At 59.5% G+C, this 68,782-nt stretch overlaps 1 protein-coding gene across 1 annotated transcript; it reads left to right on the top strand.

Annotated features, from left to right (window-relative positions):
* Nucleotides 1–9,194: 9,194 nt before the first annotated feature.
* Nucleotides 9,195–61,099, top strand: EFNB1 (ephrin B1). Its single transcript, XM_084269158.1, has 5 exons — nt 9,195–9,408; nt 38,214–38,491; nt 54,472–54,564; nt 55,268–55,396; nt 56,314–61,099. Exons 1-5 carry the CDS (start codon nt 9,293–9,295, stop codon nt 56,700–56,702), a joined length of 1,005 nt encoding a protein of 334 aa, XP_084125284.1. The 5' UTR covers nt 9,195–9,292; the 3' UTR covers nt 56,703–61,099.
* Nucleotides 61,100–68,782: the final 7,683 nt, after the last annotated feature.

Here is a 68,782-nt window from a genome sequence, read left to right as displayed (position 1 = left end):
GGCACAGGACGGCTGCCAGCGAGCCAGAGCTGGCAGGGCAGGGTGGGGAAGCAGGAAAGGGAGCCCCGCTCCTCCTCCTCCTCCCCTCGGGGAGAGCTGTGGCTCTCGGCGGGAGGGTTGTGAGTACACACAGACTCTCTGGAGCCTCCCATGTAAATGCTGGCAGGACCCAGCCAGCTCTTAGCTCATTCACGTGAGATCACCGCCTTGGTCGGGGCACTTGCCTGTGTAGGTGGGTGCTGGGACTTCTGCAGGGACCCTGCCCTGAGGGGCTGCCTGGGAGCTGGGAGCTGGGAGCTGGGGGAAGAGTTCACCCTGTGCAGCCCATCTCCCTGCAGGTCCCTCCTGAGGTGGCATCATGAGGATGTGGCCATGCACGGCAATTCCCCAGCCTCTTCCAGCCAGCCAGCAGAACCCCCTGTCCTGCCGAGCCACGGGCTTTGGCCAGGGGATGGAGGGACTGGGCCTGGGGATGGTGGGGCTGGAGCTGGGAATGGCAGGACTGGGCCTGAGGATGGTGGGACTCGTCCTGGGGATGGTGGGACTGGTCCTAAGGATGGTGGGACTGGGCCTGGGAATAGCAAGACTGGGCCTGGAGATGGTGGGACTGGTCCTGAGGATGATGGGACTGGTGCTGGGGATGGTGGGACTGGTCCTGGGGGTGGTGGGACTGGTCCTAAGGATGATGGGACTGGGCCTGGGGATGGTGGGACTGACCGTGGGGATGTCAGGGCTCACACTGGGGACAATAACTGTGTAGTTGCTGCCCCAGCCAAGGCTGTGCCAAGCCAGAGAGCAGCCCTGGGAGCAGCGGAGCTACGATGCCCTGGGCTCCTCCACCGGCAGCCACGTGCCATGGCAGAAGCTGGCATGGTGTGAGGTGTGGCCCCCAGGCTCCCCGTGGTTTCCCCTTGGGTAGGGTACAGCCTGAGGTCACCCTCTGTTCTTCTGCCACCCTCAGTCGTCCCTCCTGCGGCGTCACAGCCCCGTGGGGTATTTGCACACTGCTGTGCCTTCCCCAGGCCGCTGCCGCTCAAAGCAAACAGATCCCTGTGTCTGAACTCCTGCCTCACACCCCGTTCCCCGGCTTCTGCTCCTTTGTGGGGCTTTTCCTGCTCCAGTTGGTTCAGTGACCTGAAAATGCCCTTGCATGTCCCTGGGAGAGTGGGATGAAGAGAGATGGGGCAGAGCTGCACGTTAAACCTGCCTGCTGCCGCGCTGCCGGCTGCTCCCCTGCCTCCCAGATTGATCCCATGAGATCCCCTTCCCCTTCCCCTTCCCCTTCCCCTCCCCTCCCCTCCCCTCCCCTCCCCTCCCCTCCCCTCCCCTCCCCTCCCCTCCCCTCCCCTCCCCTCCCCTCCCCTCCCCTCCCCTCCCCTCCCCTCCCCTCCCCTCCCCTCCCCTCCCCTCCCCTCCCCTCCCCTTCCCTTCCCTTCCCTTCCCTTCCCTTCCCTTCCCTTCCCTTCCCTTCCCTTCCCTTCCCTTCCCTTCCCTTCCCTTCCCTTCCCTTCCCTTCCCTTCCCTTCCCTTCCCTTCCTTCCCCTCCCCTCCCTTCCCCTTCCCCTTCCCCTTCCCCTTCCCCTTCCCCTTCCCCTTCCCCTTCCCCTTCCCCTTCCCCTTCCCCTTCCCCTTCCTTTTCCTCCTAACCCCATGACATTCCCTATGTGCTTCCAGCCATTCCAGCCCCTTCCATGGTTCCCTGGCCCTGGAAGCTGGGACAGCCCCTGACCCTGGGGTGCTGTGGGAGGGGGTTTCATTGACAAGCTGCTTATCTCCCCTGCCAGGTCATTAACATGCTGTTTACGTGTTCTGCCGGGTCATTAAGGAAGATGTTAATGAATGACCTCCCCAGTGCCTCATCAGACACTCCACCTCCTGCCTCCTCCTCCCGTGAGCGCTGCAGGAGCGGGTAGGCTGCTGCCTTGAGTGTGTGTGTATATAGGTACAGACACATACATGTGCACACACATATGTACAGACACATACATGTACACACACATACATGTACACACACATGTACACACACATACAGGCACACATATATGCACATACACACATGCACACACATATGTACACACACGTACACACATGAATACATACATATGCACACACATGTACACACATATGTACACACATATATACATACATATGTACACACATGTACACACATATGTACACATGCATACATGCACACACACATATAGACACATATGCACACACATATGCACACACATATGTATATACATATACATATACATACATGCACACATGTACACACATATATACACACATATGTACACACATGTACACATGTATATGTACATATGTAGACACACATGTCTACATATATGCACACACCTGTACACACATGTATGTACATGCACATACACACGTACATGCACATGTACACACATACACACATATGTACACACATACACACATATGTACACACATCTGTACAGACATATACACACACATATGTACACACATCTGTACAAAGAGCTAAACCCAGCCCCTCACGCTGCTCCCCCGTGCCAGCACTCCAGGCAAGAGGGGGGCAACCTGCTCCTGGCAGGGGTGTTTGGTGTGACCCTCACCTGTCCGTAACTCGGGTGCTGGGGACCCTTTCACACCCCAGTTGCTCTCTCTGTGCTTTAGGGTGATGCCAGCTGCCTGCCAGGGATGTGATTTTCGGCATCGTCCCCCTCCTCACCTTGGCAGCCCACCAGCTCCGCTCCTCCACCCCCCCCTTCCCCCAGGCACAGCCAAGGAACTGAATTTGCTCCCGAGGATGGAGCGAGATGGGGAAGGGATGAGGGAGGAGGGTGAGGGGTGCGGGAGGAGGGGGAGGGCTGCGGGAGGTGGGTGAGGAATGCAGGAGGGGTGCAAGGGATGCGGTTCGAGGGGCGCGAGGGGTGCAGCTGCTGTCTCTCCGCCTCCACTCGCCCCTCGCAGAAGGCCCAGCAAAGCGCCCAGTTCAACCTCTCTCACCCATTTCCGAGGCCTCATTAATTTCAGCCAATATTCTGCCCTCCCCAGCGCTCCTGATGAAAGGCAGCAGCCCCACTGAAGAGGCTGAAGCCTTTAGCCTGAGCTCCAGTTCCATTAGTGCCCAATTGCCACAGTGAGCGGCTGGGCACGGACAATGCCCAGCACCTTCCTGCTCCGGGTCCCCTGGCTGGCCAGTGCCTGGGGCTGTGGACCCAGCTCCTGCCCTCTTCTTCCTCGCAGCCCCTGCCCGGACCCGTCCCAGTGGCTTTTTTACATCCCCTTTTCCTTGCAGGGGGTTTTTCCTTTCCCTTCCTCTCTTTTTTCAACCCTTGCATTCACGAGTGGCCGCTTCTGACCTGATAAAAGCCTCACTCCTTGCCTTTGGGTTTGGTTGGGGTTTTTCCAGGCAATTGTAGCTTACACCACCTTAATTATCACGTCTCTGAAAACTGGTTAAAGAGTTTAATACTTCCTTCCCCAGCCCATTATGCAGCAGACTTCTCAGCCCCATAAAATGTGATTTCTGGAACCCAATCACCTCGTGCTGCTGCGTTTCCCTGCTCCATCCTTGCCCTGATGGCTCAAGTGCCTCCAGCTCCCCCCCTTCCTTGTTGCTCCCACCCAGCTCCTCCCCAGCACCCCAGGGAAGGTGGGGAAACACCAGAGGCGATGGCAGGGCTGCGGGCAGCCCATAGCAGGTTTCCATGTCAGAATATGGGCTTTTCATTTAAATCCCATTACGCAGCGAGCGAAGACGTTGCCTCACTGTAATCAGGCAGCACATCTGCAGAAGGTGCAAGTTCCCAGGAGCCAGAGCACGGGGATGCTGGTACAAATCACAGCCAAGGGCGAATCCTTGACATCACCTTCATTTGGGAACTGGATCCCCTGATTTAGCAGCGCGACGCTGGCGTCCTGGCACCCGTTTTGCCTACCTGGTTGCTATTTAATAGCACGAGGCTTGTCAGGCATCTCCCTGCATCCGACATTCCAAAAGGCCCCGTGGGGTTTTTTTCTTTCCCTTTTTTTCTTCTTCCTTTTATTTTTAGGGTGGGTTGGGTGGGTTAACCATGAATTCCACCTCCGATCCACATGCGGCTATGCCTCCCTGCAAAGCTGTTTGGGATCCACGCGCTGCCTGAGTTCAGCCCCCAGTGAGATCCCATTCTGTTTCATCCCAGAAAATAGTTGGGCGGAGGGAGGGGGGGAAAAACCCTCCCAGGTCCCATGTTGCCTTTGAGAGGAGTGAAATTTATTCCCCACCGATTTTTATTTAGGTGAGTTTTAAATAACTCAAGCTCTTCCCTGGGGGAACCATCCCCCAGCCCACCAGATCTCGGCACTAAGCAGCTTCTCCTGGTGCTCAGCCCAGATTTTCTCCTGTTACTCCTCAGCTGGGTGGTTCCTCAGGCGTTTTGAACCCAAAGGGGCTGTGGGAAAGATTTGGGGGGGCAGATCATCCCTTCATGGGGGTGAAATTGCACGTGGAGGAGGGCAGAGATGGGGGTGATGCTGGTCTTACCAAAGCGGGATGGGAGGCAACAGCTTCATTCCCACCTCATCCCTTGAGAATGATGAAGAAACAGGTGGGAAATTTGGGGGATTTCCCCCCAGAAATTGCATGATGAGTTTAAATTAGGCTCTGAGGGAGAGGGAAGAGGGGGGAGCAGGGAGCCAGGAAGCTGGTGTGGGAGGTGGATGGTGTGATGTGTGGGCAGGGCGGTGTTGAGCTGGGGGGCTGCTGGCACTGAAAAGGAGCCTGGCACAGGGTGACCCTGCCGGGAGCCGAGCCCCTGGAAACTCGTGACGCCCACAGTCATTTAATACGCCGGGCAGCTGTCCCTGCTCCGGACATCAAAGGCAGAGCCGCCCTGGCTGCTGGAGCGGGGAGCGTGGGCACAGCCCCGTCGCCTCTCTTGCACCCAGAGCCCTGTCTGCATCCCACGCGCCTGCACCCCTGCCTGCACCCTGACCTGCACCCCAGCCTGCTCCCCCCAGCCTGCACCCCGGCCTGCTCCTCCCTGCCTGCACCCCCCGGCCTGCACCCCAGCCTGCTGCCCCCAGCTCGGCACGGCCACGCTGCCGGACAGGGCCTCGCGCAGCGCCGGTACGTGTGGTCGGCCCCGTGCCCGGGCGTGCAGGAGTGCCCACGGATCTCACACGCGTGCGGCACGTGGGGCTCTGCCTGGCAAGGGCTGTGCTGGGCGTACGGGCTCCCTGCACGCTCTGGTGTGCTGCCCTGTGCACACAGGCTCCACGCACGCCCTGCCTGAGATCTCTCTACGCACGCTCACTCCACACACACTTGCCACGTAAGTGCTGTGCACGCTCCCCCTCTGTGCATGCTCCACGCACGCCCTCTGTGCACACTTGCTCTCCAAGCACACTCCGTGCACACTCACTCCATGCACACTTGCTCTCCGTGCACGCTCTGTGCACACCCTCCATGCACACTCCTTGCATACTCTGCACACACACTGTGCACACTCCCTCTCCATGCACACTCTGCACACTCCAAACACACTCTCTGTGCACACTTGTTCTCTAAGGACATGCCATGCACACAGTCCGTGCACACTCCGTGAATTCTCCATGCACACTTGCTCTCCATGCACGCTCTGTGCACACCCTCTATGCACACACTCTGTGCACACTCACTCTCCAAGCGCTCTCCATGAACACACTCCATGCACACCCCATGCACACACTCCATGCACACTCTCTGTGCACACTCCATACACACTCTCCATGCACACCCCATGCACACACTCCATGCACACACCCCATGCACACACTCCATGCACAGTCTCTGTGCACACTCCCCATGCTCACTCCTCTGCCCCACGGCTGGGCACGGTGCCCAGGATGTCCCTGCTGACCCCGGGGAAGGAGCGGAGCAGGAAAGGGGAAGGCACTAATGAATTCCCAGCTTCCTGGTGACTTCTCTCTCACATCCAGCTCCGTGTGAGGCACACAGGTCGCTCACAGGGCCCAGGAAGGATCTTCGGCCAAGGTCGGGGCCCGCAGCTGCTCAGAGCTCTTCTCCCCTGCCCTCCATGACAGCAATTGCTTCCTGCTGCTGCCTGCGTGGCCCCGTCCAGAGCTTGGCTCAGTTCCCCAGTATCACCAGTGCAGCTGAGGCTGGGAACCATTTTCCAACCAGTTTATAATTTATTTTCCCCAGGAACTGCCCTGGTCCGGCCCCACCTTATGGGGTCCAGGTGGGAGAAGCAATGGGAAGGGTTTATCCTGATCTCCATGGCCCTACTGCCACGAGCAACACCCTGCTGCACCGCGGAGCCTTTCCCACTGGACAGATGTGCCCAGCACTGGGGGCATCCAGCACGTGGCCGTGTGGCACTGGGTGACCTTTGGATGCTCATCAGTGACCACGGTGCTTGGCTGGCTCACACACCGCATCCATAAGGATGCTCCGGCACCAAACTGGTCCCTGCTGGGCCTGACCCCGCCGCAATCCTGCTCTGCCCATCAGGGCGCTGGGGGTACGGGGGACATGTGGGACCAGCATCCTCCTCCTGAAGGATTCCTGCATCCCCACCTGAGCCTGTGCCGGGAGAGCTGACATTGCCATGGCAACCAGTCGTGATGTCATCGGCACAGGCGATGGGGCAGGGATAGCAAGAATCGGGTGGGCAGCACTCCCCGCTTCTCAGCCGCGGGGCCCAGCCGGACCGCGGGTCGCCCTCCCAATCCTCTCCCCCCCAAATGAAAACAATCATTATATATATTATATATGCATTTTTTTAACCCCCTTCCTCAAGTATTTTCACCTTTTTTGAACGAGGGTGTCATCTGAAACCCCCCCATGACCAGGGCAGCCCGCACGCCATTGCGGTGACACGCCGCGCCCCGCACCCACATTTTGTTTGGAAACACCGAAAAATCCCCAATCTCCACCCAAACCCCACAGCGGGCTTTCACTACCAAACATGATTGAGGGAGAAAGGCAGGAACACCCCCTCCCCCCCCCCAAAATGGTGCCAAGTGTGTCATGGGGTGTTGGGAACCGGGGCACAGGGGGGGCTCAGAAAAAACGAAGCGACTCCGGAGTGGTTTGGGGCTTTTTAAAATTTTCTTAACAGGCCGTGAACAGGCTTGTAGGGTTTTGGAGGGGTTTTGGATTTGTTCTGTACATTTTCTCCCTAGAAACAGAACCAGCCCTGGGGGTTTGAGTGGGGGATCTTCAGTCTTCTGTACCCAAGAGGAACCGGGGCGGCCCTGCGCAGCGGTGAGGCCTTGCTAAATTCCTGCGCCGGGAAGCGGGCGGACTCCCGCTCCAGTCTAATTATTAATTTGTTAATAGGAAGGTTTTAAAGTCTTAAAAATGGGAAGAAAAAGAATCTTTAAAATTGGAAGATTTGAAAAACTCCGGAGGTTTTAAAGCTGTGATTTTATTATGGCTAACGGGAAGCGAAGCGTGGCCCCGGCCCGTGGGCTCCAGAAACGTCCTTGGAGCAGATTGTACCCGCCCCAGAGGGGTTCATAGAATCACAGAATCACAGGGGCTGGAAGGGACCCCCAGAGCCCATCAGGTCCAACCCCCTGCCAAAGCAGGGTCCCTAGGACAGGGCACACAGGTTGGTGTCCAGACGGGGCTGGAATCTCTCCAGAGAAGGAGACTCCACACCCCCTGGGCAGCCTGTCCCAGGGCTCCCTCACCCTCACTGGGAAGAAGTTCTTCCCCAGATTGATGTGGAACTCCCTGTGCTCCAACTTGCAGCCATTGCCCCTTGTCCTGTCCCCACAGACACTGAGAAGAGGCTGCCCATGTCCCCGTGTCCCACCTTTCAGCTATTGATAACCATTGATCAGATCCCCTCTCAGGCTGAACAGGCTCTGCGATAGGAAGTGGCTTTGCCCCAGCGTTTGGGGGGATTTGGAGATTTTAAGGAAAGAAATTAAAGAAAAACAACAAAACCCCTGAACTGAGCCTGGGCTCGCAGGTTTGGGTTATTTTGTTAAACATTTTATGAATAAAAGTTGTGATGCCAGGGTTCAGTGTACTTTGAGTGGGGGGGGTTTAATATTATTTTTGTAAAAATGTGTAAATTTTAAAACTGAATTAGTATTGTTAAAAGTTGTGATTTTAAAAAGATCAATTTTAAAAAAATTGCAAGTAAAAAATTTAATTCTTTTGCTAACAATGTGTAAATGTTAAAATTTCATTATCTTTGTAAAATGTATCATTTCAAAGATTTGATGTTTTAAAAAATTTTGCAATTAAAAAATTTATTTCTGTAAAAATTTGTCATTTAAAAGATTTATTCTTGTAAAAACGTGTCAGAATTTTAAATTCATTCTTGTAAAAGCTGTACATTTTTAATTTATTGTTAGAAAATCAATATTTATATCCATAAAATGAACAAACCCCAAAGATTTATATTTCTTTTCTAAAAATTTGTCAATTTAAAAATGCCTCTTCATAAAAACGTGTCAATCTTGGTATTTATGTAGATAAAATGTGTCTGTTTTAACATGTTAATTGTCGGTGGGGCTCTGGCCTTTGCCAAATCTTCCCCTGACGGGACCGAACGGGACCCCGGGGCTGGTGGGGGGTGGGTTTTGCCCCAAACTCCCCCCAAAATGCACACAGAACCCCCCCAACCCCTCACTTTTTGTTACCCAAACCCCTCCCGCCCGGGCGGAGCCGGCTGACGGGGCAGCCTGAGCGGGGGCAGCTCCCCGGCGGGGCCGTGCGGGGGTCGCCCGAGGCCGGGTCCCCCCCGCCCGCGCCCCCCCCCCCCACACCCCGCCCCGCACTCAGCGTGCCCGCCCGCGGCCGCTGGGGGGCGCTGTTGGATCGCGGCTGGGCGCCGGGCCGGGCTGGGGGTCCCGGTTCTCCCCACCGGGCCCGTCCTCAATCCCCACACACCCCCCCCGCGGCTCTGCGGGCGGCGGCCGGGCGAGGCGGGATGGGGGACGCTGGGGTGGGGGTGAGGGGGGAAGAAAGGGGGTTGCGGGGGGAGCGGGTTAAAAAAGGCTCCGCGGGGCCTTTAAGAAAGCGAAGGGGGCGTGTCCCCGCGCCGTGAGGCCCCCCCCGCGCCGCCCAGCGATTGGCCGCTGCGCTTAGGGCTGCCCGCTCCGCTGCCTGCGCGGAGGAGTAGAGCATCGTCTCGACGGGCGGAGCCGCTGTGCGGGAGGGGACGGCGGCGGCGGCGGCAGAGGAGGAGGAGGAGGTGGCGGCGGTGGCGGCCGCGGGGCGGGAGCCGGGAGCCGGAGCCGGGCGGCGGGGGAGCGGTATGGGCGCCTGACGCCCGTCCCGTCCCGCCGCCGAGGGACGATGGCGCGGCCCCGCGGCGGGCGGTGGTTGCTGGGCGTCCTCCTCGCCCTGTGCCGCCTGGCCGCGCCGCTCGCCAAGAGCCTGGAGCCGGTCTCCTGGAGCGCCGCGAACCCCAAGTACGTGCGGGCGGCGGGGCGCGGGGGTGGGGACGGGACGGGAGGGGAGAAGAGGGGGGAACCGACCGGCCTCGCAGCCCCGGCCCGGCAGCGACCCCGGAGCTGCGGACGGGGATCGGCGGCGCTGGGAGCGGGGGGCGATCGCTGCCCCGGCACCCCCGGGAGCTGGTGGTGGGGGGGGATCCCTGCCCTGCGGCCCGACGGCCGGAGCGAGCCCCAGCTGGAGGACGGAGCCCCGGCCGAGCCGCCGCCGGGCGGGACGCGCCGCCCCGGGCTGAGCTCTCGCTCCAACCGCCGGGAGAGACCCCGCTTCCCCCCGGGCCGAGCCGCGAGGGGCTCTGCCTGCCCGTGCCTCGCTCTCCTGGCTTTTGTTTTAAAGAAAAAGCTTGAATTCCACCCCCCCTCCCCGCCCCTTCTTTATCCCTCCGGGACCCGCCGCCGCCCCGCCGCTCCTGGGGGTGCCGGGGACCCGCCGCGGGGCTCCGCTCCCCGTACCCTCCGCTTGTTACCTTCGCCTTTCCCCTTCCCTTTTTCCTGGCTTCTCCATCCCGGGAGCAGCCGGCGGGGGGAAGGCGGGGAACCCCCCCCAAATCCGACCCCCCCCCCCCCAACCCCCACCTCCCCGGGCCGGGCCGAGCCGAACAAAGCCGGCTCCTCTCCGCAGCCCTTCTCCGCCTCTGCGTGCAGCGGGACGCACCGAGCCGTGTGTGTGTGTCCGTCTGTCCGTGTGTCCGCCTTCTCTGGGCCGCGGGAACAATGCGGAGCGGCCGGGATGGAGGGCGAGGAGGAGGAGGAGAGTGGAAGGTGCTCGGTGCCGGGCTGGGGATGGAAGGGCTCAGGGTGGCTTTTGGGAGCCGTCTCTCTGCCTTCTACTTTGTGGATCGCGGGGTGTTTGTGTGCCTTACCCCCTCCTCGGTGCACCCGCAGCAGAACCCCGGGGCTGACCTGTTGTTGGGGGGGGGAAGGTTAATTATTCTCAAAAAAAATAATAATAATAATTTTTAAATTTAAAAGAAATAAGGTTGAGGGTTGGAAACAACCAATGTGATTCGGAGGTGCCTCCTGCCTGGGCACTTCTATCCCAGCCAGACACTTATCACTGTGATTTTTGGGGTTTTGTGCTTTATATTTTTTGGGGTGGGGGAGAACAAAAAAGCAACTTTGGTGGCACAGGCATGTGCACACACACACGTTCCAGAGCGCTGGAGGAGAGAGCTGGGGCCCCCCGAGACTCCTGTGAGTTAATTCCTGGAAAAAATGGGTGGGTTTTTTCCTCCTTTTTGGGGATGTGTTGCTTGGTTGGGAGCAGAAAGAGCCGTTCCCTCTCTGGGAAGGGCTCTGGTGTGTTTGTGGGTCTCAGTGCTGGTGGAGGGGAGGCAAATCGGTCCTGGAAAACACCTTTTTAGTGGAGAAAGGGTGGCTGGGGTGAGAAGGGTTTTTGGCTTGGTGGAGGGGCCCCCAGTGCCACCCCAGTCTGCTTTATTAGCCTTGGCTTCCAGGAAGATTTCCCAGGCCTGGGAAGTTGGGCGGAGGTGGCGGCGATGCGGGGGGCACACTGAGAGCTGGGGGTGGGTTTTACTGAGGTGGGGGGGCTGCCTGTGCCAGTGTTGAGCCCTGGGGGTGGTGGGCTCAGAGGCATCGCTCCCCGGTGGGGGTGGTTGGAGGTGTTTCTTGGTTCCCCTCTAATTCGGAGCTCGGTGGTTGCCCGCTCTCGGTGCGGCTTTCCCATCGGGGATGCCTGGGGTTGGGGGGCAGCACGGGTGCTTCCACTGCCTAGTGGTCCCACAGGGATGGGAGAAGGTGAGGAGGACCCCAGATCTCCTCGTTCCCACCCAGAAATGGCTCTGTTGGGGACGGAGCTGGGGCTGGGTTTGCCACAGTGGGAGCTGTCGGTGCCCGGCCGTGCTCCCACTCTGAGCCCGGACCCTCATCTTTGGGGTCCATCACCGGGGGCCCTTACTGTTTCGTATCCCCTTGTGCCCCCACAGGTCTCATGGCATTGGGCAGGGCAGTTGAGCAAACTGAGTCCAGCTCCAGCCTTTATTAGGCTGGGCTTAATCCTGGGTAGGCTCATTAAACGCCCCCCACCCCATGCGCGCTCGCCACTGGACTTTGGGGGCTTTCCCACCCCTTCCTCCGTGCTCTGTGGGTGATGCTGTGGCTGTGCCAGCCCAGCACCCCACTCTGCTGAGCTCAAACTCGTGTTTTTAGAGTAGAGAGAGATGGAGCCTTCAGAAATAACATCAGGAGGTGGAATTTTCCAGCGGAGAGAAGGAGAAAGCGTGGTGTGTTGGGGCGCCCGGCCTTGGGGGTGTCACCATAAATAACCACAGTATTTTGCTGCCCTTTCCTCCCCTGGGCTGGGGTGATGAAGTGTGGGCTTGTAACTGGGCTGGGACATCACCCAGGGAGTTCTTGGTCCCGTGGTGGTGATGGGAGGGACGCTGATAACACGACCCATGGAAGGAAGGAGCGAGTTCCCAACTGAGTTAAGACCGGCTTAAGCGGCAGCGCTGGGGAATCGCTTCCCCTTCGGCTCCCAGGTGCCTGTCCAAAGGCCAGCAGCATTGTTGTCGCTGTCTTCCTCTTGAGGATGATGGAAGAGGAGGAAGAACAGGAGGAAAACATGCTTTTGGTGGGGTGGAAGGTGGTGACTGTCGCAAACCTGCTCCTGGGACAAGCCCAGACTCAACTTCCTGGGTCTCTGGGAGCCGGCGTGGATTGTGAATTGACTTCTGTATTCCTCCGTGCCCCAAAGGCGCTTTGTGGGAGGGGGTGGAGGCCACTTCTGGGGTTCAACAGGCCTGCTTGGTGCTGGGCTGGGGCTGGGAGGCAGCGTGCTCCCCTTGGACAGCCAGGAATTGGGGGAGAACTTCTGGCTGCATCCACCCTGAGCTCCCTCGGCTGCGATTTCGGAGAGAGCCTGACCCCGGTGGGTTCCCGTGCTGGCTGTTAAAAGGAAGCCTTCCTAATAAAATACAGTTTGGAAAATTCATTTTGGGCTGGAATTCGCCTCTCCAGAAAGTATTTTAATGAGGAGGTTGGGGGGAAATGGGACACATCATCCGCACGGCTCTGAAGAGCCGGGCCTTTCGGCTCTGCTTTGCTCCTTCCCCCCCTCACAGAAAGCTTCCCTCGGCTCTGTGTGCTCCCCAGCTCTGCCTAGCAGCCCCCTGAAAACAAAGCCAGTTTTAGTTTATTTTTAAAAGAGGAAAAAAAAAAGAAACCCAAACCCACAAATCCGGCAGAGGAAGGGAGAAAAAGTCACCGGCCAAAAACCTCATCCTCGGTGAGCTTTTCCTTCTGGGATTTTGGTGTCCTGCAGAACTCCCCGAGCCCTGAGCTTGGTGCCTGGCCCATCTTATGCTTTTAATGTGTTTTACAAGGGGTGAAAGGTTTGGGGAAGGCGGTTTGAGAGGGGGCGGCTGCCCAGCAGCTCGGCAGCGGCGTGGTGGGCTCGCACTTGTCGGAGCAGATGGAATTTGATTACCGTGGCCCTGGGTACAGGAGGCACTTTGCAGACTTGGGAAACAGCAAAATCACTCTGCTTATTTTTAATTAAAAGCTGTGTTTGCCTTGCTGAGCCTTTGGAGATTGGGAAGTTGAGGCTTCCCATGGAGGGGGGTCCCCTCAGCGATCCCATCCTATCCCTGTGCGCATCCTTGCTGCAGTGGGACCCTCGGCTGGGTGCTGTGGGGCTGTGATCCTGGCACGGAGGGCTCTTGGTCCCCCTCCATGTTGGTGGTGAGGTTACCTCTCTTGCTGTGCCTGGGGGAGAGGAGCACCCAGGGCTCCTTGTGTGTCGTTTTGGGAGTGACCTCGTTAACTTAAATTAAAAATTTATAAAAAAAAAAAAAAAAGAAAAGGCAAGGTGAAGGCGGGGCTGTGGCTGAGCAGTAGCTGGGGAAATACCGCTGGATTCCATAAAATGGGTTTAACTGCTTCCTTTAAATGAAAAAAAAAAAGAGCTGTGATGGGGTGGCTGATTGATTGTAAAAGGAGCCGTGGCTTTTTCCAGAGCAAAACAGCTGCCGCAGCTCCCGGGACGTGGCAGCGGGGATGGACGGGACTTTGGGGCTGCTTCTGACCCTGGAGGGTTGGGGTAAGGGGTGCAGGGGGACTGCTCCCCACTGCTGCACCTGAGCAGCTCCGGTCTGAATAACGCGCTGCTGGGATGCTGGTCCCGAGCGTGTGGCGGGGTGGGATGTACCCACACTCTCACATGGGTGGGCAGGGGTCCTCCTCGGAGCAGCTTGGTGGGGTGGGCAGGGGGCTCGCCCTGTGCCCCTTTGCGTGGGTTGTGGGTGACACACGTGTGGCCCCTCGGACGATGCGTGGCAGGAGGTGTTGGGGTGGTCCCCCAGGAGCCGGGCGCTCAGTGGCGGGGAAGCATCCATCCCTTCTATCCAGGCAGGGCTCCTGGGTGCTTTGGTGCTGTCTCTGATCCTGGAGGGTTGGGCTGGGGGGGTCGGGGGCTGCTCCCCACTGCTGCACCTGAGTGGCTTCATTGTTTTCGGTCTGAACAACGCGCTGCCGGGATGCTGGTCCTGAACGGGCTGCGTGCAGCGGGGTGGAATGAGCCCACGCTCGCAAACGGGTGGGCAGGGGTCCCCCTCAGAGCAGCTTGATGGGGTGGACAGGGGGCTCACCCTCTGCTTCTTTGCATGGGTCATGGGTGTCACACGTGTGGCCCCTCAGATGGTGTGTGGCAGGAGGTGTTGGGGTGGTCCCCCAGGAGCTGGGCGCTCAGTGTTTGGGAAGCATCCATCCCTTTCATCCAGGCAGGGCTCCTGGGTGCTTTGGTGCTGCTTCTGACCGTGGAGGGTTGGGGTGGGGGGATCGTGAGGCTGCTTCCCACGGGCTGTGTGCGGTGGGGTGGAATGAGCCCACATTCTTGCACGGGTGGGCAGGGGTCCCCCTCAGAGCAACTTGATGGGATGGGCAGGGCGCTTGCCCTGCACCCGTTCGGATGAGTCGTGGGTGACACACATGTGGCCCCTCAGATGATGCACGGCAGGAGGTGTTGGGGTGATCCCCTGGGAGCCGGATGCTCAGCGTTGGGGAAGCATCCATCCCTTCCATCCAGGCAGGGCTCCTGGGTGCCCGTCCCTGCCCCGCTGGCAGGGCAGCCGGCGGAGCGGCGGCTGGGAATCCAGCCTGCCCGAGCAGCGCCGGCGTCCGGTGGGAAAACATCTTGTACCGATCAGTAGCACATGCTACTTGGAGTCTGGCAGCTGAGCCAGGGTGGGGAGAAACAAAGCTGAAATCCATTCTGTGTCTAATTAATGATTGCTTGTATCGGGAGAGCGGGAGGAGGAGGAGGAGGAGGAGGGCTCGGCGCTATCGTGGCGTCACATCTGGGCAGGAATGTGGCAGCGGTGCTGCGGGGCTTTTGTTGTGCTGGGAGAGCTGGGTCCCTTCTGCCGCTCGCTTTGGATGTATTCTCCTTCCCTTTCCTCCTGCCCTTGCTCTGGGGCTGGTGTCCTGGCAGAGGAAGCCCCTCCGGCGAGCAGGAGGGGCCGTGGGGATGTTTCGGCTGCTCCCGGGGAGGTTCGCAGCTCGGCGCACACCCGGTCGCCTTCACGAGGCTTTTCTTGTGCCTTGCCTGTGGTTGGAGCATCCAGCTTTGCTCATGGCTGTGCCGGAGCCTCAGGATCCAGGCATGGGCCTGGCTGAGCCGGACAAGCCAGGACTGAGCATCCTTGGTTAGGCTGGGATCACACAATCGTAGGAGTTGGAAGGGACCTCAAGGGATCATCGAGTCCAACCCCCCTGATTGTGCATGGGGTGGGGGCTTGGGAGCGGGGATGGAGCGAGGTGCTGTGGGGGCTGTGGCCATGCCTGGAGTGGGTCTCAGGGCACCTCCAGCACCCTCCTCCCTGGGTGTGCAGCCTTGATGGAGGGTTACTGGTGGTGTTCCAGCCAGCTGTGGCTTCCTGGTGAGCCCTCCCGGCCGGGACTCAACCCGGCTCAGGTGCTGGCGTGGCAGTGCTGCCCCGGCTGAACCCAGCAGCTGCGCTCCGAAACTGCCAGCTATTTGTAACCCCTTCCTGCCACACTGGGGTAACCCTGTGCTGCCCAATGGCCCTTCCAGGTGGGCTGCTACCCCTTCCATGGGACCCAGCTTTGCCACAGGGGCTGCATGGAGAGTGGAGCGCGGGGAGGGGGGGGGCTTGTGGATGTCCAGCCGTGACCTTCCCTGAGTGTTTCCCAGGGGCTTTGTCCTGTGGTGATGCTGTGTCTGTGTGTGTGTCCATGTGTGCCGTGTCGGTGGGGTTGGGCTGTGGTGTGTGGCTCCATGGTAACCCAGTTTGGCGTGGGTAGGGGTGCTGGGGGTGGGATGCTCGGTGGCTGCTATGTCAGCTCTCTGTCCCTGCTCCTCCGTGCCGGAGTTTGGGAAGCAGTGCTGTGTCTCCATCCTGGGGTGAGTGCCCTCCCTTGGAAGGGGCAGCAGGGACAGTATTGAGGGAGTCCTGTCTCTGATTTTGGTGGCACCTGCCCCCAACACTGCTCCGTGTGTGGTGATGGGACACGGGGGTCCCGTTTCCCTTGTGCCAGGGTGGGCAGCAGCTTTGGCCTGGCCCTGTGCACCCAGCTTCAGGTCTGTCTGTCCCTCCTGGCTGTCGGCATCCAACGGCACCCGGGTAGGTGCTTTGGGAGCAGGTGAAGCGTGTCAGCAGCAGCTATAAATACTCATTTGCCGTTAATATTGATCACTGAGCATTTGCATGTGTCGCCTCCTGATACGGCAGGGAAGTGTCTGTGGGTGCACGTGTGACGGGGCTGCTGCTCGAGGCTGCGTCCCCTTGCTCCCGGTTTGAGCCTCTCAGGGGGTTTCTGTGGGGTGGGAGCCGGCTCTGGTGTGTGGGGATGGCTGCCCAGGGCCTGGCAGGGATGGTCAGGGCTGCGATGGAGGCGCTGGGCTCCGCCGTCCTTTGTCTGAGCTCGCTGTAGTGTCGCAGCCGAACGCGAGGGGGAAGTCCGGGCACCCCCATTCCCCTCCCCAGCTCCCCCCACGTTTTTGGGGGGCAGGCTGAGGACATGAGCTAGAAAAGGGGAATGGGTATAAAGGCATTTCACACACACACACCCCCTCCCTCCAGCGCAAAGGGCGGTGGGTTTTGCCTGGGTGTGGGGGGGGTGATGGTGGGCTCCCCCCTCCCTGCTCCGGCTGGGATGCCGGCGTGCCCTGCCTGCGGCCGGGCGGGCAGCATATGGAAAGGATCTGGGTGTAATATCCCGGGCTGCAGCGCGGCTTTGCTGAAGAGGCCACTTCAGCAGGGGACGCGGTGTGGTTAGTCCTCCCGGCTGACACATCCCAGGCCTTCCTCCCGACTTGAAAGAGCTCGAGTTCGCCTTTGAATCTGAGGATTTATAGCCCTTTTAGGCCTCTCCAATAAAAGCACGGCTCCCTCCTCAGACAGAGCCCACCGTGTCCCTCCTCCAGGCTCATTATCCCGGGGATTTGTGTTGCTCTGTTGTTCGCTACCGCCGCTCGCTTCAGATGTGCGGCCGAGAACTTCAGAGCATGAAAAGCAGAGCTGGAGGAGCTGGGGGTCCTGGGGGTGCTGCCAGGATGCAGCTCCTGCCCTGATCCTGAGCGAAGATGGCTCCAGATGCCGTGGCTTGGAGAGAGGACCCCTCATTTGGGGTCCCCTCCAACCCATACCATTCTATGATTTGATGGTGCTGGGGGTCACAACAGCATCTTCCACCCCATGGTTGGGGAGCACTGGCTCCCCACTGCCATCCCTTGAGGACCTTGAGCAAGCTGGGATGAGCTCCCATGCACGATGTCTGTCTGTCCGTGCCCTCCTTGTCATGGCACATGCTTGAGCATCCTCAGCTCGTGTCTGCTGTGTGCCTCTAACTGTTTAAAGAGAGGCTTAAGAGAGAGGCCAGAGAAACGACATAATAATTATTGTATTACAAATTGTTTCCTTTAATGGGTCCTGTCGGATCGCTCAGTCTGCTAAACACATTGTGCCCCCCACCCCCCCCACCCCGGCCCCTTTCCACTGCTCCAGCCCCACCGGAAAATTCCTCCCACCGAGGAGCCCGGGCAGTGGGGCGAAGGATGGGGGGCTGCCTGGGGACCCCCTGCAGCTTCACAAGGTGAGGGGAGGATGGGGTGGCAGCATTCTCAAGGAAGGGTCCTCTCCCCGTGGGTGGGAGGTGCTCCCTGCCCCTTCTCGTGCTCTGGAGTGTTGCAGCATCCTGTGACACCCCCAAATGATGCTCAGGGTTCAAGGACACCTTCTCACTGGTCACAAAACCTCTTGCCCTGCCCGCACTGGTGCCTCAGGCTGGGCTGAGTGAGCTTCCTGCCCTTCCCCAGCCTTTCAGTGCTTGTGTGGAGGCCGACAGGCTGCTTTTTTGGCAGCTCCCACCCCCAAGGGCTGCAGGGTGGAAGGAGAGGAGCCACGGAGCAGCAGCAGCATGAATTTTTTCGTTGCTCCCCCTCTGCCCCCCCAAAGAATCACCGTGTTGGACTCAAGCAGCAGGTTACGTTTCTTCCAGGCCAAGCAGCAAATATGGTTTAAATTTGGCAGCTGAGAGCGGGTGGGAGAAATTTTCCAGGTATTGCGTTACACTTTCCCCTAAAAGGGCTCTGCTTTGGGGCTGGGGATTAAGGGGAGGGGGAGAGGGAGAGGAGAGGAGGGGGCTGCATCCCTCAGGGGGAGCGCACACCCCCTCCCTTGTGTGTGCTGGCAGCCCTGATGCTTGCATGTCTCCATGCTCGCCCCGATGCTCGCCCTGGCTGAGTCAGGCCCTGCCCGGGGCAGGGGTGCGCTGCGGGGGATGGCTGGGATTAGTTTTTTGGGCTTCCTCCCTCTGGGTGCGCTGGGAAATGTCCCGCTGGCAGTGGGTGGGTGCCGCCCCGGCCGGGCTCGGCCGTGCCCTGCTCTCCTCTGATGTCTTTGATCAACGCTTCGTGCAGGAGCGAGCCCAGGATCTGCTCCCAGCACCAGCCAGGGATGTCAGGAGGAGAGATTAAAAATAATCAAGTGTTATTTTTCTGGGGGAGGGAAGGTCTGACCCATGTGTCGGCCTGCAGCCCCTCTCCTGTGAGGATGGGCTGGGGGGGGCTCTGTGCAGCCCCCGCTGTAGCCAACTCTGTCTGCAGCCACTGAGCTCTGCTGTGTCCCCCCCATCCCCATGTTGGCAGGATGGGGTGCTGCCCCTTGCACCAAGCAAGAGATGGGGACTCAGCAGCTGCCTGTGCTCTGGCACCCCCCTACCCAGCTGTGTGTGTCCCCCACCCCAGCATGTCTCTTGTGCAGCCAGTAGGGTGGTCCATGCGCATCCCCTCCGGAGCTGGCACTGCACATCCCATTGTTCCCAGCTTCCTTCACAGCAGGAGGAGGAGATGCTTCCCCAGGAGGTGGGAAAGGCCATCCCAGTGCCGTGGGGGTGCAGAGCCCCCTTCCCACCCCTCAAGAGGCGTGGGGGAGGGTCTGGCTAGGTTGGGGTTTGAGGCAGCCCTGGGAGGTGTGTGGGGCTGGAGGTGCCTGGAGCTGTGTTGGGCTTTACCTTGGTGTTACTCCTCCGTCATGTAAATCCCGTGAGGATCATCCCTGCCTGTGCATCCGGGCAGTGTGTGCTCTGGGGCGGTGTGGCACCCCTCATGCCCCCCATACCTCTGTTAGCCGTGCCTGGCAGTAGCTAATTGCTGAAGTAATTGGGGCAGCAGCAGCTCGGGAAGGCGGTGCTGCAGGTGGGGGGTGGCTGAGGAGGAGGAGAGGAGGGTCTTCTCCTAATTCCTTCCTTTCTTCTTCACTTCCCTTTGGTGGGGACAGGATGGAGGACAGCCCCCACGTGGGGTGCCAGGGTGGTGCTGGTTTGGGGTTCCCTCTGTGGGAGCGATGGGTGCTGGGGGGTTCTGCAGGGCCCCCTGTGCCTGGAGCTGGGGGGAGAGAGGCACAGCCCCGCCTGGGTTTCAGGGGCTCTGAGTGCTTCAATCTTGGGATTTCCCCCTCATTTTCCTTTGCAGAATGCAACTTTGTTCCCAAAAGGCTGGGGAGCAGGTGGCACCCCGGGGGGGGGGGGGGGGGGGGGGGACACCAGTTCCAGTGATGATCCTGCATGGCCAGGCCAAGGGGGGGGTCCCACGTGAGTCCCTTCCCAGGAGCGGTTCCCAATTCCAGGGAGGTTTAACGCTTGATGATGCTTTTGATCTCTGCCCTGACTTGGTGAGCGATGGGCGCTGCTCCCCTAATTACCCCCTTCATGTGGGGCTGCGCTGGGTGTTGGTGCTTCACCCGCTCTCGCCAGGAACAAGGAGTAAAACAAATACCCTGGGAGGGTGTGTGCGGGGCGGGGGGAGCGCTGCCTGTTTTCCCACACACCCAGGAATCCCACAGCGCTCTTCCTATAGCCCTGGGTGCTCCCACCCACGGCAGGCAGTTTCATGCTGGTTTCATAACAGCCAGGACAGGCACGAAAGTTTTCTGAGAGCACCTGCCTGCGCTGCATGCCACTGTGTCCCCTTTGGATGCTGATCTGGGGCTTGGAGGGTGTGTGTGGGGGTTTGCTTGTTGTGCTGCCCAGTTGGGAGAGCACCAGTGCCCACTCAGCATCCCTTCTCTATCCACCAGCATCCCTCCTCTCCTCCCACACCCAGTATCCCTTTTTCCCACCCAGCATCCCTTCTCTTCCCCCACCCTGTGGCATCCCTTCTCTGCCTTCACCCAGCATCCCGCCTTCTCCCCCAGCATCCCTTCCTGGCTTGACTTTCACCCCTTTTGGGTGGGGGCTGTGTGGTGCCTGGTTGTGTCATGGGATGGCAGGGGGAGCGCAGGGACTCCCTTTGCTGTCCCCTTGCTGGGACAGGTGGGGGCTGTGGGGTTCAGGCCCTTGCTGTCCCTCTGGGAGGTCGGAGGCACATGGACCATCCCGTGGGGTTCCTGGGGGTCCCTCCATCCCTGCAATGTGGTTGGAGCCTTGTGGGTCATCAGGCTGTGGCCTCTGTTGGGGAAACCTCTGCTGCCACCTACTCACTTGAGGAGGGGATGGAGAATCCCTTTCCCTCACTCATGGAAGAGATTTGTTGATAATCCCAGGGGTTCCCTGCACAAGGACTGGAGCAGGTGACAGGTACCAGAGCTGGGGTAGGGAGTAACTGCTTCCAGATGCCACCTCCCCTTCTGCACCCTGCCAGCTCCAGTGAGTGAAACCCGGGATCTGGGGGTTGTGGGAGCAGGGTGGCTTATGAGCTGCAGCCAGGGCTCTCCCAGGCCCTGAGAAGTGAGGTGCAGGATGAGGGATGCAATCCAGACTCGGTGCTGTGCGTGGCAGGTGGCTCTCCCAAACCCGCCTTCACCGTGGCTGGTGCAGCCTCGGGATGCTCGTGGTGTAAACACCCTGTTTTCCTGGCATCCAAGCTCGCTTGCCAAGAGCATCATCACTCACACCAGAATTAATGATTATTAATTGGTTCCTAAGGCTGAACAACATGAACATCTATAGGATGCAGCACGTTGCTCGTGAGGGACTTCCCCGAGCGCTCGGCGTTGGGTTCGTGCGCCCCGCGAGTCAGCGGGTGGGTTGTTTGGGTAAACTCCCCTGAAGGGAGAGATTCTTGAAGGGCTTCGCTGCTGACCTTCTCCTTAATTAGTGCTCTGCAGCGCCGGGAGCACCGGCTGAAAGGGAGTAATGAAGCGTTGTCATCCGGCGCGCTCGGCCCCGCGAGGAAGGAGGGCTCCTTTTGGGCTGGGGGTGCGTGCCTCTCTCTTCACGTTGGTCCAGCTGCTACCCTGCTCCTGGTAAATCAGAGCCTCAGTTCCTCAGACTCAGTTAAAGGGGACAGTTCTGACCTTGATTTACACCCCAGCAGGTTTCAGGGCAGGATTTTTGCCATAGGGGTAAATCAAGCCGACGATGAGGAAGAAGAGGGAGCAGAATGGCTTTGCCATCGAGCTGCTGATGGATGGGGATTATATTTCCCTGCAGCTTTCCCCAGCTCTCAGCTCCAGATGGAACTTGGTGGGAAGGGGGAAGGAGATGTTGCTACTGCCACAGTGCTTTCAGTAGCGCTGCTGGAGGTGAGCGTTGAGTCACTTTGCCTGGTACCAGCTCAGCAATTCCACCTCGTCCCCGGAGAGCGTCTGGAGTCACACAGGGAGAAACAACGCTCGGGGTTAAAAATAGATGCTGACAATAGTGAAGGGAGGACTGGAAAAGCTCCCGTGTCAGGGGAGGTGGATGGAGCCCGGCGAAAGGCAGCGGGATGGTGCTGAGCTGCTTGAGCTGGGCTTTAATGGGTTAGACTGGATTTAAGCTTCCTCTGCGCTTGTCGGGGCAGATTTCACTCTCGGATGTGGCTGTTGGTCCACCTGGGGAAAGCAAAGTGCTGCTTGTTGAATACAGGGCCTGCGGAGTGTGATAGTGGGGGTGTTGCTCTGTGGGGGCCAGGGTGGAAGCAGAAAGGTCCTAATTGGGGAGGGGGGCAAGTGGAAGGAGAGCCAGGCACCTGGGGCAACGCTGCAGCTCCCCACAGGTTTTAGGACTCATCTGGGGAGGGATGTGCTTCAACTCGATCCACTCTTTCCTCAGCTGGGATGCCCAAAGTGCTTTATCAGGCTGTCCCAGTGCCACCAGTAGCTGCCTGACTGGGAGAGGGGTATGCAGGGGTGCTGCTCAGCCAAGGGGAGGGTGCTGAGCGGTGCAGGACTGCTAATTCCTCTACCCTTGCCCGAGGCTTTTGTTAAAGCTCATTAAACCCATCTCTGGTTCCCGGTGCCTGAGCAAAGAGCCCGGGCAGCAGCCGCAGCCCCGGTGCTGGTCCCGGTCCCTGTGGTGGGGACACGGCCAGCGCCGTCCCCCCAAGGCAGCCGCCAAGCAGCGGGTGGGAGGAGAGGGGGTCACGGCTCCCGCTGGAGTGGGACCAGGAGCGATTCCGGCTTCTCCCTTGGTTTAAAGCTTTTCCCTTTCTCCCCTGGTTCTTGGCAGCCCCTCAGGGCCGCGCGAGATGCTGGAGTACAATGGGGCTGCGAGGTGGGGCGGGGGGGTGTGTGGAAGGAGATGAAAGGGGAAAGGAAAATCGGAGCATGTCTGGGAGAGCATTTAGATGTAAATGGGACTTGGAGAGACCCTGGCAGAGAGGGGAGAGGGCACCGGCCGTGCGGAGCTCTGGGCTGATCAGCTCTTTCATTTCCTGGGGATGAGGGTGCAGTGGTTTCCATCTCCTGTTGGGGTGAGCCCCTTGTTCCTCCTGGTCCCCCCCATCCTCATCACTGCCTGTGACCCTGAGTGCGTCTTTGCCAAGTCAATGACACTGGCAGGATGAGGGGGAATGGATTAAAGCTGAAGGAGGGAAGGGTTAGATGAGATATTAGGGGGAAGTTTTTTACAGAGAGAGTGGTGAGGGGCTGGAACAGGCTGCCCAGAGAGGGGATGGGTGCCCCATCCCTGGGGGTGTTCAGGGCCAGGTTGGATGGGGCCCTGGGCAACCTTGTGTAGCTCCAGGCCTGGAGGTTGGTGGCCCTGCCTGTGGTCCTTGGGGTCCCTTCCAACTCAGACCAGTCTGGGATTCTGTGATTGTATGAAGTTGAAGGTCTGGAGGTTCCCACTGAAAACATTAAATGGCTGAAGCTGGGATGGCCTCGTGCAAGCCGAGCGGGCAGATCGCGGGCGGCCGGGAGAGCATCCCACTTTCCCCTCCCTGGGGAGGGCTGGCGTTTGATCCGCTCTCATCCTTTTGATCCCAGCCCCCGTCCTTGGCTCTCTCTGGGCAGCTCTCCCGTGTTTGTGGCGATGTGGCCTTGCCGTGAGTCATCCTCCGTCCTCGCTGCTGCTTTTTATATTTCCCCTCTCCTAGGAGAGTGCTTATTGAAAGGAAGCTGCACGTTCAGCCAGGAAACGAGAGCACAATCAACGTGCAGCGTTTGTACTTGAAAAGGCCTCTCCGCCGTGGCCGCTGCTCTGACAAGCTGGGGACCAGGAGGCTGCCAGCAGCAGGGGAGGGGGCAAGGATGCTCCCCAGGGAGCCCATCGGGGGGTTTGGGGGGTCAGCAGCCTCCTGTCTCCTTCCTATGTGCTCGCGTGCTTCTGCTTGGCAGCCCCTGACCCTGCCGAGGAGAGAGGAGGAGAAATGAGGACAGTGCTGCTCCCTGGAGAGGAGGCTGACAGGTCGGGGAGCTGGGGAAAGAGAGAGGGGGGGAGAGGAGCCCAGGGAAGGTCAGTCGGAGCTGGCGCCCGCGTCCCTGTGCCGTCGCAGATGATGGGTAGCCCAGGAGGAGACCTGTCACTTCTCATCCGTGTCGGCTGGGCTCGCCTCCCCCCCTGTGCCTCTCTTCCTCGTGCTGCTGCTGTCTGGCACCCCGAGCTGTGGGGATAAAACCACGGCAAAGCCAACTGTTAGCTGGGAGAAACAGCAGGGTGGCTGCAGGGAAGCTCGTTTCTCCTCCTGACCGACTCCTGAGGCAGTCCTTTAATCTCTAATCTGGGTTTATGGTCATCTTTATTGGAACGCTGGGCTCTGGGAAGAGCTGACATGTATGACCATCATAAACCAGGAGTTATGGGGGCCTGGAATTGCCTTGATGGTCCAAGTGTCTGCAGGAAGCATTTTTAAAATCTGTAATTAGGATTTATTGGCCATTGTGGCTGAAACTGTCAGTAAGAAATAAAATAATCAGCCCAGGAGTTCTCTCCCCTCCCCCCCCCCCCCCCCCCCCCCCTTTTGGCATTTGACTCCTTCAACATACTCTTAAACGGGGGTGAGTTTAACGCCTTTCTGACTGGGAGGCTGAGGGTGGCAGTAGCAGGATCCAACCCCAGTTGGTGCTGGGCTCCTCATCTCCCATCCTCAGCCAGGAGCAGGGGCCCTGGTCCTGTCCCATCCCCATCCACCCGGTCCTGGCTGAGTATCTCGTGTGTTTGTGGTGGCTGGATGGACGTGGAGCACCACGTGTGCCTGGAGGAGGCATCTCAGCTGGCTTCTTGCCTGGGGTAGCTGGGGCCTAGGAATGTTACGTGCTCTTTGGGTCTATTTGGTGCTTTTTTGGGTTTGTGTGGTGGTTGATGAAGACCTATGTAACAGGAAACACAGGGAAACCACAGGAAAGGCATGGCATCCTCCTTGGGTCGGGAGGGGATGGGGAGCACAGCGTGCCTGTGTGTCCGCCCTGTCTCTGTCCGTGGGCTGAGGCTGTCCTGCTCCTCCTCCTGCTTCTGGGAAACGGAGACAGCTGGGGCCTTCATTCCTCCCTCAGTTCCCGTCATCAAGACCAGCTCTCAGGGCCAAGAGGGCTCTCGGGTCAGGGCCAAGACCAGCTCTCCGGGCCAGCAACCCGTCTCCCTGCGGGACAGCCGCCCCGTGCCGAGCCCAAGGAGCCCCTGGGTGGTGTGAGCAATGCTGAGCTGCCATCCCACTGCCTCAGTCACCTTGGCAGCCCCAAGTGTGCCCACAGCCAGCCTCCAGCTCTGCTCGGGGCCAAAGCCACCCTCAGCACCCCGGCCACAGCATCACTCTTGCTTCCCTGCTTGTGGCTGCAGGATGTGTCCCCTGTGCCTTGGCTTCCAGCAGTGAAACTGAGCCATCCCTGAGCATCCTCCCATCCCTGAGCATCCTCCTGGCCCGAGCATCCTCCCAGCCCTTCCTCAGTGTCCCCAGCTCCCTCACTGCCAGCCCGTGCTCACGAGCAGCACCCAGCAGCAGCACCCAGCAGCGCTGGGTCCCGAGATGCCAGGATCAGCCTGCTTGGGCTGATAAATATGATCAATATCTCTGCTTCCGTTTTGTTTAACAAATACCTTCGTTAACGGCACAGCTCTTCGTTAAGCTTTGTCCTATTATCACCCATCTTAATCACACAGGGTGACTTCTCAAAGTACTTTTTTCTTTTTTAAAAAAAAACCCACTATTTTTTATCCAGGTTTTAAAATTGAGATTCATTTTTTATCCAGAGGCAGGATATAAATGACTCTACTAAAATTAGATTAATCCTAATAAGAATGTCAGTTATCATTTCTGAATACATTAGGATTTCTTTTTTTTTTTTTTTAAATTTTACATGCCTCTTTAGCTATAATTGCTGGTGTAATTTCTTAGGCAGACATGGTGTGTCCTCACGGGTGACAGAAATACTTAATGCAGCGTCGGCACCGTGGTAGGATCCAAATTAGCACTAGAAACATTGGGAACTTTCTGCTTAATGAGTTAAAAAACCACCCAGGGAAAGGGAAAAGCAACTTAAATGCAAAGCAAGGCTGAGGTGTGGAGTGAAGCGGGGGGCTGGCCCTTTGGAAGGGTGTTTTGGGGGCTGAGGGGGGTGAAGGGAGAGCTGGAGGGTGATTCGGGGGGTTGGGTGAGCGCAGGCAGGCTGTGGGGTTTGGGGAGGGGGAGTCCTGCCTGGGTGCTGCTTGTTGTTTAAAGGCATGGGGAGTGACCCCCCCCCCCTCCCCCGAGCAGTGGGTGCCCCAAAGCCTTGGCTGCCTGCAGGCATTGGAGCTTGGTTTGCCTTCGCAGCTCTGGGTGCTTCCAGTGCATGTGCTCTGCACACCGGTGGGTGCTGGGGGGACACGATGGGGGACAGTGGGGTGTCAGCACCATGCCCAGCGTGGGACGGACCCCGCTGCTGGCTGTGTCCCCAGGCTGTGGCGCAATAAACACCTTGCTGCAATGAAAGGGTCACAGCATCAGCCCTCCCTGGCTTGGCATGGCGGCACAGCGTGGGGATGTGTCCCTGGCATGGCGGCACAGCGTGGGGATGTGTCCCTGGCATGGCGGCACAGCGCTGGGCTGTGTCCCTGGCATGGTGGCACAGGGTGAGGGGGATATGTCCCTGGTATGGTGGCACAGTGCTGGGACATGTCCCCGGCATGGTGGCACAGTGCTGGGACATGTCCCCGGCATGGTGGCACCGCGCTGGGACATGTCCCCGGCATGGTGGCACAGCACTGGGATGTGTCCCCGGCATGGTGGCACAGTGTGGGGACGTGTCCCCGGCATGGTGGCCCAGCTCAGGGACGTGGCATGTGGTGGGCTGAGGACTGTAGCCAGGGATGCCTGAGCCAGCGGGATTTTGGGGCAAAGCTCTGGGGAATCGTGTCTGGCAGCAAAACACGGTCTGGGGAGGGGGGGCAGGAAGGAAGTGGTGGTGGGGAGACTTTGGTCTGTGCTGCAGCACCCTGTCAGCATTCTGCCCTGCACGTGGGGGGCACGGGGACGTTTCTGTCTTGGGGAGGGGGATTGCAAAGGGTCCCTGTCTGCGGGCAGCTGGGTGAAGGTTGCAGGGCTGGGGAGCGGGGTGCAGGCTGGGTGTTCTGCCTCCCTCTTCCTCCTCCTCCCCAGGCCTGAGGGCTGGTGTATTTTCAGGTTTAAATCCCCAGCTTCCCTTGTTAAAGCCCCCCCACCCCAGGGGGAGGGGAAGGGGTCCTGGGATCCCTGGCTCTGGCAGCACCCCTGAGGCAGCCGCAGGCTCTGGGGCTCCTGTTCCTCTCCCAGGGAGCTGGCACTCTGCTAAAGGTCAGTGGGACGTGTGGCCACCCTAAAAATAAAACCCAGGGCGAGCCAGAGCTCGTCTGGTGGCAGGAGAGGTTTCAGCCTGACCCTCGTGCTCGCCTCCCTCCTGCTGCTGTGCTGGCCAGCCCTGAACTGGGTGAACTGGGAGTAGTGGAGGGCACATGGAGCAGGGGGAGCACAGGGGTCCCAGCCCTTTCTGGTGGGAAGCCTTTGGGAGGGTCTTTCTCTTTGCTGCAGGCTGTAGATGGGTAGAAAATTGAGGGGGGGGGGGGGTGTGGTTGCGTCTGAATGTGGACCTCTCAGCAAAGAGGTAACTGGGGTGAGGTTTTGGGGGTAAGGGGCTGTTTTCTGCTCTCCAGGAGCGTGGCCTGAGGCAGGGGCTGGATCGATGCTTTCCCACGGAGCTCGCTCCCCGGCCTTCGGGGACTGCTCACGGGTTGTACGCAGGAGCAAAAAGAAAAGGGGGGGAAAAGACGTCTGTTTGAGGTTCCCTGACTCATCTTCAAGTTCTCCCCTGAGACCTGAGCCAGAGCCATCCTCCCCCGTGGCCGAAGGTCCGGCGCAGCCCGGCACAGCAGCGCTGACTCAGCGGGCAGGAACACTGCGTGACCCGGCGGCTGGCCGGCTGCCGGGCCGGCTGTACGATGCTCGCTGTTGTAACAGGGTGGTTAGCAGGCTCTGAGTAAGTCAGGAGGGCGAGCTGCAGCCAGCCGAGTTCCCGGTGATGGCACCCAGGGAAGATGGTGCTGCTTCCACAGCCTGAGCCGGAATGACAGGACTCGTTGGGCCAGCAGCATCTGGGAGCTGGGACATCAAAGGGCCCGGCAGTGAGTCACGGCGGCGCGGCCAGGGGTGACGCTGCTCCCCCCCGGGGGACATGGGGCTGGTGTAACCCGGGAGACCTGTCTGTGCAGGGCAGGGCATCCCGCAGCCCGGCCCTGGGTAACCATCCACAGGGGTTTCTCCTCTCCCTGCCCAGTTCCCAATGTTGGGATTAAGCCTTCAAACCACAGCATGGCTTCCCTGGGGCCAGCCCCGAGCCCCAGCCCTCCCAGGGACCTGCTCACAAGGGGGGGGGGGGGTGTCACTGCTCCCCCTCCCTCTCCCGGGACAGCTGTGGGCTTTGTTTTTGTGGAAATGCTCAGAAGGAGGGGTGAGGGTGGGTGGTCCCACTCTCTTGCTTCAGGGATAGAGGAGGTGCAGTGGGGGGGAGCTGTGGTGTTGTGGGGGACCCTTCTTGTCCCCAGCAGTGAACCCCAGCACTTGGTGTTGGCAGGGTCAGGGATGTGGGAGCACCCGAGCTGGTTTGGGGGCTCCTGGCCCCAGATTGGTGTTGTCGGGGCGCTGGGTCTGTGGAGGTGTTGAGGGAGGAAGGAAGGGGCTTCCTCTGGCCCCAGGCCTTGCTGCAGGCTGTAACTTCATCCCTGGGCTTTCAGTTCCTCCTTTTTCCAGCCGAGTTGGATGAGTGAGAGGGGAGAAGGGGGGGGGGGGGGGGGGCTGCAGGAAGCACTGGCCATGGCTTTGGGTCTGATGGACTGAGCCCCCCCTCTTCCATCTGCCTTCCCCTGCGCCCCCCCGAATCTGCGTTTGGGGGAGGGGGCTGCAGTTTGCCTCCCCTCTATCCCGCTGCGGAGGGATCTGCATGAGAATGAGCAGGGGCTTGGAGGGGGGTTCTGTTCCGCGTTCCCTGGGCATGGTCCTGCTGCCTCCTGTCCAAGTGGGCGCCCGGCCGCCGCCGTGGCCCCTGCCAAAGTAATTCTTTGCTTTGGAACTGGGAGGCGAAACCTCCTCCCGTCTCATTTTGGAGGGGTCAGGGAAGGAGCGGGAACCCCGCTGCTCCAACCTTGTTCCCTTTTAACCTGCCTCTCCCTCTCTCCCCTTCCCGGCCCCCCCCGTCCTCCGGATGAGCGGGGCTGCAGCCAGGACAGGGCCGTCCCAAGCAAAGCAGAGCCGAAAGCACACGGGGCCGAGTGGGGAACCCGATTCATACCCACAACATCCTGGGCTTGGAGCTGCTCTTTGGGGCCACCAGGCTTTTACTGGGGTGCTGGGCAGCACTGATCACGGCTTCCTGCTTCCCTGTCCCGGGTTTTGGTGGGACTTGGTGGGGTTTTTTGAGGGGGTGTGGTGGTCGGGGCTGCAGCATCCCTTTGCATCACCCAGCTGCCAACCTCTGGAGGGGCAGCCGTGGTGGTGGAGCCACGGTGCGGGGCGGGCAGAAGGTGAGCGCTGGGTGCCTGCGCCTCGGCCCCCGCCGCTGCTGCCTGCGCCTCATTGTCTCACTTCTCTCTCCATTCCTACGCCAATTAAAGAGCCGTGTTGCCATTCATGGCCCTTATGGTTTTGTTCAGTTGTCTGTCAGCTCTTGTCAAGCCCTGTCCCCTTCCCCTCCCCCGTTTTCAAAAACAAAACCCCTGACAAACCCCCCTTTGAATCCCCTCTTACCTCACTCCCAGCGAGGGGCCCCATTGACGGGAGATGCCGGTGGCGGCGGCGGGGAGACCGCTCCCCACGCCGCCTTTGTGGGCTGCCGGCAGCCCCCCGGCCCCCGGCCTCCCCGCTTCTTGACAGCATTAATTAGATAACTCGGCCTGTCTTTATTTCCCCGAGGGGAGGTGCGGGACGATATTACTTGAGGGAGAAAAATATGACTTGCCCCCTCCTCTCCCCCCCCTTTATTTCCTTGGCCAACCCCTCGGTTCCATCGCTGGCGGAGTTGGTTATTGTGCTGAAAAATAATGAGCTTGCAGGGGGGGATGTGTGGGGTGGGGAGTGAGCCTGGGGGACCCCTGAGGCTCCTTGCTCTGCCCAAACAGCATCCGCACCCCGGGCTGGTGCTGGGGGGAGCCCGGGGTCCCCAGAGCCACATGCCGGCAGCTATGGAGAGCGCTGCAGGTGGCAGCAGCCGCCTGTGCCAGTGGCCTGGCCCCAATTAAATCTCCTCCGTAGTCCCTTCATTAAAAGCTCCGGGGAGGGGTGGGGTGTGGGGGGGGTGTGTTTCCTTGCCCCCCACCTACAGGGATTGGGTCCATGCGGTTTGTTTGGTTGCTGGGTGTACAGGGTGCTGCACCCAGGTGGGAAGATGGAGCAGCACATGGCAGCGCACAGCAGCGCCTGGCCCCTGCCAGGGCCTGCAGCCTTCCTCCTCTTCCTCCTCCTCCTCTTCCTCCTCTTCTTCCTCCTCTTCTTCCTCCTCCTCTTCCTTCTCCCTGTGGTGTTGGGGTGATCACCAGTCATCCCCATATGTGGTGGGTGAGCACTAGGAGGTATCCTGGGAGCCCTCCCGAAGTGGGGAAGGGAAAGGAAGGCACAAAGGAAAGCTGTTTTGGTGGGTGCTCGGCCCTGGCACACCAGTTGTCGCCCAGTGCCCCCCACTGCCTGTGAGGGAGGCAGCCAGCACCTGGGCAGGTTGCTGGGGAGGTAGTTAAAGCCTGAGATCCCCATCCTGAGTGGGGGACACTGAGGGATGGCACAGACACCCCCACCCAGCGAGCCCCAGCACCGCAAGGCACTGCACGGGTGGTTTCTGCCATGGCTGCTGTGTGCTCTGGGCTCTGCAGGTGATGCCACCCAACCTCTGATGGGTGTTGGTTGGGTGTTGGGTCAGGAGCAGACCCACCAGGCCCTGCGGTGTGGGAGGGCTCAGTCACCGGGGGCCATGGGGATGGGGACATCACTGGCTGCAGTGGTGGCACCAAGGTGTGCCCAGTGCCCGTTCTCCTGAAGCCTGGCTGCTGAGCCCTTCTCCGCAGCACCCTTGAGGGCTGGAGCTCTCCATGCTTGGTTTCTTGGCAACAACCTTGGTGGAACCACCTGGCCCAGCATCCCTCAGGAGCGGAGCAAGCACTGAGCTCAGCAGTGGACCTGTGAGCATCATCCTGCTTCCTTGGGGACCTCTGCTAGCTGCCCTTCATCCAGACTTCTTCTGCCATGGCATCTGGTGTGGGGAGAGCGTGAGGCTTCGTATAGAGACTGCTCAGCTCTGGAGCATCTACCCTGTGGAAACGTGCTGGGGGTGTTTTGAATTGGAGTCACTCCAGATTCCCTCTCCCAGAGGCAAGGGGGTTGTGCTGGAGAAGGGGACGCCAGAGCCTTCTGCAGGCTGCTGGTTTGCAGTGAGATCCTGCATCCTCCTCCAGCTTCCCGTGGTGGAATGGCTGGGGGAATGGGGTCTCTCTGATCCCCCAATGCTCACCACTCAGGTACAGCCCAGCTCCTGCCCCTTACGTTTTGCTGGGCCATGGTGATCTCCAGGAGCTGGTGAACGAAGCCCTGGGAGCCACAGTGGGATCTCTGCTGCTCCCCAGCCAGGGCAGGCAGCTCCGTGCCTGTGAGCGGGATGCTCACTGGGGCTCGAGTGATCAGGGCTGGTGAGGAAGAAGAGGCACAACACGAGGGGGTTGCCAGCTTTGAAGCATTGGGGTGGCCTCCTGGCATCACCAAAGCCACCAGCTCCCCGCCCTGGAGCCGAGTCGGAGCTGGGGCTTGAGCACAGACTCGCCTGTGCCATCTTGAGCACCGTGCCTCTGGGCAGAGGGGGGGCTTTGCTTTCACATCCCCCCCCCAGCTGGTGTTTCCTTCCCTTCTGCTTAATTTGAACCCCAGCTTGACCACGACCTGGCATTGGTCAGGGTGCAGAGCTTTGCTGGGTGCCCAGGGTGGGGGGCACTTTAAGCACCTTTTAAGTTCATCTCAGCAAATGCCACCGTGGCAATTGAGGGGGAGGTGTGAGGGGGGTGCTTTTGGGTGGGGTTGGTGTTTTCAGCAGCCTGCAATAAGCCTTACAGCTGGTAGTAAAGCAGCGAGGAGGGGTTTTAAGGGGAGCAGCAGCGTTAGAAAATGGCATCCCCGCATTGGGGGGGGGGGGGTCAGGGTGCAGGTTGCCATGGCGACCTGTTTCTGCCTCACTGATGCGTCGTGTAAATCCGTTTGGAAACGAGAAGGGCCTTTTGTCTTTGGGAGGGTTGAATGGGCCTCATTAAACCCGGGATGTGGAGAAGGGGCCTTAGAGTGCGCCTGGGAGGGGAGCGGGACGGGACAGGATGGGGCGGCCCCGTGGGGGCTCGGCAGGGGTAGGTCCCCCTGTCCCAGGAGCATGAGCTTTCGGAGGGGGAGCTGCAAAGTGCTCATAGGAATAGCTGAGAGGTATCTCTCTGAGGTCACAGGAGATGTGAAGGTGCTTTTGGGAAGGACTCCCTGCAATCCTTGAGTCCATCTAGCCCACCGTGGCTCCGAAAGGACGTGGCAGAAGGAAAAGAGGCCTGAGGAAGGGCAGTGGAGATAAGTTTACATAGATCAGTGTGGGGAAAAGGGGGAAAAAAGAAAATGGAAGGCTCCTTTAAAAGGAGGGTAATAATAGAAGAGCATGGAGAAGGAGCGGGATCTAAAATTGGGGGGACCCGTGTGCTCCTATTTATCCTCTCGCACGGTGATGGGTAACTGGAGTGAACACTGAGAAGGGGACGGATACAGATGGGGGGCAGAGGGGTGCAGGGAACCTTTTCATTTGAGCTGTAATTAACTTCCTTCCCTGGGTATCTTTGTTGCCATGAATTTAATGGAAGTCTGAAAGGAGAAGTGGTCCTGTGCCGCCTGGGTGCTAACACACCGCTCCTGGGAAGGGCTGGTGGTGTTACTGGGATGTGGTGGGCTGTTAAGCGAGTAATTCCCGTGTTTTAATTGTCCTCAGCTGGAGGATCACTGGGAAAACCTGTCCCTGTGAAACGGGGTGTGTGACACTCGGCTCAGGCTTGTGGCAGGCTGTGTGGGTGTCTTTGACTGACCTGAGCCACGGTGCTGTGATGGTGCCGCCCCAGTAAGGTACTGGTGTTTGCTTCCACCCATTGATGTCTCTTGCTCAGTGGAAATACAGATTTTTGGGAAGCACAGAGGTGTCTGGGCATTGCTGGGGGGACCCTCTGACGGCTGGAATGCGACCCAGCTCTGCGGCGTCATGGGGCTGGAGCGCTCCCCACCCCAGGGACGGGACTGGCTGCGGCTGAGTGTCCCAGGCAGGAGGAGTCCCACATCCCTGGGCAGCTGCTGTGGAACGGTGGTGCTGCATCCCAGGAAAGGGAGTGTGGATGGGGCAGAGAGGGACAGAGAGGGGCAGCCCTTTGATTCTGCGTGTGCTTGGGCATGAGTGAAGCACTCACAGGTTCCAGACGGCTCGCCCAGTTTGTACATCAAGGTTTGGCTGGTCTACTGGGGCTCTCCAGCTCACAGAGCTGTTCCCTGTCCCTTTTCTGGAGTGGCTCCCAGCTGGTGGGAGCCGTGGTGGTGTGAAGAGCTGTGCCAGCGTGGTCCTCTGCCACCCAGACTCCGGGCAAACACGGAATGCATCTCACTCATGGCTGCCCTCCTCTTGCAGCTCCTCACTCGGCTGGGCACCGGCATCCTTCCCGGAGCCTTCACTGCCAGGAGTAGATGTCCTCCCTCTAAGATAGAATTATTTTTGGATTTCTTTGAAGCAAACAGCATTTAGCATATGTCATCTTGTATGTATGTCAGCGTTAATGCTTTAGTGTGTCTTCTCCAAGGAGGAGATTGTTGTGAAATGTGTTTCTGTTTTCTGTGGAGCCTGAAGTAAGGTGAGGAAGAAGATGTCGTGCCCAACACGAGTCCTGAGCTTGCTCTGACCAAACTTGGGTGGTTTTCCTTCTCCCCCCACACTCCTGGGCTTGTTGAGCTTCTGGCTGCAGTGGGATAGAGCTGGTCATCCCAGCGTGATGCTGGTTGGGGTCTGCTGGTTGCAGTAATGCCGGTGCTGCTCCATGGCATGGCTGGTGTCCTGTGGGCCAGCCCCGGATGCCACAGGCTTGTGATCTGGCAGGGGGTTTGCTGGGATCCCTGAAGCCTGACATGGCTTCTCTTCCCCAAGGCCGAGGTGTGAGCTGCCTGGCTGCCGGGGGAAGGAATAGGGTCTGGCTGCCTCTGGTTGTGCCAGGGGTCCTGGTCATCCTCAGTGTGTGGAACCGTTGTACAGGTCTGTGATGGCCATGTTGGGTTTGAGCCAAAGGAGCTGCCAACTCCTCTTCTTCCCCCAGCGAACTGTCTCTGGGATGCCAGGGCAGCCAGGTCCGAGACCAGGCACTGGCTAGGTCGGTGGTCCTTCCATCAGGTCCCACTTGGAGCCCCCAAGTCACTCAGTCAGGTCTCATTGGAGCTTTTTGGAGCTCTGGGTTGGGATTAGCCCTCTGTGCTGCTGAGAGGGGGGTCTTGTCTGGTCCACAGAGCATTGGGGGTCCCCTCCAGCGGCCCCCCAGCTTGGGGCAGGGAAGAGGTTGCTCTTTAATCCCATCTCTCTGCTCCGGCATCCCGGCATCCCGCTGCCAACAGAGCTCCCCTTGTTTACCCAACTCGGAGGAATCGGTTTACAAGGCTCACAAATACCCTTTTCACCTTTCCCATCAGAAAACACCTCCCCAAACAATGAGGAAATTGGACGCCGCCACCTGATCACTCCCAAGGAACCTGCGGGGCCAGGAGCTGGGGGCCGGGGGCTGACACAGGACCTGGGGGCTGGGGATGCTCAGCCAGGATGCTCCTCGGCTCTGCTGGTGGGTGGCTGCAGGTGCCACCCCAAAAATAATCACCTTGGTGGGGCTTTAAAGTGCTGCAGGTGGTGCTGACCGGAGGGGAGGCCAGCACTCCTCAACTCCAGCACACTGCTCTGCTGTTTCTGATTTACAGCAAAAAACAACCCCAGTTTTTTGGGTGTGCTGAGCCGGGGATCACACCTGGAGAGATCATGGGCTGGGGTCTGCTTGTGTGCTGGAAGCAGGGTCAGAAACCAGGACTGGGGTAAGAAGCTGGGACTGGGAGGCTATCCAGAGGTTATGGCTGTGATCAGCGGCTCTGCTCCCTTCCAGCACCAGCCCTGATGCGAGGCTGGACCCAAAGTCAAGGTGTCAGGTAGAGCACGTGTCCAGGCCACATTGTTCTTCCTTTCAGCATTAGGGGTGAGTTGAGCTTTTAGAATTTGGGGGTTTATCTTCCTGGCTTAAAACTGGGCAGTCAGGCTGTGCCGGATGGAGGGGATGGCCCATGCTCTCAGGGCACGATGGGGAGTTGGACCTGATGATCTCTTGAGGTCCCAACCCCTGTAATTCTGTGATTTCCCCATTAATTCCAGAGGAGATCTGTTTGTTCTTCCTGGGTAAGATAAATGGGAAGATGTGCCCTTGTAAAGACAAGACACAAGGGTGATCCTTCTCTGCCTTCCACCATCCTTCTGGAGTGAATTTCTCATGCTCAGAACTTGCCTGGGTACTTTGCACAGCAATGGGGTTTTTTGGATGCTTTTTTTCTCTGCTGCTCTTAAGATAAATGTCGCTTTTTGCCTTGGGTGTTTGAAGGGAGAATTTCCTGGAGAGCTGGCCTCGTGCCTGATGGGAACCATTGCCTGTCTTCCCCAGGATCACTGCCGTAAGCCATCACCTGCTGCAGAGCAAAGGTTTTGGGGAAGCAAAGTCTGCAGCCTGACCTCTCAGCTGGAAAATGGCCCTGCTTTTGGAGAAGGATAATGCTAAGGGGGAAAGGGAGGAGACAAAAATCAGGGAAATTGGAGGATGGAGGGTCAGATGTGTGTGTGCAGGCGGTGGTGGGCAGCAGCCCGAAAGCCGAGGGTGTGGTGAAGGGCTGCCTGCTCTGGCTGGTAGCTCTGTCTTGCTCCGTTTTCATCTAGGAGATCTGAAAGAACTGGAGCTGTTCAGCCTTGAGAACGGAAGCCTGAGAGGGGATCTGATCAATGGTTATCAATATCTGAAGTGTGAGACACAGGGGGACATGGCCAGCCTCTTCTCAGTGTCTGTGGGGACAGGACAAGGGGCGATGGCCTCAAGTTGGAGCACAGGGAGTTCCACACCAATCTGGGGAAGAATGTCTTCCCTGTGAGGGTGAGGGAGCCCTGGGACAGGCTCCCCAGGGGTGTGTGGAATCTCCTTCTCTGGAGAGATTCCAGCCCCGTCTGGACACCAACCTGTGTGCCCTGTCCTAGGGACCCTGCTTTGGCAGGGGGGTTGGACCTGATGGGCTCTGGAGGTCCCTTCCAGCCCCTGTGATTCTGTGATCTGAAAAAATATTCCCGGGGTAATTGCCAGGCAGAAGCTGTGTGCTTCTGAACCCGGGACCATGCCTTTGCAGAAGAAATTTGGCTTGCAATTTTATCCTTAAAATGGTAGGGCCATAGTCCTATCCATAGAGCTGTCCATAGGCCTATCCACAGGCCTTCATTTAGAGTTCTCAAGGATGAGGACGGCCCACGGGACGTGGTGCTGGGCTGTTCTGGACGCCCTGCATTGCTTTATGGCCTCTCCCCTGCTTCAAAATCAGCTCGACCGGATCCCAGGTGACCGTGCTGCCGGCGCAGGCTGCTGGCACGTGGACCGGTTGGTTTGGCTGAGGCCTAGGCCAAGGAGATGTGATAGGCCCTCCTGGTATGGAGATGAGGGATGGATAGGAGCCTTCTCCTCCTGCTCCGGCGTTGAGGCATCGGCTTGACTTGTTTGCGGCTTCCTGTTCGGCATCTTTCGGGGCGGGAGGGGAGCTGGCAGGGGCTGGAGGAGGGAATTTGAGTCACTTGGGAGTCCTGTGCCAGGAAGCCTCTGACTCAACCCCGCCGCGGAGAAACGAGTGTGGGATCCAGCTGCCTCTCGGGGTGGGAACCCATGAGCGAGCGTGCAAGTGTTCACTTGCGCTGCATGTCTGCGGCCTGGCGCGGGGTGGGGAGGGAGAGGCGGGGGCTCCTTTGCATCTCCTGCCGCACACACGGCTCCTGGGATTGCATCAGGGCTCCGGGCCCGTGGGTGGGGGAAGCCTTTATCGCTCCCCAGGCTTTGGAAGCGGCGCACTGGCCACGGGCCAGCTGACCTACTTGGTGGCATTCAGCACGGCAGCGTACCTGCCGGCAGCACCAGGGATGGAGCCGGGCCCTGCTGGGCCAGCAGCCATATCCCCCCCTGCACCGGCCCTTTGGGTTGAGTTTCCTGCTCCTTCCACAAGTCATGACTGTCACAAGACACTCCTTTGCTCCCTGCAAGCTTGCACAGTGAAGCTGCAGCTGCCGCAGCGGTGGTGCCAGGGTTGCGGTGATGCTGGGGGTCCGGGGTTGGGGTGATGCTGGGGCTCTGGGGTTTGGGTGATGCCGGGGCTCCGGAGTTGGGGTGATGCTGGGGCTCTGGCAGCCAGAGGCCTGGTTTCAGCTCCATGCCTTCTTGCTAAGACTTGTGCCGGAGCCGCGGAGCAGGTTGGGCCTGTGCGTTTGATCTGCCTTTTCCGCCCTGCCTGCAGCCGGTGCAGCTGGCTGCGGGGGAGAAGGTGTCCCCATGGGCCTGGCCATCCTGTGTGTCCCCCTGGGTCTGACTCCTGGGGTGGGATGGGGCACAGGGAGCAGAAGGGAAGGCAGCTGATGTGCAGCCTGCCTGGAGCACGTGCTTCGGTTCTCGCCGGGCCCAAATTAACAAGAGGGAGTTGAAGCAGAGATAACTTTGCTAGAACATCCATTCCCACCTTATCTCCCATCAGGAACGCATTAGGTTGCCTACATCAAAGTAGATGCTCTGCTGCTTCCCTCCTTGCTGCTCTAATCCTCCACTTCATGCTGGAATTAAAAAAAAAAATACATAAATGAGAGTATTGCTCCACAATAATGAAATCTGAATGCTAATTATCAGCATATTGCCTGCCTTCCCTCCGCAATGCCCTGCCTTCCAGCCCCAAATAGCTTTCCTCCCTCCTTGCTCCTCTCCATCCGGTCCTCCCACGCTCCTGGGCACGCCGTTGAGCCTGGCTTGGTAGAAGTTGTCCTGCAGGATGCTTCCTTCCCTTCCATTTAAGGACAGGAATTCCTCGGGGAGCCAGGGCGTGGAAGGGATCCCTCCCCGCGCCCCATTGTCAGGACTTCTCCCCACATCTAATTATCATCGCCTGTCCCTGCAGGAAGCTCCTTGCCTGGCCGTCGGGCAGAGCCGCGGCGTCTCCAGCCCGCCCGCTCTGCAGCCCTTTGTGGGAAAGCTCCCTTCCCTTTTGGGTGCCAGGATTTGGGTTTGGGAGGGGTTTCACCCTGCTTGTGGCGAGGTGGGGGCTGGGGAGCAGGACCAAACTGAGCCAGCCCCTGGGTCTGGTGGTGGGAGCCCGCACCGGCTCCCTGTACCCGTGGTGATGGTGAAGGAAGAGGAGAACTTTATTTTGGTGTCAATAAATATCTTGTGGAGAGAAAGCTGCAGAGTTTAAGCATGAAATAGAAGGGGGAAAGGCAAGGGGGTCTGAAGGGGATGGGATGGGCACCCGCTGCCTGCACTCGAGCATGTGGCTAACCTCTCGCCCTGCTCTCTTCCAGGTTCATGTCGGGGAAGGGACTGGTTATCTACCCAGAGATTGGGGATAAACTGGACATCGTCTGCCCCAAGGCGGAGCCGTCCAAGCCTTACGAGTACTACAAGCTGTACCTGGTGAAGAAGGACCAGGCAGATGCCTGCAGCACTGTCATGGACCCCAACGTGCTGGTGACGTGCAACCGGCCCGAGCAGGAGATCCGCTTCACCATCAAGTTTCAGGAGTTCAGCCCCAACTACATGGGCCTGGAGTTCAAGCGGCAGCAGGATTACTTCATCACATGTGAGTCGCCCTCCTCTTCCTCGCCACCAGCCCCAGCTTTGGGGGGGGCTGTTGCGGGGTCCTGGAGAGTGTCGCCAGGCGCTTGCTCGTGACTTGGCTGTGCAAAGAGCTGACACGTATGGAAAATATTTCCCACTGGATAGGAGAAGAGGGAGGAATGTGCTGCCAGCCAAGCGGGTCACCGGCCTGTATCTGCCTCCTGTGCTGTGCCTCATACCCCCTGCCCTGCCCCTGCCCGTGGCCGGGAGCCAGACCATGTCCCCTGGCTGGGGTCGGCCGTGGGGGACCGTGTCTGGAGCTTATTATTCTGCTGCCACCTTCCTCCAAGGCTGGAGATGTCACAGGGTGTTTTGTGTCGGGCTTGGCCTGGAGAGCTTCTGGTGGGGCAGTCGGGAGTGGGAGGTGACCCAGGAGATGCTCATCCTCCTCCTGGGGTGCATCCTCCACGAGCAGGAATGCTGCCGGTGCTGCCCAGTCCTTGCTGTGGTCTAAATGGCTGTAAAATTCCTCACGCCGCCTTGGTCGTGTTGTTTCTTGGGATAATATGGGATGTATCTGCCTGTGCCAGCTCCACCGTGGATGGAGGGAGGACTCTGGGGAGCTCAGCTGTCTCCTCAACCCCTCCGGTTCTCCTTGGCTCGGCGCATCACGGCAGAGCAGCCGGCAAAGGGCACGGTGGCCGCAGGTCTCTCCCCTCGCCGTCACGGTGCCGCAGGCTCGACGCAGAGGTCAGGGTCCCTGTGTGGGAGGCGAGCACTGAGCCGTGGGAGCCGGTGCTTTCCAGTCAGTAAACAGTTTATGTTTAGCCTGAAACCTTTGCCCTCGGAGAGGGGCGGCGAGGATCTCGTAGGCGGCTGGGGGCAGGAGGTGCTCTGCCCTAGCGCGGTGCTGCGGTGATACTGCCAGAGTCCTACCTGGGGCTGGAGCTGCCTCTAGTTCTGCTACAGAATACTCTGAGTAAACCTGGTGTAGAAGACACAGCTGGCACGGGCTCTGGCACGTCCCCCGGGTCCTTTGGCTGCGCACGTGGTGGCGAGTGGGGGGTATCACAGGGTTCTCTGGCCGCCTGCACCTGGTGCTGTCGGAGGGGTGACAATGGGGAGGGCCTGGCGCAAGAACCCGCTGAGCCTGCTCGGCATGGCAGGGACCAGGGCTGCACGGCCTGAGTCACCCTTGGCGGGGCCAGTCTGTCCCCAGAGCCACCGTCGCTCGTCGCTGGTTCTGGGCTGTCTGCCCGGTGTCATTTAGGGGGGGCACAGGCTTTGCACAGGCTTTGCAGCCATTGGTAACCCTTTTTTCCAGGCCAGACACCCAGGGGATGGGCTGGGGGTGCCAAAACCCCCCGTGCAGCAACCCTACAGGCTCCCATCTCCCTTACCACCGGTAACCATGGCCATGCCAAGCATGGCGATGCTGGGACCCCGAAAGGTCTGCCCTTCTGCTCTCCCCCCAGCTGGGATGAGGTGTGATGTAACGGCAGGCTTCCCCCCTGGTGGCAGGGGCGCAGAGGGGCTGTACCCCCAGCCATGGGGCTGTCTGTGTGTGTCAGACCAGTGCCTCGGTGTGCGGGTCGGGCAGTGGCTCTGCTGTGCTCGGGGGTCAAGTTTGGGTAGTGGCACAGTGGTCAAGCTAATGAAGGCTGAAAGCAGGGTCCTGCCTCGTGCCCCACCGCTGTGTCCCCTGGGCTGCAGATAGCCCCCAAAGAGAAACGCATCGCCCAGAACAAGCCCGGGAGCCAGGCGAGGCTTTGGGGAGCAGAAACACGGGGTGGGGGTCCCCTCGTGCAGCACCACAGCTCTGCTGGAAGGTGCCAGCGGGGCAGGAGGAGGGTTTGTGGCTTCTGAACTGGATGAGTTTTGGGGAGCAGCTCTGCATCTCACACAAAAGCCCATGCTTGAGATCATCAGCCACGTGTAGCTTTCGGAGGTGTTGGTGCAGGCAGCCGATGCCGCGCTGTTGCCTACCAATATGGCTCCCCAAAGGCCCCCGTGGCTTTGAGCTGGTGCCAGTGATGCTCCAGCTCCCCTCCGATGCTCCTGGCATACCTGGGTTGCTGTAGCTCCGATGGGATGGGGATTGGGATTTGCTGGCATAGCACCGTTCACAAAGCCCCGGCTGCACATCCCATCCCAATCCCGTTCTGTGGGAGGTTTGGCTGAGGCTTTTGAACCTCGTTGTGTTCTTGCCTGGTCTGGTGTTTATACGGTTCTGTTACCAGAAATGGGAATCTTCTCCTGTCTCCAGAAGTATTCTCTGTATTTGTAATTCAATCCTGCTTTCATCCCAGAGCTGGGCATGGCCCTAGAGACTGCCATAAAATCCTATTTATCCTCCCTTTCTCCATCCCAATCTCCTATTGCAGCATCTCAGAGCCTGTCCGGAACAGGGATGCAGCGAGCAGGGAGGATGCTCAGAGCATCCCTGTGAGGCCCCCCCCGCTCTCCTCGGGGGGCCAGCAGTGCCCTCTGCCCCCTCCTTGGACCGTTTCTGACTTTAATTTCTCTTGACTGGGCCGTGCTTTGATGCGAGCCCCCTCAGCGCTGGGAGCGAGCGCCCGCTGCCAGCTGAACTTTGGCCCCTGGGTGGGCTGAGGATGCTCCTGTGATCTGGCTGTACCCTCTGCCGAGCAGCCCCAGGAGCTCTTTCTGCCAAGAAATAAAATAGCCAAAAAAACAAAGTCAGAAGTCTCCCCGAGCAGACCACCCACGTGTTGTCTTTCCCCCCCCCCCCCCTTTTTTTTCCCCCCTCCTCTCTCCCCAAGCTTTGCCTTGACACACAAAAGGGTTTGGGGTTTATTCTTCCTTTTCATTTCCCTCAGCCCTAAGCCGGGGGAAGCGATGCTGAGGGGAGCGGGGCGGCAGCAGGACGTGTGCCGCTTGCCCCCCGCCTTCCCCAGGCAGCTGGGAAACCTCCTCACCAGAGCCAGGGGGCTTCCCAGGGTCCCTCTGCATTCAGGGCTGCTCCCCCCTCTCCTCACCCTCGCCTTGGATATGCCAAACCGTGTTTAAGGCCACTTTTATCACGGAGGGACATGGCCCCAGCCCTCGGCTTAGACATGAAAAAGGCTTTTGAAAGGCAACGTAACCTCTCCCCATCCTCCCTGCAGCCTTGCTCCCGGCCCCTCCACACCAGCCCTGGGCTTTTCCTTTAAAGCATCTTTTCTCCCAGGGCTGATGCCATCTCCTAAGCTTTTCCATAAAGACCAGGAGCTCCTGCCCACAGGTCTGAGACAGAGATATCCTCAGCTCACTGGAGGATGGATGTGCAGCTTCAGCAGGACTTGGGACACGTCCCCTTGGAGAGGGGGATGCTGGAAATTTGGGAATTGGGGGTTTTGCTTAATGTTCAAGGCAGCTCATGGGTTCTTCTGTCCTTAGTCAGCTGGCTCGCTGCCTGCCTTTGGTGTCTGGGTGGTGGCAGTCTCCTGTCCTTGGCCTCCTGTGTTGTCCCCCCACACCAAAGCATTGCAGGTGGAGGGAAGTGTGCGGTGGGGTGGTGGCTCTCCGGGGCGGTTCCTCCTGCTGTGCTGTGTGGGAGGTAGGAAGGAGAGGTCCAACAGGAATGAATTCTCACTGTTCTGCCCTTGAGGAAAGTCCTTTGGGGGCTTCTCAGCCGAGTGGGCAAGATGCTGGAAGGGTGGATGGGGACCCCAGGGTAGTTTGTAGACATCTGCTGGTGTGGGTGCTGCTGCCCTTCCCTGGCCCAGCAGTGAGGTTTGGATCATTCACACCACCTTTGTCAAGGCAGAAGGTGCTTCTGGCTCATTAGGGCTCATTAGCAGGCGTGTGGTTACTCCTCCTTTCGCCCCCTCAGAGCTGGTAGAGGGGCTGGTTGCTTATGAATGGAGAGAAGAATGTGTCTGAGTGCTTAGAAATCATCCGTCTGGTGTCTTTTTGGGCTGGTGGGAGCAAAGGGATGTTGGAGGGTGACAAACCGGGACTGTTTTCTGAAGGTGCTGTCCTAGAGTTGGGGGGGGAGGGGTCCTGCTTCCACCCCCATGGGTCATCTCCCCCAGCCCCAAGAGCCTGGCCATACTGGTATTTCTCCCCAGCTTTGTTTTTTTTACCAGCTTCTGGTGATTTCTCTGTGTCCTTGGCTGTCTGTGCCCTACTCAAGTAGCCATCCCCTGCTCCCTGCTGTCTGCGCTCCTGGGATGCTCCTCATGGGCAGCTCTGCACCCCCCTCCATGGCTTATCCAGCCATACAGGTTCATCTCTCTCCACCTCCCCTCCTAAGTCACTCCAGCTCCTAATTGCATTTGCTGCTCGTCTTTGAACTTGCTCCAGTTTTCCTCTCTCTGGTAATGAGGTGCCTGGATAGAAATGCATTCATCCCCCTGCCCCGGCGGTGTGAGCGGGAGCTGCCGGTGTCGCTCCCCACCGTGCCGGAGGTTGGGATGTGTCCTGCCTGCTCCCTGTGACGTGTCCTTCAGCCTTGCTTCACCCTTGGACACGGTGGTGGTGGTCCCAGCAGCCCTTTCCATGTTGGATAGGGTGCAGGAGAGCTGAGACCACCCCAGCAAAGCCTCACTCAGCCTTTCCATGCTCCCAGATGTGACCTTGGCTGATCGGTCCTGCGGTGGGTTATCCGGGGGGGTCTCTTTCCCCTCCCTTGGCCAGGTCCCCAAGGCATGGCTGTGGTGTCCCAGCCTCCTGTTTGAGGCAAGGAGACCTCATTTGATGGAAGTGCTGAAGTAAAAGTGTGCCCCTGGTAGATGTTTGCCCCATAAATCCAATGTGTCCACTGTTTATCATTCAGCTCTAAGCCCTGCAATCCAGTTCTGATGGAATAACACTCCTAATCCAATCTAACGCCTTTTGGCAGCGGGATGCGGGTGAGACCAGATATATTACCCCAAGTGTTTCCTTAAAGCCCTTGTCTTGCAGTTCTGTTTTTAGATGCAATTAGACGTAACCTGGCAGTAATTACTTGTTGTAAACCCTTGCTGCGACGTGGGCTTCGTCCCGCAGCCTCTCCGTGCCAGCAGCTTCCCGCAGCTCGTGCTCCAGCGTGGAGAAGGGGATCACCTGCCTGCTGCCACGGCCATCCTCCCCCTCCTGGGGGGATTTTGGGACACCTTGCTGCACTCTCTTTTTTAGCTGTTCCTCCCCCCAGCTCCCAAGGAGCTGCTGTTGGCTTGGGAAGGCTCCCGCCTGTGCCAGCATGTGTGAGAGTGTCTGGAGCCACTCGAGCTCCTTCCTGCAGCCCCAGTATTTAATAATACAGCTCGTTCCGCAGCGCTGGCTGCCCAGCTCTGATGGGTGCTGTGCTGGAGAGGAAGGGGGGGGACTGGGTGCAGCCCCCCGGGGCAGTTTGTAAGCCCGCCAGCTCTTTGCTGCCTTTCTTTTGCTGATTGCATTTGCATGTGGCCACTTTCATGTGCTCCTCATCTTCCGCCCCACAACTTGCTTGGTGGAGAGGAGTTGAAAGCCAGGGTGCTGTTTGATGCCGGGATGAGAGCGAGGAACTTGTGCTGATAAAAACCCAATTAACCCGCTTCCTCGTTCTTCACCCGAGTCGGGACGGTGTTCTGCAGATGTGCTGTGTCCTCATCCCACCAGCTCGTGGGACACAGGTAGCCTGGGCGAAGCAGAAGCCATCCTGATGGTGTAAGCCTCTAGTTTTTGGGGGACAGGCTTTCCTCCTCCATCCCCATCCCGCCAGGAGCTGGTGGCAGAGGGTGGACGAGACCCTCTCCCCGCAGGAGATGCTGCGTGGGAGCCAGCTTGCACCGGAGACAAACGGGTCTCTAACAGGGTCCCACTCCTGACTTCAAAGCCCAGGCACTGGACATGTCAAACCCAAATAATGGCCCTTAGACAACACGGGGTTCCTTGTCTTGGAGGCTTGTCTGAAGACCGTGACCAGAGTAAATGCGATTTTGTTGAGCCCTGTCCCTTAAGCCTCTGCCTCTTTTCTCTTCTCCTCCTCCCTCCTGACCTTTTCGGCTCAGCGCTGTCCCCGGACAGCCCCTGGCAGCTGATCTCATGGCTCAGCCTTTCACGGCCCTAATAGGGATGAAAAGCCCTATCAGAAAGGGCCAGTGTCCCGCACCCAGCCAGGAGGTAAATACCCACCGCTTTGATCTGCTCCTGGGCCGGCAAGGAGGGGGGGCTGCCTGCAACAAAGGCCCCAGCCGGGGGTCCCGGTGCCCCCTTAACTCCCTGGCTGCTGGGCAGCCCGGCCCCTGCCTGCCCGTGGTGGGCAGCTGCCTGCAGCTCCTGCACAGCCCAGGGTTTCCCGTGCCACAGGCAGCTGGTTGTGTCTGTTCAGGGAGTTGGACAGCCTGGCTCCAGGGACACCCTTTCCTGGGAGAGTTTCTTCCCAAGAGCATCTCTGGAATACTCACATGACCCATTAGTGGGAAATAAACTGTATGTAACCCCTTGGTGGTCCTGAACACCCACGAGGTGGTGACAAGGAGGAGGTGACATCCAGCTGGCACCTGTGCATCGCCATCCCTCTGCGCCCATCCTCTTCCTTCCCTTCCAGCCCTGTTCCCCATGGCAGGTCTCCTGGAACTCTCTGGGAGCAAAGGAGGGTGCAGAGAGGTGGGCGATGGTCTCTTCAGCCAGGGGACAGGAGATGGGACAAGGGGAAATGGGCTCAAGCTGCCCCAGGGCAGGGTCAGATCTGATGGGAGGGAAAAGTTCTTCCCTGGCAGAGTTGTGGGGCTGTGGCACAGGCTGCCCAGGGAGGGGCTGAGTCACTGACCCTGGGTGTGTTTAACAGGCGGGGAGATGAGGTGCTCAGGGATATGGTTTAGCACAGGATGGGAATGGTTGGACTCGATGGTCTTACACAGCTTTTCCTACCCAGTGATGCTGGGATTCTGAGCTGCAGCGTGGGCCCCCACGGACCTGCCCTTCAGTGACGCTGAGAGCTTCCTCTCTGACTCCAGAGGAGATAAAAACTTGTCTCCTTTTGGACTAAAACATCCAGGAAGAGACATGAAAGGTAGAAGAAACCTTCAGCCTGGTGAAGACTTGAAGCAAATCCCAGAGTACCAGAGTGGCAGGGAAGGGTGTGCAGCCATCAAGTGCCTGCAGCTATTTCCTGCCCTTACTCTGAAGTGACCCCTTTGTGCAGACCCTCACCCAGGCTTTTCCCCTGGGATCTGCCACGGTGCTGGGAAGAGGCTCAGGGGCACTGCCACAGCTCCAGCCTGGTGTGAAAGGCTGTGCCAAGCTGGGATGCTGGGCGATGGCCCAGGCTGTGTGTGGCTGTGGGTGCTGGTGTGTGTGACGGTGGGTGCTGGGCTGTGTAACGGTGGGTGCTGGGGTGTGTAACGGTGGGTGCTGGCTGACAGAGTGGGCTGAGAGCTCCAGTCTCCAGAGCATCGCCACACTCAAGCCATGAGACGCTTGGGGTTTGGTGTTCAATAACCAAGATGCACCTTTTTCCATCTCTTTAATTTCTAATGCTGTGTGGTTGGAATGCCTCTCACCCGGGCTGGCTGTGCTGGGGAGGGCTGGCTGTGCTGGAGAGGGCTGCCTGGGTGGTGGGCAGCACCTTTAAAAGCTCATTTTTCTGGGGGAGAATTGGGTTTGTTCTCTATTTGAAGTCGCATCGCCCAAGGACTGATGGTTTTGCTGCTGTGTAATGACTGTGCTCTTTGATCTGCCTGGCAGCACCGAGCGGGTGTTAGCACAGATAATTGAGAGCTGGTGGGATGGTGGGGAGCAGGGGGGGCAGCTGCTCGCCCCTCTGCAATGGGGGTCAGCCCCTGACTTGGGGGGCAGAGAGGCCCCTTCCTCTATCAGTGAGTAGACAAGTCCTCGCCTAGATAGGCGGGGGTGTCTCCAGCTTATCATGGTCATCTACAAATTTTGGGGTGTTGCTGGAGGCTCTGCTGGCACCCTCCTGGAGCAGGGGGCTGGGACCCACTCCCTGGGGTCCCCGAGGGTGATGTGCTGGCTCTGCAGCCATGAAGCACAGTGAGCAGAGGGAGATCTTCCTCTGAGCCGGGCTCCAGCCCCTTGCTGGGTGCAGCACCGGTGGGTGCACAGGGGCAGGGCTGGCTCCGCTCCTGGCCGTGGGGTGCTTTGGAACTCTGGGCCAGGGATTACACCACCAAAACCTTCCTGTTGCCAGCAGATCCCTGGTGCTCATGCAGAGCTCACCTTTAATTGTCATGAGGTTTCCTCCTGGCTGTCCCACAGTACCCTGAGCTCCCTCCCCACTGCCCGGCACCTCCTCAGCTCCCTGTGCTCTCCCAGGTGGAAGATTTGCACGTGAATCAGCTTCTCTGGTCCCTGATAACTTCCATTATCCCTGATATGTTTGATTATTTACACCTCCAGCCCAGCACCCAGGCAGGGCTGGCTCTGCATCCCTGCATCCCTCCATGAGGAGCAGCCAGCATGGGCATCGGCTGTGCCGGGGAGGGGGGTGGGGGGTGTGTGAGTGGCACTGTCCCCTTGAGTCCCCCTCCATCCCCTTCCCCACAGGTTTCCTGGTTGGTTGCAGATGTTTTGCTGCCTAACTGAAGAGATTTACACCCTGTTAAAACGCAATAAGTGCTTTCCTTCCCCCCCCTGCTCCCAGCGGGGCCCACAAATGACTCTGGCAGAGCATCAGGTGGAGAATTACATGGCACTTTTTTCCCTGACCTATAACCAGCTGCTTGGGGCTACCACAGGGACTGCAAATAACCTTCCTCTTCCACAGACTCTCTCTTTTTTTGGAAGGGGGTTGATAGACCTGAAGGCAAAGGCTTTATTTAGCACCCTGCACCCCCCACACACCCCTTGGACATGAGCTGTGCAGGCAGCTCCCCGGGACAGGGATGCGGGATGCTCGTAAGGCTTTTCTCAGCCAGCAGTGCTGATGCAAAAGGGCTTGTGAGCAAGTGAGCAAGGAGGGGTCTGCAACCCAGAAGTGCTTTTTGGCCTTCATGAGGTCACCCACAGTCTAGCTGGGACTCTTAATTACGGTGCTTATTAGGGCTGGTTATCATTTTTCCATCAGAAGGCTGGGTTAATGAGAAGTTAGGTTTTCACTCAAGCGTTGCTTGTGCTGTAGTACCTTTTTCTGCCTGTATGTCTGTGTTTGCCTGTCCCCTCACCCCAGGAAAGCACCCTAGATGGTCCCAGACCAGTGGGTAGGACAGGCAGCAGTGCTGGATGTGTAGGTGTATGGGCTCCTCCCTGCTTACCCCTTTACCCAGCTGGCACTGCTGCTGCTGGGGAATGCAGTGGCCACGCTTTAGAAGGGCTGGGGCTAATTTAGTGTCTGTCTTTACCTTCGTGGGGCCTGACCCTGGCCAGGGGGAGGTGAACTCCTTCCCAGCCAGACCCAGCTATGTCGTTTGCATTCCTATTTCCAGAAGAGTCTTTGAACCTCGTGCTTTTCACCGTGCCGTGTTTGCTAGAGCAAGAAGCAGAGGATGGGTTATCCAGCTTCCCCAGGGCACACAGTGAGCAGTCTGTGCCCTGCAACCAACCCTGGCTGTCCCCTGCTTGCCATGTGCCTGGGAAGGATAGAGGTGAAGCCTCAGGTTCCTCTTCCATGCCCTTGGCCCTGGCTGGTGGGAGCAAACCAGAGCAGCACACAGGGCTCTCTCCCTTCGCTGGTGAGGGTCTGTGGGGCTTTGCAGCAGCACAGGACGTTGGTACAGCCAGTTCAGCCTGAATCAGCTATGCCAGGTCTGTCCTTGCCACGTGCCTTGTGTGGGGACCCACCAGTGCCTGCCTCTACCCCCTTGCACCCCCTTGGTGGGAGGAGCAGGTCTGAGATGCCAGTGGGGAGGCTGAACCCTGGGCTGGTGGTTCCCTCCCAGAGCTGGGTGCGTGGTGCTGGTGGGTGCTGGCACCCCCTCCCACCAGCCATACGGGTGCTCCAGGAGGTCTGAGTGCCCTGGGGAGCTGAAATCCCCTCCAGGCATGGAGGGGTTCCCCCCCTGGATAGGATCTCTGTTCTGGCCCACAGCAGTGTTTGCTCTGCCCCATGCCATGAGGATGAATGCCAGCTGATGGGTCGGGATGGTGGCACCGGTGCTGGTAGGAGATGGGGTGGGAGCGTGCCGATCCCACCGTGCCAGCCGAGCCCCAAGAGCTGCCTCTGTGTGCGGCTCTGAGATATTCTGGGGGGTTGATGCCATCCCAAAAACAAGAGCTGTGGGCTGGAGAACCTGCAGCTGGCTCTGCAGTGAAGTGGGGTCGCTGGGGAGGCTTTGTGGCCATGCTGGGGAAGTGGCGTGGCTGCGGCTGTGGGTCCTACTGCTGCTTCTCCGTTGGCTGGGTGTCACCTACTGGGACCCCTCTTTGTCCCTGGGGTAAACAGAGGGGAGGATACAAGCTCTTTGTCCCTTCAGTGGTGTTGCCCTGGCCCCGAGAGGTGCTGTGGTGTGGTCAGAGGGGATTCGAAGCTGGTCACTGGGACGTGAGGAGGGTCTGCCACTTGGTGCTGTGCAGAACCCCCAGTTCCAGGACATGTGGGTTTGTGTGACCCTGAGAGGATAAACCCCAAGGAGGATGAGTAACCACGAGGGATGATGGTGCTTCTGAAACCCAGGTTTGGGTCTCAGAGTGAGGAGGTCCTGATGGTCACCCCCAGCGCGGAGGCTCTCTGTCTGGATCCCACCCTGTACCCATGCCCTGAGCAGCCTGGAGCAGAGCCTTCTCCTGCCAGACCAACCTTTTTTTGGGTCCTGGGGGGTAGATGATGGTGGCAGGCAGGCAGTCTGAGGCTCCCTGCCCATGGTGGGCATCTCTCAGTGCCTTCCAGCACCAGGGCGGTGAGCTGGGGACCCCAGGGCAGGCACCCTCGGGGTTAGCAGTGCAGGGAGAAAAGGGGCTGCTCGGCTCATTCCATTGCAGACTGGGAGGCTGGAGCGGCTTTGGAGCTGCCAGGAGGGTGTGTGAAACCTTAGCCTTGCACCTCCCGCAGCCGCTGAGGGCCGGGACAGGGCCGGGCTGGCTCGCGCACGCGTTCCTGGGGCTTTCAGGGGGCCCCTTCCCGCTGCAGCTGCCTCTGGGCTGGAAAGGCTGCTGCCGGCCTGGCTGGCAGCGTGACAGCGTGGGGCTCGGCTCCCCCCGCGCAGCCCCGGCCTGGCTCTGGCAGCCGAGGCGGCGAATGTGCCGGAGCCGATGGAAGGGGCTTTGGGGGTGATGGGCAGGGGGGGTGCAGCAGCCTCGCCTCCTTTCAGGAAATAGTAGTGTTAATAATATTGATAACAAGGGTGATAGCCGAGTGTAATTAGGGGTGGAGGAGAAAGGGCCACGACCCAGCCCTGCTGCCCCGGCAGCCCAAGCGGGGCTGGGCTCGGTGACCTGCTGTGGCTCTGACGGTGTCCTGGGGGGACAGCCCTGGCCAGAATCATAGGGGTTGGAAGGGACCTCCAGAGCCCATCAGGTCCAACCCCCTGCCAAAGCAGCTCCCTAGGACAGGGCACACAGGTCGGCGTCCAGACGGGTCTGGAATCTCTCCAGAGAAGGAGACTCCACACCCCCTGGGCGGCCTGTCCCAGGGCTCCCTCACCAGGAAGAAGTTCTTCTACCCAGGACAGTGGCACGAAGGAGCCAGGCACTGCCCCGGCACTGCAAACCCCTGGTGATGCAGCAGCAGCTGTAGCGATGCTCTGACACCCACTGAGGGTGCACAAACCAGAGTTGAAGTCTGGGAGGAGAGAGTAGGTGGCATGAGCTGGGGCTTGATTTTACAGAGGCTGCTCTCTGGTCGGCTGAGGGTCTGGGAGCAGCATTGGAGCCCGCTGGTGATGGAGGGGGCACGTCTTGAGGGGTACCCGAGAGTCTCCGTCTGCGCTGGGAGGGGCTCTCAGTGCAGTGTGGGTGTCCGGATGGAGCCGTGGCTGCTCCGAGCCCCTTCTGCACCAGCTGCCTCTCTGCAGGGTTGGTCAGTGGCTTCCCACTGTTCAGCTGCTCTGGCGGGATGGGGGTCAGGTGGTACCCCAAAGCCTCCATTGGGATGGGGGTCAGGTTGTGGTAGTACCCCAAAGCCTCTGTTGGGATGGGGGTCAGGTTGTGGTAGTACCCCAAAGCCTCTGTTGGGATGGGGGTCAGGCTACAGCAGTACCCCAAAGCCTCTGTTGGGATGGGGGTCAAGCTGTGGTGGTACCCCAAAGCCTCTCTTGGGATGGGGATCAGGCTGTGGTGGTACCCCAAAGCCTTGGTGGTACCTGCAGGATGCTGTTGCCTCTGCCTGGAGCTGTACGGTGGGAGATGAATCCTGGACGGCTCTGGGATCATCCAGGCTGTGTCCACACTGCGCCTGGCGGGGTCTGGAGCGGGGCTGCAGTGCACAGATGGAAGAGTAATTAAGAATAATAAAAGGAAAGAGACTTGGATTCGCTACAGCCTCAGCACGTTAATTGTGCTTTGGGGCCCAAATCGTAACGGAGTCCTGCTAGAGGGAATCCAGGAGAGAAACCAAACGGCTTGCTCTGGCCAAAGCTGACCATTTAAGAGACCCTTGCCTTCATCTCCTGCCAGGCATTACTTCCAGAGCCTCCATCTGCCAAAACCCAAGTTCTCATTTGAAATGTTTTTAGGGGAGGGAGGAAAGCTGCAGCGATGCTCAGTGCTTGGAGGGGGGACGGGATGCGATGCACTGGGGACAGCATGTGGCCCTGCTCACTGGTGGGGGTGGAAACGGGGGGTTTGAGGGGTTCTCCCCCCCACGAAGGGTCTGTCCCAGCCTGGCTGGCCTCTGTCACCGGGCTGGGACTTGGTGTTTCACTGGTCTCTTGCCCAGGACCGGGGCGAGTCGTGCCAGCAAGCAAGGTCCTCCCCGTGCTTCCGTGCAGGCTGAGCATCTCTCCTACATTGACAAGCAATTACATGGTTAATGGTATCAGTGTTAAATCCTCATCACTCGGCAGCCCCAGGCTTAATGCTTCATTAAGGCAAAGGCATCTAATAGCTCTCAGGGCTGGGAGCTGCCTTTTCTTTAAGGCCGAGTAGAAGTCAGCAGTCCAGAGGCAGCATTTGCTCTCCCAGTCCTCCAGCCAAACTGGAAGCCCCTCCAAAACAAAGAGGGGCAGGAATATTGTCCCTGTCCACTCTGCCTGGCTGGGGCCAGTGGGCTCGAGCCGTGGTGATGTGATGGAGTGCGCATTGCCAGTGCGGTGTGTGAGGAGCATGGCTGAGGTGCTTTCCTTGCCTTTCCCCACCCCAGGGGTATCCCCAGCTCCCTGCCTGCCCTCCTTCACCTTCCCTGGCTCTCCCCTTGCCTTTCTTAACATTAAATGTTGTCTGCTGTCGATGATGGGGAGAACATTATCCCAAGGGCTTCGGGCTTCCACCTCGCTGCTTGCCAGGTGCCTCCTGGATCCTGTGTCTCTTCAGGAGCGTTCCCCATCCCACAGCCTTTGGATGATAAATCCCCACTGCACCTTGGAGCTTCGCAGGGGAACATGACAGAGGAGCTTGTGCCACCACCATCCCTGGGGACCCCCTGGCCACAGCCCCCTGCCTGCCTCCGGACCTGCTTCTCGGCAACACCATCCTACGTGTCTGTATAAAGCTCTCCAGGAGCTGGATGCTCTCTCTGAGCCATCTGGATGGGATTTTGACTTCTGGAAGCCCGGCTGGCTGTGTGGAACATCTTTGCTTTGGTTTGGCCTCGTTTGGATCTGTACAGAGCCTGGCCTTGCTTCGGGAGGCTGTGCCAGAGACCATCACTGTGGTTCTTGCAGGCGTTTCGCCCTTTCAGCTGCCCCTTTTCATCCTCCCTCAAGCAGCTGCTGCACCTTCCCTCACACGGTTCCCATTCAAAGCTGCTTTCTCCCCTCCTCATCATTACAGCTGGAATAAGAAGAGGCTTCTCCAGTGGGAGGAAGGATGCTCACCCCCCTCCCCTTGTCCATGCCTCCCTCCTGTTTGGATGTTTAATACTTTTGCTGTGTCCTGCGACGTCTCCGTAGATACTTTGGAGGAAATGATGTCTCTGCATGCTCTGCTGCCACAGGATCTCCTGGTTCCCCACACTCCATGGTTTTGGCACAATGAGAGTGTTACCTTATCGTTTATAAGACCTGAGGAGGTCAGTTCTCACAGGCTGTGCTGTCTTCCCCTGCCCGCTGCATCACAGAGCGCGGGTGGGTGAGGTCTCTCCGAGATGGAGCAACCCATGGGATGCTGCTGGGAAGATGTTCCTGGAGCTGCTTCAGGGCTGTGAGATGGGATGTACCAGCTTATTTCATCCTGGAGCCGGTGCCTGTGGCTGGGGAGAACCAGGCTGCTGTGTTGGAGTTACCTCCCTGAGGTGTTTCTCCCTTCGCTCTGGGCCCTGACTTTGCTTCCTCTTGGGAAGAGCTTGTGTTCCTCCGCTTTGCCAGGTGGTTTGCCTGGGGATTGGTGCTGACAGTGCTTCTGTCCCAGATGTGTGGATGTACAGCTCTATCCAGGGAGCTGCTGGCTGCAGAGCCCCACTGCAGGAGAGGCCATCACTGGGCAGGGAGCCCCAGAACTCTGTGATGAGTTAAACATGTGCTGGGGTTTCACATGGGAGCTGGGACTGTTCGGATGGAGCTGGTGGACTTGGAGCTGCATCCCGACGTGATCCAGGCTCGCTTCCCAGCATAGCCCAGTGTCAAGTCTGAGTATCCCAAGGGTCCTGCTGCTGGGAGGGGAGCACAGATGGCAGAGAAGGACCTTGCTCCATAATCCAGCCTCTTCCCATCACCTCCTTCCCAACACGCAGTGGGTCTGATGGCTTCACCCCCACCCTCCAATGGGGAACGTCTTTACTTTGGTTTGGCCCAGTTTGGATCTATACAGAGCCTGTCCTTGCTTCAAGAGGCTGTGCTGGAGACATCCCCCACTGCCCCCTCCCCAGCCTGGGGCTTTTCAGGGTGCAAGCAGCCCCAAACCCCGGGGCTGAGGTTTGGGGTTGAGGCTCAGCACAGGTATTGGCCACGTTGTGCTGGCTGAATCCCACTTTGGCTCCGTAGCTCCATGATTCTCCACGTCACCTTCCCTAAGCCACCCCTCATGCCATATGTCATTGTCACCTTCCTCCCAGGGTCTGCTGCTTCCCTGGCTGAATAAATCCCTGGCACCTTCCTCCTGGGGTCTGCTGCTCCCCTGTCTGAATAATCCCCCACGCCTGGATTTGGTGCAGCACTGGGATGATTTGTGATGGGTGGAGGTGCCAGCTTGAGAGCTGTCCCCATTTTCCAGGGCAAGCATCTTTAGCAGAGCTGGACTCTGTCACCCTCTGGTTTTGGGGTGTTTTTTGTGCCCCTCTTTTGCTCTTTCCTGTTTCTCTGTGCCTGGAGCTGTCCCCACAGTGTGGGTGAGGGTGCTTTCCTACGGGGTGGCCGTGGGAGCCACGCTGCTCCCTGCTCTCCCACAGGATCGAGAGGCTCTAAAATCTGTGCCGGCTGAAGCAGAAAAGTTAATGTGAATTTAACTGACTTCTGCCCTGCAATTAAAGCCGCTCGGCCCCACTGGGGCTCTGAGTTTACATTCTTCGCCCAGGCACGGTGTGTAATTATATATGTATAATTTAAACTCTGCATATGCATGTGTTCCTATTATACACCGAGGAGCAAAGGAAATTATCCAGAAATTAAAGGGGGAGGAGAGGGTGCGGGCGGGGAGAATGGCTCGCTTGTGTGGATGTGGCAGCGAGGGGAAGCTGGGGGGATCACATCCTCCCTGCTGCCGGTGCCTCGCGAGGTGTGGGAAACAAGAGCCCCCAAAATCCCACATACAACCCGTACCCACCCTTTTGGGCTGAACACTCCCCCACCCCATCCCGAGGCCCCTGACCCATTTTGAGTGAGGGGAAGCTGGGGGGATCACATCCTCCCTGCTGCTGGTGCCTCACGAGGTGTGGGAAATGAGAGCCTGTGGTGGGCTCCAGACCGGGGCACAAAGGAGTGGCTGCAGCAGGGGGGGTCAGGAGCGAGCCCCCCGCCTCGGGATGTGGTGAGCTCCTGCCAGGGACCTCCTCGGACGGTGCCCATCCAGCTCCCAGGACCCCTCCCCAACGTCCCCTCTCTTTTCTTGCAGCCACTTCCAACGGGACGCTGGATGGCCTGGAGAACCGGGAAGGGGGGGTCTGCCAGACACGCTCCATGAAGATCGTCATGAAAGTGGGGCAGGGTGAGTCCTCCCACCCCCCCCAGTGCCAAAATCCCTTTGCCCAGCAAAACCAAGGTCCCTGCCTTGGGGCTGGGCTGGGGGGTTGGCATGGCTGGTCCCACCATGACTTGCTGGGCACCAGAGCAGGAGCTGGAGCTGGGCTGGTCAGTGCTGGGGCTCAGCGTGGTCCTGGCAGCTCTGGGTGGCCAAGACAGCCCAGGCCGGTGGTGACAGGGACACTGAGGCCATCACTGCCCATGGTGCTGCGGCTCTTCTCCTGGAGCGAGCTCCCCAGAACCTCCTGCCCCAAGCTGCTGGGTGCCTCCCAGCCACGGTGATGCCCCGGGGTGGCTTCAGCCCCCGCCTCAGATGCAGGGCTCCTGGTGACTGCTTCTCATTACGCTGTTTTCACTTCGGGGCCAATATTTATAATAAACAGAAGAAGCAGCGCTGCAGCCTTGGCAGGCTCCCTCCCCTTCCCTTCCTGTTCCTCCTGCTGCTTGTGCAAGGAGCTTGTCCCAACCCACACATGGGAGCTCGGAAAACATAAAAGTGGGGAATTTGGGTGGGGAAGCTGCTTCCCACCAGCCCTGAAGCAGCTCCCATCGCTCCCACATCTCCCTCGCACTCCGTGGGGGGTTTGGCCAGGTGGGGTTTGGGGAGAGGAGCAGTGGTTCTTTAGACAGGGGAGGTTTCTCATCCAGCCTTTCCCTCTCCTCCCCAGATCCGAACGCAGTGATTCCAGAGCAGCTGACGACGAGTCGGCCGAGCAAAGAGGCTGACAACACCGTGAAGATCGTCACACAGAGCCCACGCAGCAAGGTCCCGGCGGTGGAGGAGCCCGGCAAGCCGGGTGGGTGTTACTGGGAGGGGGGCAAACACCCCAGGAGAGGGGTGGGCGCTCTGCCTGCCGGCGGGACTAGGGGTTTGCAGGCAGAGCCGCTCTGAGCCGGGCTTGTTGCGTGGATCCCAGGGATACTGGGTGCTCCAGAGCAGGGATTGAGGTGGGGTTCCCAGGAGTGTTGTGCCCGTCTTCACTGTCCCAGCTGCTCGCAGCGTCTCCTCGCCCCCAGCCCCGTTCGGGGCCGGCACAGGCAGCCAGGCGCTGCTGCGGTGCGGAGCAGCTCGGGTTTGTTTTCCCAGCTCCGGTATGTCCTGGCAGGAGCTTTGCAGGGAAGTGCTGTTTCAGCACTCTCCTCCTCGCTGCCCATCTGTTCCTCCCAGTACATCTGAGAGGGGCTTGGAGGAGGTGAGGTCCTCGGGTTTGTGAGCTGAGCCAGTGTGAAAGCCCTTTGAAGGTGGTTTCCTGAGTTCCTGACCCTGCTGAGAGAAAAGTGAAATCAGATGAAGTGGGGAAGAGTCGCTCTTTTCTTCTCGCCCAGTCCGGCCAGCCAAGCGCTCTCCCCTCGGGGGGCTGGGGCTGCCCCAGCCCAGGGTCAGGAGGAGGCTGGGGGGGGTCAGTAATTGGATATCGTGGAGCTCCAGGTATTGGAGCCCACTTTCACCAGAGCTTCCAAGTCTGTGAAGGCTCCCGGGGTCTGGGCTGGTCATCACCCGGACACAAGTCATGCCCTGCTCCATTGGCTGGGAGACGGGAAGGGGGAGCGGTGATGCAGGATCGGGGGGAGGACGTGTGGTCCCTCCTCTGCGGGCACCCAGGGCTCCTGCCTGCCCTGCCCAGAGTCTGTGGGCACAGATGGGGTGTGGGGCTGGCTGCGCAGAGCCCCTGGCAGAGGTTGTCCTGACACCCCTCTTCCCCTCCCCTTGCAGGCTCTGTCAACCAGGACGGCCAGGAGACCCAAGGGCCCAGCGATGGCTTCTTGAGCTCCAAGGTGGCCGTCTTCGCGGCGATCGGCGCCGGCTGCGTCATCTTCATCCTCATCATCATCTTCCTCGTCGTCCTCCTGATCAAGATCCGCAAGCGGCACCGGAAGCACACGCAGCAGCGAGCAGCAGCCTTGTCCCTCAGCACCTTGGCCAGCCCGAAATGCAGCGGGAACGCGGGCTCGGAGCCCAGCGACATCATCATCCCATTACGGACTACAGAGAACAACTACTGCCCGCACTACGAGAAGGTGAGCGGGGACTACGGGCACCCCGTCTACATCGTCCAGGAGATGCCCCCCCAGAGCCCAGCCAACATTTACTACAAGGTGTGAGGAGCAGCCTGGGCAAGCCGCCGATGCAGGAGCACGCCAGCGCCGAGCGCGGGGCGGAGGGCAGCCGCCCCCTCCCCTGACCCCGGGTCTCCCCAGGGGCAGTCTGGCTCCGGGAGGGAGGAAGCGAACCGAACCCCACGGCACGGCGCGGGGAGCGCCAGGGTCCGGCGCCGGAGAGCGGATGGCTCGCTCGCACGCTGATTCCCCCAACACCCTTTGTATTTAGTTTTGTAGTTCTCAGCTTTTGTAATCCCAAGACTCGAGGGTGAGCCTTCAGCCTCCTCCTCTTCTTCTCCAGACTGCGGCCGGCGCTGTGCCTTTCCGTGCTCGCTCGGACACCGCCTGCAAACCCGCAGACTCCACCTACACCCCTTTTTAATTTTGGGATGTCCCTCCATCACCCACCTGTCTGTCTGTCCTCGAGTGAAGTGCCCGGTGTGCCTGGCACCGCGTCGGTGACCACGTGTGGGGCCCGGAGCCTGGACCGACGCCGGTGCCGTGGCGAGGAGCCTCGGTCAAGGAGGAGCGAGCAGCCGCGCCGGGAGGAGGAGGATGCTTTGCCTAGGTGCCAAGATGCAGACAACTGTGCAGGGAGGAAGCTGGCAAACCCCATTTACTACTACTACTATTATTATTATTATAATTATTTTAATTTTTTTTTTGTAACATTTTTATTTTGGTGAATTCTGGGTGGGATTCTGACCCACCACCCCCCCGCCCCGGGCACATCCCATCACCTCCTGCCAGCACCCCGTCCCGCCGGCCATGGGGCAGACTCCCCCCCTGCTCTTGCCACTGCCCTTTTAAACTCCTGTGTTTGTAGCTGTTGACTCTTGTTTTAGTCTCTTTATAAAAAGAAAGAAAGAAAAAAATAAGAAAAAAAAATAAGAATAATCCATCTATACCATGTCTCAAGCTTTTGGGGTGCAAGAGTCTGGGTGCTCCTCGTGCCCCCCCTCCCTGCCCCCTGAGAGCATCCTGTGGAGGACGAAGGCCTTTGCTGAGGGTTTCCATGGGGCTGGGGGGCAGTGGGAGGGCAGGGGATAGTTGCAGCCCACCCCCGGTCCTGTCACCCAGCTGGGGATGCTGTGGGTGGCTGTCCTTGGAAAGGAAAACTGGAAAACCAGCGTCCCCCACCTGCTGAGGGGAGCTGGGGGTGGTGGGTGAAGCCCCCCCTGGCTGGATGTGATGCTGGGCTTGGCTTGGTTGGGAGCTGAGCTGGAGGTTTGTCTGCTCTGTGGTACCTGCCTCTGGGCACCGGCTCTGGGCACAGGAGTGTCACCCAGCCGTGCCACCTCCTGGGAGTCCCGCGGCCCCGGCTCGCTCTGCCCACACCGTGCCCATCTCCTGCCCCAAACTGGAAGGGGCTGAGCCCTGTGCCCTCCAGTGGGACCCTTCCCAGCTTCCTCCATCCCCACGAGCACCGTAGCTGATGCCGGTGAGCGCAGCAAGACCCTGCTACCCACCCACCCACCCATCCCTGGGCTGCCCCAGCCTGGGGGTCCAGTCTGGTGGCCGCCCCCTCCTTCCTCACCTTCTTTTCTTTCCAGAAGTAGCTGCTTTAGCTCAGGGAGCAAGCGCGGGGCGGGCGGTGCTGCTCCCCCAGGGTGTCTTGCCGGGCTTGCGGTGCCACTGGGCTGCCCGGCTTGGGGTTGTCCTCGCCTGCCCCTGGGGGGGCCCCCCCAAAACCCGCCTTAGGAAGTGCCCAAAGAGCGAGAGAGCTGCTCTGCAAAAGTGCCTTGTCGAGGAGCGGGCAGGAGGGGCAGAGTGGGGGCCGGTGGCTCTGTGAGGGGGGGATGCCACCCCCGGGCCTGGTGTCGGTCCTCAGCATCCCCCGCGCTGCATCGCTTGGTCTGTGGGTCGGTTGGGAGGCCGGAGTTTGGGCTGCCCCAGCTCCCCTCCCACCCTCAGCACCCAGAGGTGAGGATGGCTCCTGGGGTTACCATGTGAGGAGGGAAGAGCCACAGCAGCGGGTGCTCCCCCCTGCCCAGCCCTTCTCCCTGGGGTTCCCCCCACCCTGTGTAGCACCTTTAGCCCCCTCCCCACCACGGCACCCGTGCCAGTGCTGCCCACCGCTGGCGGGGAGCCAGCCCAGCCGGGACCCCCCCGTTCTGTGCCATGGGGGATGAGGTCTGCTCTTAGAAACGACAGAAAATTGTGTCTTAATGACCCCCCTCCCTTGGCCCCCCCTGCGAAATCACACCCCAAAGTTGCAGGGTGAGTGGAGCTGAGTTGGGTGGCAGTGGCTGCGGTGACGGTGGCTGTGGTGACGGTGGTGGTGGCCATGGTGATGGCAGCAGATGCTTTATCGATGGGAGGTGGCAGTTGGGGGGGACGATTTCGTTTCAGGTTGGATTCAGAGGAGAAGGGAAGGGATTTGGGTACGGGCTGTAGCACAAGCGAACACCTGGCATGGGGGCTTGGGGACTGTCCCCAGCCCGGCAGCCCCCCGGCAGCTCCATTCCCCTCACTGGGGGCAGCTGAGGAACCTTGTAAATATGTGAAGAAAAGGGTGAAATCAGAACTCTTGTGTTTTACTGAGCACTTGGGTCTGCTGGGTCCCAAAACGGGGAGTGTGTCCCAAAACAGAGTGTCCCAAACCAGAGCGTGTCCCCCAAACCAGAGTGTGTCCCATCGGGTCTTTCCCTTGGAAGTGTTGAAGTTTGGTTGGGTTTTCTCTCTCTCTTTTTTTTTTTTTTTGGTGGGGTTTTTTTTTGGTTGTTTTGTTGTTTTTTGGGGTTTTTTTTTCTTCTTCTTTTCTCTCTTTTGTTTGTGTAAATACTAGCCTTTTTTGGAAGAAATAATGTAAAGATGTTTTGTATAAACTCCGAATTATTTTCTGGTTGCTTTTTCTTAGAAAAAAACAAAAAAACAAATGAGAACTTAAAAAAAAAAAAAAGAAAAAAAAAAACAAAGAAAAAGAAATTTTAACCAGGAGAACGGGTGTAACACGTGTAACACATCATCATACTGCGCTCAGCCCCGCGGCGGGTGCTGGTGTGTGGGTGCTGCTGGGAGGGGCTCAGTCCCAGGGCTCCCTGCCCTGGATATAATGCAGGATCAGCCCAAGCAGAGAGCAAGGTCCCAGCGCTGGTTCTGCCCCTGGGGTGGGGGCTGGTTGTGCCCCTTTGGTGCTGGTTGTGCCCCTTGGCGCTCGTTCCCAGTGAGTTTTTGGCTGCCCTGAGCACAGGCACAAGACTCAGTAACATGAGTGAGCTAAAGGAGCATCCAATTGATATCTCCTTCTTTGTCTTTAACCAAAAAAAAAACCCTAAGCCAGCGCAGCACCCTGAGCTCCTGAGCTGCTCTTCAGAGCTGTGGCACATCCCTTTTCCCAGCTCTCCCCAAGTTTCCAGTTGCCCACTGGCAAACAGGCCGTAGCCCCATCTCTGCTTGGTGCCCGCTCCCTGCAGCAGCGCCCACGGTTTGGACGGGGCAGTGCCAAGGGTCCCTGCCCTCAGGGAGGTGGCTGTGCCCACCGAAGCCACCCCCCACCCCGGTGCCACCGGCGTGTCTGGCACTTCCCTGAGGGCAGTGGGGAGCAGCTGGGAGCTCCTTGTAGCCCCAGTTGCTCGTGGGAACCTGTGAATCTGCATTATATCCACAGAGGATGAGCAGGGGCTGCTGCAGCCTCTGCTGCCCTTTTTGGGGGAGGGGGAGGGTTTGGAGGTGCTGCACAGGGCTGGTGTCCCTCTGTCCCTCCCTCCCTCCCGGCTGCGCCGCGCACCAGCACTCCCACATCTCAGAGCTGTGACCATCCCACGGCATCGCATCTGTCCCGCATCCCGAGGGGAGGAGAGTCCCCCCTGCTCCTGGGGGGCACCCCACTGCCCCATCAGCCGGCTGTGGGGATGCTGCCCCGACCCTATGCCTGGCTGCCGGTGCTGCTGGAGCATCCAGGCTGCCAGATTGTCCCTGTCCATCCTCTGTTAGCCAAGAGGTGAATCGGGACTCGGAGGCTGGATGCACCAGCCCCGCTGCCGGCCTGGGGCGTGTGGGAGGGGGGCTTCGGCCGGGGGCTGGGAGCAGCGGGAGCGGTTTGGGCACCCAGGGGGATGCTGGAATTCGGGCTGTGGCACAGAGGGAACGAGACCCTTCTGTGCCAGCACCCCCTTGGGTTGCAGCAAGGGGCACATCCCACCCTGGGGCTTAGCCATCCCACCCTACGTGCTCACCCTGGCTGCCAGTGGGGCTCCGGCGGTGCCGGGTGCCGGGGTCCCGTGGGCCGCACTCCCCGGCACTGCAGCCTTTTGTTTCTTCGTGTCATGTCCCCTCTTTTTGATTCCTTTGGCCTTCTCCCCAGCTCTCCCACCCAGTAGCATATCATCGGCATCGGTAACCAGCTCTGTGGCCTCTGAACTCCATGGAGCCGTGATGGAACCTGATATATTGTTAAATAAAAGGGTTTTTTCCTATGGAAACCCCGCTGTCTCCTGTGTGCTTCTTTGCTGCCCCAGCTTGGCTTTGGAAACCCAAGCCCGGTCTGAAGGGATCTGGGCTGGGGATGGAGCAGGTTGGTGGGAAAGGGGTTGTCTCCTGGCCAGGCTGTTCTCAGTCCCTCAGATCCCAGGGGACTGACGTGGTGCTGGGGAGGCTGGTCCACCATGTCCCTCTTGGTGCCCAGGGTACAGGGAAGGTCATTTGCTGATGGGAATGAGCCTCTCTGCAAATGGGCAAAGGGAAAACCAGGGTGTGCCAGGGTGCCCAGAGGAGGGAAGCGAGGCCAGCGTCCCTCCAGCTTGTCCAGAATCCCTCCAGCTTGTCCAGCATCCATCCCTCCAGCCAGCATCCCGCCAAGCTGCTTAGCAGAGGATGGAGGGTTCAGAGCTCTGCCTGCCTGGTGTCAAAGGCTGGGTTGGGATTATGGGGTCTCAACAAAAAAATGAGGTGGAGGCACCAGGAGAGGCCAATGGGTGAGGGGTGAGAGAGACAAGGTGGGCTGAGGAGATGAACACAGGGGCTGGACCGGAGGTGCCTGGGGCACAGCCCGAGCCATGGGGACCATGCCAAGGCGTCTGCCAGAGCATGGGATGGGGGTCAGGGTGGGGGGAGCGGGCCCCTGGGTGTGGCAGAGGCGCTTATATGTGGTTTGCTGCTCTGAGAATCCTCCTTCTCCTCCTGCTTTGATCCCGGGGTGAATTAAGTAACGCTTTTCACTTTAAACAGCTTCCCTGGGCCCTGATGCCCAAAGGGGAAAACTCGAAGTGCAGCCAGACGTGCTGGGACCTGCCAGAGAGGGAGGAAAAGCTCTTTAGCAGGTTCTTGCACCCCAGCACCCAGCCAGGTCTCTCCCAGCTCTGGGGCTGCCCCAGCCAGGGACCTGGCACTCCGGGACACCCACTGGCTGGGGGGATCGCCCCGGTGTCCCAACCCTTGTGCATCCTGAGGCTGCTGCAGTGGGGGTCCTGGGAGGCACAGGGCTTTTGGCAGTCACCGTGCTCGCCTCCTGCTTGCCCTCTGCCACAAGGTCCCGCAACGGCACTGAGGGCTTTGCTCTGGAGCATCCCTGCCCCTGGCTGCCTCGAGTCGCAGGGGTCAGCGCCCATGGGGGCAGGGGAGCTGAGGGCAGGTGTGCAAGTATGCAAGGGAGCAAGGGTGCAAGCGTGCACAGCTCCACTCCCCAGGGCCAGCTGGTAGTGAGGGGGATCGACAGGGTCTCACCCAGGGCCCTCCAGACCTGGGGAGCTCGTTAGAGCTGCAGGTGGCTGTGGGTATCCATTTGGGCTGGGTAAGTTATTTGATGTGAAGGAGTTTTCTGTGAGGGTTGTCACTTGCCTGTGGCTGGATCCCACCCAGGTCGGAGGCAGCTGCCCTGTCAGCACCGTGTCTGGATGCCAGGGTGCAGGAGAGGCACAGCACGGGTGGCACCCCATGTTTGGTCCCTGGAAGGGGGGAGCCCGTGTGGGAAGCACCCATATAACCTGGATAAATGATGGGGAGCTCACACTGCCTTGGTGGAGGGTGATCCAGGAATAACTGATCTGCAGCACTTCCAGCTCTGGTTTGAGATGAAGCTGGGCTGGGGATGGGGGGACATGAGGCCCCCTGCTTGGGGGGCGCAGAGTAGGACCACCCCAAGCAAGTGCAGCCCCCGGGACTCTGGATGCCCCTTGGATGTGGGATGGATGTGTTGGGGCTGGCATGTCCCCTCTCCTGTCACACACCTCACAGCATCCCTGTGCTGGGGGGTGTCAGGCTGGTACAGACTCGGGGGGGGATCCTGGAGACCCCCACAGACTCACATCCCAGCAGTCCCATGTAACTGGGCAGCAACCGCCCCGGATGGAGAGCAGACTGCAGGGAGAGGCTTGATGCTTTTCAGATGGTTTTGGTGCATTTCGACCTCTCTGTTCATTTAGGTGCCTCCTGAGGATCTCCCAGTTTGTCCCGGGGTGTGTGAGCAGGGGGGGCAGCAGCACTGGGGGACCGACCCAGCAGCAGCTCCAGGTACTGGTGCTGTGCCAGTGGTGCTGGTGCTTTGCTGGGTGCACTCACAATGGCACCCACCCTCCTCATCCTGCTATTCCCAGCACTGCCAGGGTGTTGCCTCCCCTGGACCTTCCTTATCCCTGCAGGGCCCTGGGCAGGGGTTGCTGTAGCACATCCATGGGATCGGTCAGCCCCAGGAGCCAGCAGGGATGGAACTGGAGCACTGGTGCCTCTGTCCCCCTGCTCATCCCAGCCCTGGCTGTGTTGGCTGCTCCAAGCTTCCTTTCCATTATCACGGACACAGACGCCCTTCCCAGCCCTCCCAGTCTCCTCCAGCATTTCCACATCCATCCACTCCAAGGGGAGCACCTGGAAAAGAATAAAACCACCCCAAACCCCAGCCTGTATGTGGCTTTATACCAGCAACCCCTTTTAATAAACCTTGGCCGGGCCAGCTGCCGGGACGAGGGTTGGGAAGCTGATCCTCCTTCTCCCTGTGGTGTATCCAAAATAACTAACAGGTTCCCCTGGCTGAGGCTTTTCCCACAGCCAGGGCTGCTGCAGCATCCACCGGCTCGGCTGCACCTGGGAGAGGAGCCTGGAAGATCCATTAGGCTGTGGTGGAATGTAACGAGTCCCAGGGGCTGCGTAACAAGAGCAGTAACAGCAAAGCACTGCAGGGCCCTTGGTCACAGCCGCCGGTGCCGCCGGGGCCTGCGGGGGCTGAGGTCCCTTGTCCCCAGGGCCAGAGGCTGCTGCGGGCTTTGCTCTGCACCACACGCTGTGGCTGGAGCCCTCTGTGAGGAGGAGGAGGAGGAAGAAGAGGAGGAGGTGGGGATCCAGCGTGCTTAGGAGCAGCAGCCAGCACACAGCCCCGTCCTTGGGCACGGCGAAGCCACCTGCGCCCCAAGGCAGAGCGGATCTGGGATGAGGAGAGGAGAAGCCCAGCCAGGGCTCTGCACAAAGGGCCAGCAGCTTTCCGTGGCTCCAACCCAGCTGATCTCAAGTGCTCCAAGACAGGCGTCACGTGCTGCCAAGGCTGCAGGCAGGCCCGATGCCAGGGGGATGGGTTGCAGCCTTGCTGCCCTGGCAGAGCTTCCAGCATCCTGAAATGCATCTTCCCTGGATGCATCCGGGCAGAGAGCCCATGTGCAGCCAGGGAGAGCCAGCCAGACGGGATGCAGGGGCTCCTGTGAACAAGCACCCCCCTCCCCAGGGTTGGCAACAACAGGGAAAGGGCTGGGGGAGGGGGGGGGGGCGCAAGGCAGAAGGTCCCGGGGAGGTGCTGGGAAGGGGCTTTCCTCTGGCAGGGTGAGGCCCAGCACTGCAGGGAGCTTCCAGACAAACCCAGTAGTTTTTCATTCCTTGGAAAGGACGGGACCCAGGGAGTGCTGCACATCGAGCCCAAATTAATTATGTGTGAGGTTTTAAGGTTGCTGAAACACAACCCTCAGAGAGGGTCCCCCGGCTGCTGGGACGGGGCCTGAAGGAAACAAGGAGCTTTTCCTTCTCCTGGTCGTGATGGAGGATGAGAGGTGAATGCAGAACATCAGCGTCGTGGCCACCCTGCGAGCTGCTGGGGGGGGTCCTGCCTCTCAGCCAGCCTGGGACCCCCCCAGGGTCCTGTATAGAACCCCTCCCCATATAGCCCCATCCCCAGGGCTGCGAGATCACCGTGCCTGCAGCCTGGATGCATCCTGGGTGGTGGCATGAGCTGGGCACCCATCCCTCCATCCTACCCCTTGGACAGATGGGGCTGAGCCGTTCCCCAGGACCAGCACCCCGGGCACAGGGATGCTGTTCGGGCTGAGCCGTGACCCAAAGCTGTGTTTAGGGGTCTGCAGCCCCCACCCCAGCCACTGCCTCCAGCCCCCAACCTGCATTCCCTGCTCTAGCTGGGAAGGGCCGAGCGAGGTTTGGGTTTCAGCTGGGCTTCCCCCCATGCCCCCCCCCTAATTCCTGCAGCCTGGTGTAATCCTCCAGAGTGAGCCCAGCGCCAGGTTCCTGCTGGAACTTGGCTCTGGCTGTGGCTCAGGGGTCTGTGTAAGGCAGCTGAGCCAGAAAGGAAAGAGAGACAGCGACTGGGAAGGACAGGGGCTGGGGAGGCTGTGCTCTCTTCCAACCTGGCGTGGGGGGGACGGGGCACCCCAGGTGGGGAGGTGGTCTGGCCAGTGTCTGCCATGGGGTGGAAAAGCCCCAGGGGGGGCTGGTACTGGTGTGCCCAGGAGTGCCAGTGTGGATGGAGGGATGGGGGATACAGGGAGATAACTGGTATGTGGGAACCAGGAGCACAAAGGCAGCTGCCTGCAGGGTTTATTTTCCTCTGCATTAATGAGAGGAAAGCACCAGGAGGTTTCCTGACCACGCCTGCCCCCTCCCTCCCCCCCCCCCCCCCCCCCCCCGGCCCTGCACGGGGGCTGTGGGGGGCTGTGGGCAAGTGGCTTGTGCCCAACCTGCCCGGGGTCTTGTTCCATCGTTGCAGTGGGTGGGCTCCTGAGGCCACTGTCCCCTCAGGGACCCCCCTGGATTTCACTGGGTGTGGCTGTGGGCCCCTCTCCATGAGCACAGCCAAGTCCCTCTGGGGTGGAAGGTGAGACTGGTGCTGCCCATTGTGGATGGGGAAATCTGGGCAGAGGCTTCCTCCCTCCCTCCTGGGATAGAAGGTGCCAGTTCCCTGGCTGTCCCTGCGATGATGCTCTTGCAAGAGCATCTGTGACCCTGGCGCCTGGCTGCGGGCACTGGAGCCGCGTGGTACCCAGCTCTGTGCCTGCAGCATCCCGAAACACCGACCCTCAGAGCCGCCCAGCGCTGCATCACCTGCAGACACAGGAGCTTCCCTTGGGCAATGTCCTGGCTGCCATCAACGGATGGACAGACAGCAAATGGTGCCTGGCAGCAGCTACAGCCCTGAGCAGGGATGGGGAGCAGGCACAGGGCTGGGGGGGGAAGCTCACGGAATGCTTTCCTGAGGAGAGATGTCTCAGTGCACATCAGCATCACCTCAGCCATCCCTTGCCCCATTCCACCCTTGCTGAGGGCTTGCTCTGTGTGCTGGTTTTGTGCTGGGGGCAGCAGGAAGCTCAGCTCCCGTCCCCACATCGCTCTGGACCAGCTCTACCCGAGAGAGCAGCTCAGCAGAGAGATGCCTGATGAACTTTGGCATCCCACTGCTTAATGCAATAAGGTGTCAGCCATTAATTACGTGCTTAACAGGCCAGCCTGGGGAGGAACCTCCAGGAGCAGGAGGCTGGATCACGCGGAGGGCTGAGCCAGAACACCAGAGCCATTCTGGGAGAGAGAAGGTTTCCCAGGGGATGGGTCCAGGCCTGGAGGTTGGTGGTCCTGCTTGTGGCAGGGGGTTGGAGCTCTGTGATCCTTGGGGTCCCTTCCAACCCAGACCAGTCTGTGATTCTACGATTCTACAGTGGGAAGGGCTGAGCCTCACCCCAGCAGGCTGACAGAGGGGGTATGTGTCTCATCCCCCTCCCCACACCTCCAGTTCCCCCCTCCTCCACCAACCCAGGCCCGCAGCCTTGCCAAAGCCTGACGCCTCTCCTCACCCTCCCTGGACTTCCAATAATAACCCCGGTGCCTGCTGGGCTTTGCTGCTCTTGGACGCTGGGAGTGGGGCTGGAGCGTTCGACACGTAAGGCGATACTCCATCAACAGCCGGGCCGAACAAAGCCCCACTGTCTGGGGCCGGCCCCGCTCCCCCTGGGCACGCAGCGCCCGGCACGGGGTCAGCAGGAAATTAATCCCAGGCTCGGGGTGAAAGGGTTAATGAATGCTGATTTTTTACAAACATCGCCACTATCCTTCCCCAAACTAATAGAGGGGTAATTAGCTCTTCATAAACGGGAAAGATGAGCCCCGGCCATCCTTGGGAAGGATGCAAAGGGGATGGGGTGTCCGTGGGGTGCGCACTGACTGGGAAGCCATAGGGCAGCTGAGGGCTGGGGGAGAGGCTCATCTTGCATCCCAGTGAAGCAGTAAACACCTCGCTTGCAGCTTGAGCGAAGGTGGAGAAGCCTGGGGTGGGGAAGGTGGGGAAGCTCCACGTCCTGTGAGGTTCACGTGTCCCTGGAGTCAGTTCTGCCCTTTCCCAAGCTGTCCCAGCTGCCACAGGGGGTTTGCAGGAGCAGGACCCCTGTGCAGGCGGAGAGGGGGGGGCTGCAGAGCTTTGACCCCGTGTGAACACAGCCAGGGTGCTGGTGACCCAATCGTTTGGGAAGGGGGAGCTCAGCACTGGCCAAAAAGGCTCCCCAGGAGCAGTGGTGGGTTTCCCTGCCTCGGCGAGATGCTCCGGCACCACCCGCTCCTCCTGCTCTTCCCCCATGGCAGCGCTTGGCGTGTGCACAAGCCTGGCTGGACGCACGGTGGGGAGGGCTGGGGCACAGCAGCGAATCCTGCCCTGGCCACGTGAACGGCAGAGAAAGGCCCTTTGAGGGAGTGCAGCCATGCACGCCGCACGGCCAGGGGCTGCGGGGAGGCCCTGTGCCCCGAGCAGCGCGGGCAGGGGGGTGGGCGCTGGCCTGCGCCCCTCCATCCCGCTCTGCTGGATGTACGGAGAGGGGGTGTGACCCCAGGGTGAGTAAAATTTGGAGGGTGAGGGCTGGCATGGGTCGGCTGGGTGCTTTGCAGCATCCTGACTCAGCGCCAGGGCTGTTGCCGTTGAGGATGGGGTGGCTGCTGCTGCATCCCGCTGCAGCCCCACTGTGTGCCATCACCGCCTGGCCCTGGCGTCCTGCTGGCTTTGGCAGAACCCATGGCAAAGACCAGCCAGGCTGGGTGTGTTGGTGGGGTCGTGGCAGCCTGCAGACCCCCGGTCCTCCCCGTGCTGCAGCATCATGTGCTGTGGGTGGGATGCTGCCAGGACTGAGCAGTTTATCCAGCCCCACAGGCTCCAGAGCAGGACCAGGCAGCCAGAGATGCGCCCAGCATCACCCCAATACCCAGGGCTGGTGGGGTGGCAGCTGAGGGAGGGTCTCGCAGGGCGCTGGCTCTCCACAGCTCTCACCATCCACCCCAGCCAAGCGATGCCTTTCCCTCCTGCCTCCCTCCCTGGCCAGCAGGATTTTAAAGCAAAGCTTTTACCCTATAAACCATCAACATCTCCCACCAGCCTCCTTCACCGTGTCACAGCCGATCTGCCCCCCACCCCTCAGCACTGGGGGTCCCTTCCCAACCCCCCCCTCCTGCAGCACGGGCGATGGAGGCGGCATCGCTGCGGCTGCTTTGATTTCTGCCAGAGCAGGGTGAGACATTTCCGATGGGTGCTTTGCTCCACAGAAAATATGCACTTCTGGCCTGGCCTGAGCTATTCATCCAGTCTGGGGTCGCCGCCAAAAGAACGGAGGTTTTTTTTTAAAAAATACAAAAAATGTCTCACTTTGGCATTTTTAAACTGAATATTTTGGCTTTGCCTTTGGAGCCTGAACCCGGGGATCAGGTGAAGCCCCGTGGAATATTCTCTTTTAAAGGGTAACTCACCCTTCCCCACATCAGCCCCGTGTTTCCTTCGGTTGGTTGTTCACCCGTGGTCGCACTTGTGGGGTTTGGTGGTTCCTCTGTGTTGCTCAAAGTGATTTGGATTTTAGTGTTGTTATTTGGGAGGAGAACCCCCCACCCCCTACACACACAGCTGGCTGGTT

The sequence above is a fragment of the Gallinula chloropus genome, assembly GCF_964237585.1.
Source record: "Gallinula chloropus genome assembly, chromosome: 11".
NCBI lineage: Eukaryota > Metazoa > Chordata > Aves > Gruiformes > Rallidae > Gallinula > Gallinula chloropus.
This window is presented reverse-complemented; position numbering and strand designations above follow the sequence as displayed.

What these genes read in the sequence shown, in the direction of transcription:
- EFNB1 (XM_084269158.1), top strand. Translation starts at nt 9,293, where the DNA reads ATGGCGCGGCCCCGCGGCGGGCGGTGGTTGCTGGGCGTCCTCCTCGCC. An exon ending in TGGAGCGCCGCGAACCCCAA is followed by an intron (nt 9,409 to 38,213) that starts GTACGTGCGGGC and finishes GCTCTCTTCCAG; the next exon opens with GTTCATGTCGGGGAAGGGAC. An exon ending in GGAGGAGCCCGGCAAGCCGG is followed by an intron (nt 55,397 to 56,313) that starts GTGGGTGTTACT and finishes CTCCCCTTGCAG; the next exon opens with GCTCTGTCAACCAGGACGGC.